The 65,666-nt window shown below is 51.7% G+C and overlaps 8 protein-coding genes across 20 annotated transcripts in view; 4 read left to right on the forward strand and 4 right to left on the reverse strand.

Annotated features, from left to right (window-relative positions):
* Positions 1-891: 891 nt before the first annotated feature.
* Positions 892-1,544, reverse strand: LENEP (lens epithelial protein). The gene has a single exon (XM_030936237.1). It carries the CDS (start codon positions 1,418-1,420, stop codon positions 1,235-1,237), a length of 186 nt encoding a protein of 61 aa, XP_030792097.1. The 5' UTR covers positions 1,421-1,544; the 3' UTR covers positions 892-1,234.
* A 372-nt stretch (positions 1,545-1,916) lies between these two features.
* On the reverse strand, positions 1,917-11,145 carry FLAD1 (flavin adenine dinucleotide synthetase 1). 3 transcript variants are annotated; one of them, XM_010364667.2, is made up of 8 exons: positions 10,933-11,145; positions 10,241-10,465; positions 6,151-6,895; positions 5,299-5,446; positions 4,749-4,847; positions 4,478-4,667; positions 2,242-2,315; positions 1,917-2,126 (listed from the first exon to the last, which is right to left on the reverse strand). In XM_010364667.2, the coding sequence occupies exons 2-8, from the start codon at positions 10,319-10,321 to the stop codon at positions 1,991-1,993; spliced, it is 1,473 nt and encodes a 490-aa protein (XP_010362969.1). In that variant the 5' UTR covers positions 10,322-10,465; positions 10,933-11,145; the 3' UTR covers positions 1,917-1,990. The 3 variants fall into 3 exon arrangements, with proteins under 3 accessions (XP_010362969.1, XP_030792098.1, XP_010362970.1); XM_030936238.1 differs by lacking the exon at positions 10,933-11,145 and adding an exon at positions 10,678-10,925; XM_010364668.2 differs by lacking the exons at positions 1,917-2,126; positions 2,242-2,315 and adding an exon at positions 2,322-2,463.
* A 3,313-nt stretch (positions 11,146-14,458) lies between these two features.
* CKS1B (CDC28 protein kinase regulatory subunit 1B) lies at positions 14,459-19,078 on the reverse strand. Its single transcript, XM_010364669.2, has 3 exons — positions 18,916-19,078; positions 15,604-15,731; positions 14,459-14,985 (listed from the first exon to the last, which is right to left on the reverse strand). The coding sequence occupies exons 1-3, from the start codon at positions 18,972-18,974 to the stop codon at positions 14,933-14,935; spliced, it is 240 nt and encodes a 79-aa protein (XP_010362971.1). The 5' UTR covers positions 18,975-19,078; the 3' UTR covers positions 14,459-14,932.
* Positions 19,079-19,235: 157 nt separating this feature from the next.
* SHC1 (SHC adaptor protein 1) lies at positions 19,236-31,722 on the forward strand. 6 transcript variants are annotated; one of them, XM_010364673.2, is made up of 13 exons: positions 19,236-19,472; positions 23,476-23,643; positions 24,226-24,296; positions 24,840-24,903; positions 25,060-25,179; positions 25,417-25,470; positions 25,643-25,694; positions 25,877-26,003; positions 27,181-27,379; positions 27,467-27,536; positions 27,619-27,753; positions 27,916-28,154; positions 30,085-31,722. In XM_010364673.2, exons 2-13 carry the CDS (start codon positions 23,479-23,481, stop codon positions 30,211-30,213), a joined length of 1,425 nt encoding a protein of 474 aa, XP_010362975.1. In that variant the 5' UTR covers positions 19,236-19,472; positions 23,476-23,478; the 3' UTR covers positions 30,214-31,722. The 6 variants fall into 6 exon arrangements, with proteins under 6 accessions (XP_010362975.1, XP_030791582.1, XP_010362976.1 ...); XM_010364674.2 differs by having other exon boundaries at positions 19,326-19,472; positions 27,622-27,753; XM_030935722.1 differs by lacking the exon at positions 25,417-25,470.
* Positions 31,245-32,451, reverse strand: LOC104663534 (translation initiation factor IF-2). Its single transcript, XM_010364780.2, is given in 4 exon segments — positions 31,245-31,780; positions 31,782-31,820; positions 31,822-31,899; positions 31,902-32,451. Coding segments are annotated over 4 exon segments (657 nt in total). The 5' UTR covers positions 32,409-32,451; the 3' UTR covers positions 31,245-31,747.
* On the forward strand, positions 31,805-36,978 carry PYGO2 (pygopus family PHD finger 2). Of its 3 annotated transcripts, none has more exons than XM_030935724.1 (3): positions 31,805-32,133; positions 32,988-33,037; positions 34,164-36,978. In XM_030935724.1, exons 2-3 carry the CDS (start codon positions 32,996-32,998, stop codon positions 35,226-35,228), a joined length of 1,107 nt encoding a protein of 368 aa, XP_030791584.1. In that variant the 5' UTR covers positions 31,805-32,133; positions 32,988-32,995; the 3' UTR covers positions 35,229-36,978. The 3 variants fall into 3 exon arrangements, with proteins under 3 accessions (XP_030791584.1, XP_010362977.1, XP_030791583.1); XM_010364675.2 differs by lacking the exon at positions 31,805-32,133 and adding an exon at positions 32,242-32,547; XM_030935723.1 differs by lacking the exon at positions 31,805-32,133 and adding an exon at positions 32,609-32,817.
* Positions 36,979-37,704: 726 nt separating this feature from the next.
* Positions 37,705-50,042, forward strand: PBXIP1 (PBX homeobox interacting protein 1). 3 transcript variants are annotated; one of them, XM_030935725.1, is made up of 12 exons: positions 37,907-37,935; positions 40,233-40,319; positions 40,450-40,538; positions 42,376-42,502; positions 42,760-42,824; positions 42,898-43,063; positions 45,717-45,950; positions 46,078-46,101; positions 46,371-46,453; positions 46,547-46,678; positions 47,315-48,546; positions 49,005-50,042. In XM_030935725.1, the coding sequence occupies exons 4-12, from the start codon at positions 42,412-42,414 to the stop codon at positions 49,102-49,104; spliced, it is 2,127 nt and encodes a 708-aa protein (XP_030791585.1). In that variant the 5' UTR covers positions 37,907-37,935; positions 40,233-40,319; positions 40,450-40,538; positions 42,376-42,411; the 3' UTR covers positions 49,105-50,042. The 3 variants fall into 3 exon arrangements, with proteins under 3 accessions (XP_010362980.2, XP_010362981.2, XP_030791585.1); XM_010364678.2 differs by lacking the exon at positions 40,450-40,538 and having other exon boundaries at positions 37,705-37,935; XM_010364679.2 differs by lacking the exons at positions 40,233-40,319; positions 40,450-40,538 and having other exon boundaries at positions 37,865-37,935.
* Positions 50,043-61,099: 11,057 nt separating this feature from the next.
* The window catches only part of PMVK (phosphomevalonate kinase), a 12,375-nt gene continuing 7,808 nt past the window's right edge, over positions 61,100-65,666 (forward strand). The window contains exons 1-2 of one of the 2 annotated variants that reach the window (XM_010364681.2): positions 61,100-61,511; positions 65,562-65,625. In XM_010364681.2, the coding sequence (XP_010362983.1) occupies positions 61,417-61,511; positions 65,562-65,625 (159 nt within the window). In that variant the 5' untranslated portion in view covers positions 61,100-61,416. Of the gene's footprint in view, positions 61,512-65,561; positions 65,626-65,666 lie in introns of those variants that run through there. The other variant, XM_030936496.1, reaches the window with a different exon arrangement.

Raw genomic sequence — 65,666 nt, forward strand, 5'->3', positions numbered from 1 at the left:
TGATAACTGAGCCCTAAGAGGGGACAGAGAATGCTGGGTAGGGATCCCAGGGAAATACTGAGCAGTCCCATGGCTGGCTCTGAGGTTTGGGGGCTGTGGGTGGGGTCATCAGTAAGCATAAGCGCCCCATGAGCAGGATGACGCGTGTGGCTGATGTGCCTCCACCACCGGAGCAACTCCTGGAAAATGCCTGCTGTGGCTACCAAGAGGAAGTCAAGAGCCAATTCTGCTCAATCTATCTGCTTATGTCCTGATAGGGCTGTGCCATGATAAGCCTGGGGGACCCATGTGGCCACACAGGTGCCTTTCTCTTGTAGCTTTGTATGTGAGCTGGGAGCTCTTGTAGCTCATGCCGTTCTACTTCCTTCAGGAGCTGGGGACTAGCCTCAGCTCAGTGCTTTCCCCAAGATCCTCAGAGGCAGGAAGCTGCCTGGGCAGGTCTTCTATTTGGGAAAGGGCTGGGTCCTCTGGGTTTCCATACACCCTTGGCCTCACAGATGAAGACCCTACTCAAGCTGGGTCCCCTCCTTACCCACAGATTGAGAGGAACCTGGACTGTCTTCCACCCTCCCCACTCAGGAACCAGTGAGTCAGAAAACCTGGCTTTCAATCTTGGTTCTATTCAGGACAAGCTCCTTCCCTCCCTGGTCTGCACCCTGGCTCTCAAAGACCCTTCTAGTGCTGACTTTTTCTGATTCCCCTTTAGACGTTTAGAATCTTGGGCCTCAAGGCCTGTGGATTATATTTATAATTCAGTGATTCTCAAACAGTTATCTTAGGGGACAGTCCATTCTTGGTACTATGAGAGTATAGTGGATCAACCATCTGAGCTGGTGGGCCCACTGTGCCAAGCTTGGAGGAGTGCCAGGTCTTGCCACAATCTTACTGGGGTCCTAGCCAGATCAGTCCAAGCTCCTGCCCACCAGAGGTTCCCCAGAGGCAGGGGTTGAGAATGGAGGAGGCTCAGAGATGAGGCAGGGCCGCCAGATGACACAGCTCAAAGCAGGATCCACACTTCACTCTTTACTCATTGTTTATGGCCCATCCTTGGTCAAGCACAGCTGGCCCCAGGAGTCTTGAAGGCAATTGGGCTGGGGGCTAAAGAAGAGAATGAGAAGCTGAGGCAAGCTCTGCCACAGAAGCTGCAGCTATGCCTCCTGTTTACTCTACTCTGCCCACCTGAGCGATGCCAGCCATGGTGCTGGTGGGGAGAGGAGGCAGTTCCCTGCCACCATTAATCCAGCAGTTCCTTGATACACCAGCAGCAGAGGAGGATGTAGGCGACTTCCTTCAGGGTCCGCTGGAAGCCCTCCCACCCTGTGCCCATCTTAATGACAGGCACCTGCAGCCCAGTGTCTTGAGGAGCCCCTCGGAGGAAGAAAGGTAGGGTTTGGGCTAGGGGCTGTATCCGGGGCTGCATGTGGGCAGCAGTTCTGAGGAAGGGTGTGGGAGCTGCCTCTAGTGCCTTTTATCAACACTGTCCCCACCCCCTTCAGCCTCATGACTACAGAGACAAAGGATCCAGGGTTTAGCAAAGGGAAGGTTCTAGGCCTGGGAACAGGCTGAGTCAGCCCCTCTAGACAGGGATGGGAGGGTGGGGTTAGTGGGAGGGAGGGCCTGGCCACTCCAACTTTCATCCTCCACAGCTAGGCCAAGGCAGCTTCCCCTCTTCCAGCCCGGGTGTTGCCCTGCCTGATTGCTCTTTTCCCAGTGGTTGGCACAACTCCTGCTTCTGCCCTCTGGTGGGCTCCTGCTGAGGCTGACATCGAGAACCATCAGTGAGAGCTCCTTTCCAGTCTGTTCTGCCCCGCCCCTGGGCCCCTTAAAGTGAGCACAGCCAGTCAGAGCTGGCAGCATTTGACCCAATTCTGCTTCTCCCATCCTCTGGAGCAGGAAGACACAGCTAGAGCAACAGGCACAGTGAGAGGCATGGTTTATTGCCAGGTTATATCCTAGAACAGTGTCCTTCCTTTCCTCCTAGGGTGGGAGGTCATGTGCGGGAGTTTCGCTCCTCTTCTTCGTTCTCCAGTAGGTAGGCTGGACGGTACGTGGGGTGTCCTCCTGGGCTCAGGCACTTCAAAGCTGGGTTCCGCACGGTATTCTCCCGACTCCCCAGTGATGTGTATCTGGAGCAGGGAGGGTGGAGGGCAAGCATGTGGTAGGGTGTCCAATGCTACTGGCCCTCCCTATTCCAGCACCCTAAACACTCCCTTACCCATTCCCTTCCCCTAATACCCTTACCCTCGGTCATACAGGATACAGTACGGGACAAACAGCTGACGCAGAAAGTCCCAGATGTCTCTGTAGGTCCAGTCCTGGGAGGTCAGAGTAATAGAATAGTCACAAATGCTCCCCTCTCCCACTTCTACCCCTGCTGTCCTGGGAAGGGGCCCATCGATGGCTCTTCTGCTCCCTTGGCCTCTGACGGAGGGCTTGCCATCTGATTCTCTGGTATAGCTTGCTCTATGTATGCAAAGAGAAAGATAAGGACTTCATCTTCTCCATTCTCTGCTTTCCATTCCTGAACCACCCTCTACTGCAAGGGTGGAGCTCCAGGAGGACAGGCAGAGACCATGTCTGTCTATTTATTTATTTATTTTTTGAGACGGAGTTTTGCTCTGTCGCCCAGGCTGGGGTGCAGTGGCGCGGTCTCGGCTCACTGCAACCTCTGCCTCCCAGGTTCATGCCATTCTCCTGCCTCAGCCTCCCGAGTAGTTGGGACTACAGGCGCCAGCCACCACGCCTGGTTAATTTTTTGTATTTTTTGTAGAGACGGGGTTTCACCATGTTAGCCAGGATGGTCTCGATCTCCTGACTTCATGATCCACCTGCCTCGGCCTCCCAAAGTGCTGGGATTACAGGCGTGAGCCACCGTGCCCTGCCCTATTTTTTTTTTTTTTTTTAGACAGATCTTTTCTGTTGCCCAGGCTGGAGTGCACTGGCATGATCATGGCTCACTGCAGCCTTGACTTCCCTGGTTCAAGCGATCTTCCTGCCTCAGCCTGAGTAGCTGGGACTACAGGCATTGATCAGCCCACCTTGGACTCCCAAAGTGCTGGAATTACAGGTGTGAGCCACTGTGCCTGGCCAGAACTTTCTGTGATGATGGAAATGTTCTATATCTCTACTGTCTAATATGGTGGTCATTTGAAATGTGGCTAGTACAAGTACTAAAGTACTGTATTTTTTTTTGGACGGAGTCTCACTCTGTTGTCTAGGCTGGAGTATAGCGGTGCCATCTAGGCTCACTGCAACCTCTGCCTCCCAGGCTCAAGTGATTCTCCTACCTCAGCCTCCTAAGTAGCTGGGATTACAGGTGCCTGCCACCACGTCCCGCTAATTTTTGTATTTTTAGTAGATATGGGGTTTCATCATCTTGGTCAGGCTGCTCTTGATCTCCTGACCTCAGGCGATCCACCTGCCTCGGCCTCCCAAAGTACAGGGATTACAGGTATGAGCCACTACACCCGGCCTGCAATTTTTTTTTTTTTTTTGAGATAGTCTTGCTCTGTTGCCCAGGCTGGAGTGCAGTGGTGCGATCTCAGCTCACTGCAACCTCCGCCTCCTGGGTTCAAGCAATTCTCCTGCCTTAGCCTCCCGAGTAGCTAGGACTACAGGTGCATGCCACCATGCCTGGCTTTTTTTTTTTTTTGGAGACAGAGTCTTGCTCTGTTGCCCAGGCTGGAGTGCAGTGGTGCGACCTCAGCTCACTGGAAGCTCTGCCTCCCAGGTTCACGCCATTCTCCTGCCTCAGCCTCCTGAGTAGCTGGGACTACAGGCACCCGCCACCATGCACAACTAATTTTTTCTATTTTTAGTAGAGACGGGGTTTCACCCTGTTAGCCAGGATGGTCTCGATCTCCTGACCTTGTGATCCGCCCGCCTCGGCCTCCCAAAGTGCTGGGATTATACGTGTGAGCCACCGTGCCTGGCCACGCCTGGCTAATTTTTTGTATTTTTAGTAGAGACCGGGTTTCACCATGTTGGCCAGGATGGTCTCGAACTCCTGGCCTCAAATGATCCGCCCACCTCGGCCTCTCAAAGTGCTGAGATTACAGGTGTAAGCCACGCGCCCAGCCAGAACTGAATTTTTAATTGTACTTAATTTGAAAAATTGAGGTATCCACATGTTGTCAAATTCATCCTTTTAAAGTATATAATTCAGTGGTTTTTAGTCATAAGTATTTCATTCTAATTAATTAAAATTTAAGTATAAATAAATAATTAGTGGCTATATTAGACACAGGTCTAAGTCACTGTTCTGTCCACAGTAGGAAGCACAATGCCTGCTATTGAATTTGGGCTCAATAAATATTGGTCAAAAGGATGAATGAACAGATAGCACTGCCTTACTTGGATGATGAGGCCCCTTCATCTAGGTTCCAGGCTCTAGCCTCCCGACTACTACAAGTGAGCTAGGGTGCAGTGACTGATGGGGCATGTGAGACTGAAGGCGATCAACCCTCTTCCCCATTACCAGCAGTGGGTTGATGCGCATGAACACAGGCCAGCCTGGGTCTGTGGGGCTGAAAGGGCAGAGGCTACAGGAGTAGGGGTCAGTCCGGCGGGTGCCCATCAGGACAGCCTCCAGCTGGGGGTGCCGTGCCTGCAGTTCACCCAGGGCCTGCTTCATGCTGCCCTCAGCTTCCAACATCTGCAGATTATACCTTAGGAAGAAACAGAAGTAGGGGTCGGGAGTGGGCTCTGTCAAGCTTCTCTTGGAGCCCAAACCTCCAGGCCCCTAGTACCTCTTGATAGTGTCCTGTAGAAATTGTTCCAGCTCAGGGAAAGGGGAGATGCTGCGGATATACAGGATCTGGAGGGGGTTTGGAACGTCAGGTAATTTCCTGTGGAGGGGGAAGAATCCACAGGCTTGCCAGCATGGACAGGGAAATGGCTCTCCTGAAACAGCTCACTGTTCTCTTTGGCCCCTAGAACAGACTCCCACCCCTTCTCCCTTTTCCTTGTCCTTTCCATCCATTAGACCCACTTCCTCTGGGAAGCCCACTCTGACCTTTCACCTCTCAAATCTAAGCACACATCCCTGGTTCAGGTATGTAAATCTCCCATCTCCCCAGTGGACTGTGACCCCCCTGTGGTCAGGGATAGTGGCCTGCACATCCATACACAAGGCCAGGCACATATCATATGCTCAATATGGTGGGAGAATGGAACTGAGAGGTCACCAAGACTATCTCCCTCTTGAACTCCACCTATACACCCCCTTTCCCCTTGCTTTCTGGGATGTGGAACTGGAGAAACAGATCAGGGGTCTTGTCTCCCAGGGGGCAGGCTCACCTCTGCACAGCTGCATGGAAGAGGTGCAGGAGGGCGGTGCAGTCTTTGCCCCCGTTGAAGCCCACACAGAGCTGGGTGAGGCTGTACTGAGTCAGGGCGGTCTCAATGGTCTGTAGGGCACCTGCCACCTTTTTCCCCAGAGAAGACCCTGCCAAGCAGGCAGGGAACAGGGCATCAGATGGACACATATGGCTATCAAAGGGGAGTGAAGGCATGCTGCCCTTGCTTAAACCCTTCGATATCTTCCCAGTTGTCCGAGGATAAAGTCCAAACACCTTCATGCTGCTCACTAGGCCCTGCAGAGTTGGCCCCTGACCTGCCATCTGCCACCCAGCCACACCTCACGGTAGCCTCAGTGTCATTCCTCCGTAGCAGGGGGTGTGGGGTGTGGGCTTCCTTTCAGTCCCCTAAACCCCATGCCGCTTCCTTGCAGGCTATCATTCATACTGTTGGCTTTTGCCCACCTACTGGACCAAATCCTCTTTATCGCTCAGTTTGTGTCACTTGGCCTTCTCTGACCCCAGATCAAGGCTGATCTCCCTGCTGTGGGAGATCACTCCCTTCATCACCCCATGCAGGATCACCTGTTTAATGTCCATCTTTCTTGTTAAAACACTGGTCCACAAGAGCAGGGCATACATTATCCTTTTGGGCCATATCCCCAACACCTAGCACAGTGCTGATAAAAGTAGGTACTCAATCAACGTTTATTGGAAGAATAATGAATTAACAGAAGCTATCTTCTGCCCTCTCCGGGATTTGCAGGAAGCACCCAACAGCCCCTGCATTACTGAGATCTGGGGTGGCACCAATGGCTTTGGGCATACTGCCCCTCCTCCATAAGGTCCCTACCTGATTCAGCGAGTTTGTATACAGCCTCACTGGCCTGCTCCACGGCGTTGGGCATGTAGGGGACCAGCGATCCCTGGGGCAAACGGGTAGTCAGGTAGGCCAGGCATTCCTCCAGGGGTCCTTCTTCCTCTGAGTCTAGAGTCAGCTTCACCTGATAGTAGTTGCTGCCCCAGTCAGGGTAGGAACCCAGGCCAAGCCTACGTCCAAAGTGGGCCTGGGCCTCAGCCAGAATGGGGGCAATGGAGGCTTCATCAGCAGCCACATACAGCTCCTTTGAGTGGAACTGAACAGCTGGGTTTTGGAACAGTCCCTTCAGCCCCTCCAGCACCCGCTGCAGCAACTCTGGAATGCCTGGGAAGAGGTAGACATTTCGGACGGAGACCAGTGGGAATCTGAAGGGATGACCAGTGCGAGGATCTGTGCCGTAATGCAGGTGGGCAGAGGAGGGCACCAATGACAGCTTCTCCCAGCCTTCCCCTCCTAGGGCTTTGGTGGCTGCTTCCAGGTCAGGGTGTGGCTTCAGCTCATCCCCAAAGGCCTGTGCCACTGCCTCAAAGGTCACATCATCATGAGTGGGGCCGATGCCCCCTGCTGTGAGGACATGGGTGAAGCGGTTGGAGAAAGAGGTGACCTCAGCTGCAATGGTGGCTACCTCATCAGGTACAACTGAGACTCGGCAAACCTGGACCCCTAGGGAGCGCAGTGTCCGGCACAGAAAGAAGGTGTTGGTGTCCTGAGTGTGTCCCTGGGGGTTGAAGGGGAGGATGAGGCCGTCAGTACTGTAGGGATGAAGGGCAGGGGGTTGGAGATGATGGCTGCATCCACCTGATGATGCAGTGCTCTGCTCTTTGAAGGACACCACCTCAGGCTGCTGAGGGGCCTGGACTGGACACAAGAGTGGGAAAATCCATTTGTTTGTTTTAAAATCTGGGTCTCTGTCACCCAGGCTGGAGTATAATGGCTGAATCACACAACTCACTGCAGTCTCAACCTCCTGGGCTCAAGGGCCACCTCAGCCTTCCGAGTAGTTGGGACTACAGGTGCGTGCCACCACACTCAGCTCATTTTAATTTTTTTTTGTGGAAACGGGGTGTTGCCATGTTGCCCAGGCTGGTGTTGAATTCCTGGTCTCAAGTGATCCTCCCGCCTCAGCCTCCCAAAGTGCTGGAATTACAGGTGTGAGCTACCACGCCTGGCCTGCTTTCTTCTTTCTGTCCCCACTGCCACCAAGCAGGTCCTTAGCACCTTTCACCTGGACAATGGCAACAGCTTCCTGGCCAGGCTCCCAGCCTCCAGCCACAGTGCTCTGCTCTGTCTCCTCAGTAACCTTTATTAATGCGTCACTGTGATTGCATCACTCTTGGACTCAAAAGCCATTTGTTGTTTCCAACTGTATACAGAATAAAGTTCAAATTCCTTTGCAGAGTATTTGGGGCTGTCTGTGGTGTACACCCTATCTTCTTTTCCAGCCCCATCTCCCTCTAATTGTCTACAATGGGTTTAGTGGTTAAGGGTTTGTGTTCTGATGGCCGGGCGTGGTGGCTCATGCCTGTAATTCCAGCCCTTTGGGAGGCTAAGCAGGGTGGCTTGCTTGAGCTCAGAAGTTCAAGACCAATTGGCACAATATGGTAAAACCCCATCTCTACAAAGAAATACAAAAACTAGCCGGGCGTGGTGGCACATGCCTGTAGTCCCAGCTACTTGGGAGGCTGAAGTGGGTGGACTGCTTGAGCCCGGTGGGCAGAGGCTGCGGTGAGCCGAGATCATGCCACTGTACTCCAGCCTGGGTGATAGGGATCCTGTCACCAAAGAAAAAAACAAGGGTCTGTGTTTTGGAGTAAGAGATTATCAGGCATCAGGCTGGAATCCCAGCTCTATAACTTCCTAGGTATGTAACCCTGGGGAGGTTTCTCAACCTCTCTGACCCTCCGTTTAATCATTAATTGGGCTTTTTTGCCGACCAGGTGTGGTGGCTTATGCCTGTAATCCCAGCATTTTGGGAGGCTGAGGTGGGAGGACTGCTTGAGCCTAGGAGTTCCAGACCAGCCTGGGCAACATGGTGAAACCCTGTTTCTACACAAAAATACAAAAAATTAGCTCTAGCCTGGGTGACAGTGAGATTTTGTCTCAAAAAAAAAAAAAAAAAAAAAAAAAAAAAATGGCTGGGCACAGTGGCTCAAGCCTGTAATCCCAGCACTTTGGGAGGCCGAGACGGGCGGATCACGAGGTCAGGAGATCGAGACCATCCTGGCTAACACGGTGAAACCCCGTCTCTACTAAAAATACAAAAACTAGCCGGGCGAAGTGGCAGGCGCCTGTAGTCCCAGCTACTTGGGAGGCTGAGGCAGGAGAATGGCGTAAACTCAGGAGGCGGAGCTTGCAGTGAGCTGAGATCCAGCCACTGCACTCCAGCCCGGGCGACAGAGTGAGACTCTGCCTCAAAAAAAAAAAAAAAAAAAAAAAAAGGCTGGGCAAGATGGCTTATGCCTGTAAACCCATCACTTTGGGAGGCTGAGGTGGGAGAATTGCTTGAGGCTGGCCTGTTTAACATTGTGAGAACCCCGTTTATAAAACAAACACACACAGAAAAATAAAATTTTAAAAAAGAAAAAAGTGCCAACTTCGTAGGGTTGTTGTGAAGATTAGTAAAATACATATATGTAGCACACTGCCAGGCTCTAGTAGGCACTTAAAATATAAGGGTCATCACCCTGGCCAAAATGGTGAAATCCTGTCTCTACTAAAAATACAAAAATTAGACAGGCGTGCTGGCAGGTGCCTGTAATCTCAGGTACTCGGGAGGCTGAGGTGAGAGAATTGCTTCAACCTAGGAGGCAGAGGTTGCAGTGAGCAACCATTTGCACTCCAGCCTCAGCAACAGGAGCAAAACTCTGTCTCACACACATACAAAAATAAATAAAAATAGGGGGTCAGGGCTGGGTGCAGTGGCTCATGCCTGTAATCCCAACATTTTGGGAGGCTGAGGTGGGTGGATCACTTGAGGTCAGGAGTTCAAGACCAGCCTGGCCAACATGGCGAAACCCTGTCCGTCCCTACCAAAAATTAAAAAAAAAAAAAAAAAAGGGGTCTATTAAGGCTGAGTGCAGTGGCTCATGCCTGTAATCCCAACTACTCGGGTGGCTGAGGCATGAGAACTGCTTGAACACGAGAGGTAGAGATGCAATCAGCTGAGACTCCACCAATGCACTCCAGCCTGGGCAACAGAGTGAGATGCTATCTTAAAAAAAAAGACAAATTTACAAAGAATATTAAAAAAGATTACTATTAAAACAACATTTGGCCAAGCTCGGCGGTTCATGCCTATAATCCCAGCACTTTGGGAGGACGAGGTGTGGGAGGATCACTTGAGCCCAGGAGTTTGAGACCAGCCTGGGCAACACAGCGAGACCCTGTTTCTGCAAAAAAATAAAAATAAATTAGCCAGGTGTGGTGGCTAACACCTGTAGTCACAGCAACTTCAGAGGCTGAGGCAGGACGACTGCTTGACCCTGGAAATGGAGGCTTCAGTGAGCTGTGACTGTGCCACTGCATTCCAGCCTAGGTGACAGAGCAAAATCCTGTCTCAAAAAAACCCTTGTCATCTGCTATGTCCTCTAGTAAGACTTTCCTGATCATTCAAAAGGGATTCATCCCTCCTAGTACCTTCCTTCTAGCTCACTTATCCACTATGCTGAGTACCTTGAGTCATTTCCAAAAAGGCTGAGTAAAACTCTTAAATATACAATACATACACCTGTACCTCCTCTACTCAAGGGGCTTCCTGTCATTGTTGTGTAGCCCCTCTGCCCTCTACCATACTGCTTGGTAAATTTCAATGACCTTTTTATTTTTATTTTTCTTCAATCAGCTCTCAGGTTGAAAAATTGTAGGGACTTTGCTACAAGTTTTTCAGTAGAGTAATTCAAAGAATGAGGGTTAATTTTCCTCCAATATGCTGGATCCACTCCAGGATCCTACTGCAGCAAGGAGGCTCCCACCCTGTCTCATCTCCCTCCATTGAGGGATGTGCAGCAGGTCCTTAAGGACAAGAGAACGCGGCGCCCTCCCCCCTTTTCTGTCCCAGACACACCTTAAGGATCTCATCTCCAACAATGATGATGCCAGCCGTCACGTTGCGCCCCGGGGAAAGTTCAGAGGCCCTAGATGTCATGGTCCTGCCTTCTCTGCCCCTCTGCAAGGCCCTCCAGTAGCCACCCAGACCCCCAAATAGGGGTCGCAAGCACAGGCGGCCCGCCAGGTCTACAGGGCACTGGGGGCCATAGCCTGGGAACAGGGGGTCCTGGGTCGAGGGAACCTGGAGAAGCCAGAAAGGACAATGGGGGAGAGCAGGCGTGCACGTTCCTCCTTAGAGGAAGACCCCAGTCTTCTCTAACCAGATCCTTGACAAGCGACTCCTTTATTCCTGCCTCTTTAATAAACGTGTTCCCCAATCCCAACCCATGCCCTTTTAAATGTCTTCTAACCTTAACTCTAGTCTTAAAAACTCCTTCTCTCTTGAGAACCTACCGCTTTAAGTGTCTTCCGTTTGCTGAGCTGGTCTCCTCAAGTGTCTGCTCTATCTTGGGCATCTGTACCCTTTTAAATGTCTCTTCGGGGCATCTGCCCCTTTAAATGTCTACGTTACCCTGGGCCTTGGCCCTTTTCAATGCATTCGCTCTCTCCACCCCCGGACCAAAATCCCGTCTCTTTCTACTTCAGGCTTCTGCACCCTTTCTAGCCCTGAATCCTTTCTTCCCACCAAGCTTCAGATTACCGACTCACCTGCCTGTTCTGCCCCTTCACCGGGTCTTTCCCTTGTTCCTTTCCTCATGTCCCGGGGCAGCTTCCGTACTTAAAGTCCCGCCTTACTCACACTTAGCTGACATTGAGTGGTGATTTTGGCTGTCGCTTAGACTCTTCCAGGGTCCCATTGGTATATTCAACTGTCGCTCTCAGGTTTTAGCCAGTGGGTGAGAGCAGGGCCTGATTGTTATAGGCGACAATCACGTGGCCACCCCTCACCCGGAAATACGGGGGCCGGACCTTAGCCCACGGTCGGGGGCGGGACCTCGGGAGTTTAGGGCGCGAAAGGAGCAGTGGTTGGAGGTGATGTAAGGTCCTAGGGGTGTTTCTGGTGCTGGATTCAAATTATTGTTATGCATATGTTGCTTTGTTTTATTTAATGGGTCAGTTAGCCATGGTTTAAGCTATTTTCATTCACTGTGACTCTGACACTAGGCTAAGGGCTTTTACTGGAGTGAGCAAGGATCTTATTTTGTAGCAGAAGTTGGAGGGACACGGAGAAAGATTATCACCATTGTCTGTCGGGTACGAAGACCCTGGAGTAGGTGAGCTTTTGGTATGTGGAACCTTAACTTATCTCTAGTATAATAGACAAGACTAATTATTTAAACTTCTTTGACAAGAAAGAATCCAAAAACTCTCTTCCTCCACCTTGCTCCAGATGGTGCTTAGTTCAAATGACACCTTTCCCAGTTATTGGTCTTGTAGGTGCAAATGAGGCAGCGAATAGGGAGTGCCTTACATGTTTACTCTGGATCCTGACATCATCCGAGCTTAGCCCCATTTCAGTTGCCTTTGGCCCAAACGTGCATCTTAAACTTTTTTCCAGTAATAATCTGGGGATCTTCTCATATGCAGATTGATTCAGTAGGTTTGGGTGGGGCCTGAGATCTGCATTTAGCTAGTTCCCATGTGATGGTGATCCCACTGCTCTGTGGACTACATTTTGAATGGTAAGGGCCTGAATTCATTCTTGTTGATTTTTGAGGCGGAGTCTCGGTCTGTCACCCAGGCTGGAGTGCAGTGGCGCGATCTCGGCTCACTGCAAGCTCCGCCTCCCGGGTTCATGCCATTTTCCTGCCTCAGCCTCCCGAGTAGCTGGGACTACAGGCGCCCGCCACCACGCACGGCTAATTTTTTTTGTGTGTATATATATTTTATTTTTAGTAGAGACGGGTTCTCACCGTGATAGCCAGGATGGTCTCGATCTCCTGACCTCATGATCCACCCGCCTCGGCCGCCCAAAGTGCTGTAATTACAGGCGTGAGCCACCGCGCCCGGCCAAATTCATTCTTTGTAGGACTGCTAAACCACACCTTGTCCCAGCACTTTGGGAGGCCGAGGCGGGCAGATCACCTGAGGTCAGGAGTTGGAGACCAGCCTGACCAACATGGAGAAACCCCGTCTCTACTAAAAACACAAAAAATTGGCCGGGCGTGGTGACGGGCGCCTGTAGTCCCAGCTACTCGGGAGGCTGAGGCAGGAGAATGGCGTGAACCTGGAAGGCGGAGCTTTCAGTGAGCCGAGATGTGTCACTGCAGTCCAGCCTGGGCGACAGCGAGACTCCATCAAAAAGAAACAAAAAAAACCCTGTAAGATAGATATCATGCTAATTTTACAGACGAGGAACAGGCTCAAAAAGGTGAAGGTTTGCCACACAATCGCAAAACACAGTGAATGGTAGATTCAGGTGATCAGACGTCTATACCATTCTTTCAAGTAATAAGCCCCCCCCTTTTTTTGAATCAGTCTCTGTTGCTCAGGCTGGAGTGCAGTGGCACAAGCACCATTCACTGCAGCCTTGACCTGGGCTCAAGAGATCCTCCCATCTCAGACTCCAGAGTAGCTGGACCACAGGGGCGCCCCACCATGCCTGGCTAATTTTTGTATTTTGAGTAGAGACGGAGTTTGGTCATGTTGCACAGGCTGGTCTTGAACTCCTGGGCTCAAGTGATTCCCTGCCTTGGCCTCCTAAAGTATTGGGATTACAGGTGTGAGTCCCCGTACTTGGCCCTCATTTCTTTCAATTATAAAAAGTCAACTCTTTGAAAAAAAAAAAGGGGGCAAAACAGGAATTCCACTTGCCTAGTAAACCACATGTTCCAATATCTTTATTAGTAATACAGTTGATATTTGATCCCCTCCCAAAACAGAATACCAAGTCTGTTCTAGTATTTTCCCAGTGGATTCTCAAGCTTAAGTGTACATCAGAATCAGTCAGAGAGCTTGTGTTAAAACATTGCGGTGTCCAACCCTGGGTTTAGGATTCACTAGGTCTAGGTTGGAACCCAATAATTTGCATTTCTAATGAGTTTTCCCGATGTTGATGCCTGCTATTTTAGGAATAAGTGGATGGAAGACAGAAAAAATGGGGGAGATTAATATCCTTACTTAGTACTACTACTTTGTTAGACTAAAGGGGAAGTTATTATTCTGTGGACTGCTTTTTTTAATTGAGACAGCTTCTGTCGCCCAGGCTGAGTACAGTGGCGTGATTTTGGCTCACTGCCACCTCTGCCTGTTGGGTTCAAGCGATCCTTTCCCCTCAGTCTCCTGAGTAGCAGGGATTATAGGCACACACCATGCCCGGCTTATTTTTATTTTTTTGAAGACACAGTTTCACTCTTGTTGCCCAGGCTGAAGCGCAATGGCGTGATCTTGGCTTACTACAACCTCTGCCTCCCAGGTTCAAGCTATTCTCCTACCTTGGCCTCCCGAGTCGCTGGGATTATAGGCATGTGCCACCACGCCCGGCTAATTTTGTAGTTTTAGTAGAGATGGGGTTTCACCATGTTGGCCAGGCTGGTTTCGAACTCCTGACCTCAAGTGATCTGCCCTCCTTAGCTTCCCAAAGTGTTGAGATTACAGGCGTGAGCCACCATGCCCAGCCTGGAATGTTTTCTTAAACAGCTACATTTTGCACCTGTTTTCTCAAAGTTTACTTCTTTATCTACCTGCATAAGATGTCTGAAATTTTTACCCCCCGTCCACACTCCAGACCAATTAAGAATCCTTAAGAATGACTCAGGCAGGCATCAGTACTTGTAAAGCTCCCCAGGTGATTCCAATGCCCAACCAAAGTTAAGAACAGCTGAAAACCTCCCCCAACCGAGGGGCACAGTGAATAGGTCATAGGTGTGCCTATTATTCCTATTAGGAATTGGGACACACAAGCATCCTTTTACCCGTGTGTGCCATTCAAATATTGGGACTATGTTAAAGGCAGTACCCAGACTGTAGGAAGCAGTTCATTTGTTTGGATGAGATGAAGTTGTCCCTATATAACCTCTACCTCGGGCCAGTTAAGAGTGAAATATGTTTCAGTAGATGTTTGACAGCAAGTCTGCTTAAAGTAGATTAAAAATGAGTTATCTGAATGTTAAATAAACCTCATTATCAGCAAAGAGCTGAGCTTCATTATCAAACTGAAGGGCATGTAATTAGAACCATGATATTGATGATGCTCACCCTGAGTGAGGGGAAAAAAACCCTTACAATTACAGCATTAGATTATAAAAACTTCCTCTTTAATCAAGGCTTTTAACATGAACAGATTTCTTGAATAAAATGGAAAGTTTCCAGTACACTGAAACATAAATCCACAAGTCACCATACATACAACACCCGGCAGGAAAAAAACAAAAACAGCAAGTTTACATGATCTCTGTAAAAGCCATGGTCTCAAACTCAGATGCTTCCTCCATCTGCCAAGTGTGTTCTGGATACAGAGCACATCATGGCTTCTGGGGTCACACTCAGCTGAGGCTGTGGGTCCACAGAGCACTCATCTGGCTGGGCTATGGTGGTGGTGGCTCTACTCAAGAAGCAAAGCAGCTACCAGCACATTCAAACAGTGTATTGAACATCTTTTAAATATCCAAGTGAGAAACAAGAAGGCAACATAATAACATTATCAGAAAGATGTTAGGAAGTAAGGACAGCTGTGTAAAGCTTGAGGCTGAAAAGTAGCTTGCCAGCTTCATTTCTTTGGCTTCTTGGGTAGTGGGCGCCGGAACAGCAAGATGTGAGGTTCTGAAAGAGTGAGGGAAATCTAAGAGACAAGCGCACACCACTCTATGTACAACCTATAGTGTATTCCACTACCGTCTCCCCAGCTATCACCCACTCAGATCTTTATAACTAAATAAAGACTTAAGCATATGGCCTTGAGAAGCAGACCCAGAAGTCTGGACTGTCTGCCAAGTACAGAATTGTTAATATCAGTTCTTTTGCTATGTTTATACAGCCCCAGGGTGTCCTTTATTAAGTTTTGCCTGGCAGCTGGGTGTCTGGTGTTTTATCAATAAATATACTTTCCTTTGCTTATTTGGAATACATCCAAGAATGTTTTCTGATGGAGAATGAGGCAGGGGCTATGACCAGGCTATATGTAGCCTTAAAAAGAATACCCTCTGATTGAATGGAAGATTACAGGAGGTTTTTTAGTGACAGGTTGTCTCTGAACTTCCCAGATACTTTAATCTTATTTTTGGTCACTAGCTTTTTTTTTTTTTTTTTTTTAAATCCATGACTAGAGGGGGAAGAAACCAGTAAACTATTTCCTATCTCCCTATTTGGGTTATACAATCTTATTCCTTCATTCTCTCAGCGTAGCAGTTCTATATGGTTGTTTTTAGTCAGTGCACTGACCTGGTTCATGGATCATATAATGGACCCATCCCTGACTCTGCTGAACGCCAAGGTTCCTCCATTCAGATTCAGACATCAAATGGGTTTTAGGGACCAGCTTGGCTATGTCCTTGGGCAGCATGACATGTCTGTAACAGAAACGGGAAAGTGAGGAATTTATGTTAGTACCAGATACAGTCTCAGACAAGTGCCTGTTTACAAGGCCAAGAAAGGAAAGAAAAACTAGTTTCTGATGTCAGAGTTTATATAATTTTATTGTGGGGTAGCAGCAGCTAGAAATACAGGCTATGTTATATAAATTCCGAGAGTATATGAAAAATACAAATTAGTGAATAATTCCAGTGAATAAGCACTTAAGTTCCAGGCACATTTTCTCTGCCTTCATGGCCCTTATAGTCTTCTAGTTGATTGCCTACAATATAATGGGAGCCCCACGGAGCACACAGTGTTAATAATTAGAAGGAAGGAAGAGAAGTTATTTTGTGGAGAGGAAACGCCTTTTATGGAGTACTGTGTGGACAAGTCATCACAAAGGATGAAATGAAATATCTTATCCTTTAAAATCTAAGCCAGGCATGGTGGCACATACCTATAGTCCCAGCTACTCGGGAGGCTGAGGCAGGAGAGTAATATGAACCCAGGAGTTTGACAAAGATACAGTATGAAGTTTGAAATCTTTGATTAAAATACAGAAGAAATAGGCCAGGGGCAGTGGCTCATGCCTGTAATCCCAGCATTTTGGGAGGCTGAGGTGGGTGGATCACTTAAGGTCAAGAGTTTGAGACCAGCCTGACCAACAACGTGAAACCCTGTCTCTACTAAAAATACAAAAAAGAGCTGGGTGTGGTGACATGCACCTGTAATCCCAGCTATTTGGGAGGCTGAGGCAGGAGAGAATCCCTTGAGTCCAGGAGGCGGAGATTGTAGTGAGCTGAGATCTGGGCGATAGAGTGAGATTCCATCTCAAAAAGAAAAAAAAAAAAAAGACAAAAGGGCTGCAGTGCACAATGGTTGTGCCTGTGAATAGCCACTGTACTCCAGTCTGGGCAATGAAGCAAGACCTTGTCTCTTAAAAAAAAAAAAAAAATCTATCCTGAATCTTATCTTCCTAACTCTGGAGGGATATACCTTGAGACTTTTTTTGGGAAATTCCATGCTTTTCTAACCAAGGATAAGTCTCCCTTCATGGCAAAGAAATTATTACCCTGATGTGACTCAAACTAACCCAGATAGTCTTCATCATGCTCAGTGAAAATGTACTAAGTTCTCCCTCTGTGCTAGTAACAGTGGTTTCCCCCCCATTCTCCTAAAAGAAAAAATTCTAGTCCAAATATATGAAAACAGCTCACATTCTAACACCACCCTGGCACGAAATCTGGCTTCAATACATAGACCAAAAAACCCCTCTTAAGCCAAAATGCCACTGTCAAGTTAAAAGTTTCATCTTCTAGGGGATGAAATGGTGATTCCTTTCCAGCTCTGCAAATCTCTTATACGCACATACAGTTTTAAGTTAGTTTAGTTCAGATGTAGAGGAAAACAGCTGAGGAAAAGACAGTTAATTATATCAAAGAGGATCTGGAGTTGTCTTGGTATAAAGATGATTATATATTTGTCAATGCACATCGAGTTCTCTGAAGACCTAAAGCCCTGAACTAGGCTGGGTGAAGAGACAAGAAAAGCAAGTTTTCATTTTATGTTCTCCAACTGAGGAGACAAGGCAACAAACCAGGAAGTGGTCTTAATTATTATAATACAGATTAGCATAATGCCAACATTTTGGAGTCCTGTGTCTTCCCTTATTCCCAATCTAGATTATGCACTTGAAATTTATCAAACCCGAATGCTGTATCCAGTGCCAGGATTCCATCATCCCCACCCTTGGCAGATGGCTATCCAGTGTCTTATAAACAATTTCAGTCAAGAGGTGCTTTCTCCCACATACCTTTTTCTTAGAGTCTCATCTCAGCCTCTGTCCTCTAGGAAGCTTTCCCCAACTTTCCCTCTTCCTTTTTTTTTTCCTCTCAGTATTTTAAGTTTCATGTTCAAGGGTACATGTGCAGGTTTGTTATATAGGTAAACTCCTGACTCGGGGGTTTGGTGTACAGATTCTTTTATGACCCAGGTACTAAGCATAGTACCCGACATTTTTTTTTTTCCTGAACCTCTCCCTCCTCCCAACCTTCTCCCTCAAGTAGGCCCCAACGTCTATTGTTCCCCTCTTTCTGTCCCAGTGTTCTCATCTCCGACATATAAATGAAAACACGTGTATTTAGTTTACTACTAGTTTCGTTTTCAATGGTGGTGAAAGAGTCATCACACTGAATTGGCCCGTAGGACACTCCCCCGCCCCCACACCAAGCCCAGGGAAGAAGACCGAACGAAAGAAAGAAGTCAGCCTCCAAGGCGGTGGCGGCAGGGATTCTCGAAGGGTGGGGTTGTGGGGGGCGTCCTGGAGTTAGCAAATGTAGGGGACTGACTTTCTAGCCCCACCCCAACCCCCGCGCACAGCTAGGAAGCCGCAGCCTTCGGGTCCCCAGTTCCCTCTCCTTATCAAGTCTCGTGTGCTCCCATCACACCCTGTAATGGCTCCTAGCAAAGGGTGTTATCACCTTTCTGGTGTCCGTCGGTACCACTCAGTTTTAAGTTTGTGAACAGCAGAGACCATGTGTTATCCTTGCACTTTAGCAGAACACCTGAAACCTGTTAAGTATTCCGTAACTGTTTCCTCTGATAAAGGGCATCTATTAGACTCATATTAAGTATTTTCTCAATGCTCCTAGCCAGTTTTATTCCATTGCAGTCCCAAGCGGTCCCTTTCCTAACACAAGCCAGACAACCACGCCCCTTGTCTTTTTCACGAGTTAATAAGCAATATTCAACTCTCTCAGCGCTACTCTCACATTAGGGACGCGAGGAAACTCCCAGCTCCGCTTTTGCTACGTTCTCTCACTGGATTCCACAGGATTACTGTGAAACAAACAGTTTCTACAAGGCAAGTTAAGTTTGCCCAATAAAGTTCAGAGAATGATCCAGAAACCCTCATGGGTGTGGGTGGTCAGTACTCTAACCACGCCCACCACTCCCTCCTCTCAACTGAGGGCCGACTCCAAATTCGCAACCACTTTATTGTTTTATGAGAGGCTCCCACCTCCGCGCATGCGCCTTACGCCTTCCACCAATATCACACCCTTGCCGTTCACATCTCGTACGCATGCGCCAATTCTATCGCCTCAGTTCCTGTTACTAATTGCTTGTGCCCTCAGCGGTCAAAGCTCACGACCTCGCTGTTGCCCCCGCGCCAGCACTAACCGATACTCAAACTCCTCGTCGTCGTATTTGTCCGAATAGTAAATTTGTTTGTGCGACATGATCGCTCGGTTTGCTAGCCTTCAGCCCCGCGCCGCCAACCTCCAAGCAACTCCCAGCAGCACGCGCTCCCACCCACTTTGGCCTCGCTTTCAAACACGCCGCCCGCACTTCCTATTGGTCCGTTTGGTTCAAGGCGGGACAGCTGTACTTTCAAGCCTCCGATTGGCTTAGATTTACTTCTCTTGGGTCCTTATTGGAGGACAGTTCTTACGTTTCTCAAGAACGAGCGTGGATCAAAAGTGGGCGTCTTATTGGCCACCACTGCCTCTGTGCGCGATTTCGCGCTACCATTGGCTAACTCGGGAAAGTGGGAAGCGTGAAGGAGGGACGCTGAGGTAGAGGGTCAGGGGGTTAGTGAGGCCGGAAGTGAGTGTAATAAAGTTTCTCCAGGGAGGCAGGGCCCGGGGAGAAAGTTGGAGCGGTAACCTAAGCTGGCAGTGGCGTGAGCCGGAACCAAATCGGCCCACGGTGCGGTGCGGAGACTCCATGAGGCCCTGGTGAGTCTTTACTTTTTTCTCCTTAGGTGACTCACTCTTCCACTCCGGAACCCCTCTCCCGGGACCCCACTTCCGGTCTTCATTTATAAGTCCCGCCCCTGAGACCCCTCTCCCCGGAAGTCCCACCTCCCAACTTCAGGGGGCTCCCCCGAACCCCGACTTGATTTTTATTTTTTGTCTCCGACCCCACCCTGTCGCCCAGTTTTCCTGGAAGTCCCACCCCCAGACACGTTCCAAGCCCTACTACGTGAAACCCTTCGTTACTCCTTCCATTCCCCGAAACTCCGCCTCCTAGCAACGATCCTCCGCTAACTCCTGTCAAAAGGCCTATCTCCCAAAAGGGCAAAACCCTGCTCCTCAAAGAACGATTCGAATTGAAGCCACGCCTCTTCGGGGCTCCGCCCCTCCGAAGCCACGCCCCGTTCGTAATCCGTGTCTGTCCAGAAAGCCTCCCCGTATAGAAGTCTAAAGTTCGCGTCCTAGGGGACCACGCCCCCTTACGAGCTTTGTGGGACCTGGGTCATAAGCTGAAAAGCCTTGTCGTCAATCCCTGAAACTCCACCTGCTTATATTTTCCTGTCCTTTGTCTTTTTTTGGGCTTTGGGATCAGTTTTCCGAGCACTCTCGTGCTCCCCCAGGTGGGAAGTCAAAGTTCCCATCTCTGACTGTGAAGAGTGATATTAAAGGCAGCCGTTTTCCTTTCTTTCTTTTTGTTTTTTTTGAGACGGAGTTTCGCTCTTGTTGCCCAGGCTGGAGTGCAATTGTGCGATCTCGACTCACCGCAGCCTCCGCCTCCTGGGTTCAAGTGATTCTCCTGCCTCAGCCTCCCGAGTAGCTGGGATTATAGGCGCCCGGCACCACGCCCGGCTAATTTTTGTATTTTTAGTAGAGAGGGGGTTTCACCATGTTGACTAGGCTAGCCTCGAACTCCTGACCTCAGGTGATCCACCCGTCTCAGCCTCCTTAAGTGCTGGGATTACAGGCGTGAGCCACCGCGCCCGGCCCCATTTTCCTCTTTCTTAACCTCCTCCAAGGGTAGAACTATTTGAAGGGGCTGAACTTAGGGTTTGGCACAAAAGGGAGAGAGACTTGCTGTCAGACTCCCAGCCTCATCTCCTGGCCTTCCCTTCCCAGGACCAACTCCATCCCACAAGTAGCTCTAGGCCTACCTATCCATAAGTGGATAGGACCATGGATTTGTTGGTGTGTGGCATGTGGGTGTGACAGGAGCAAGTTTTCTACCAGAAAAACGGTGGTTTGGAGTGGGGGTATACAATAGTGCCCTTTTTGTTGTTTGATTTTTTTCTTTTTTTTTAAGGGACAGTTCAGTTGCTGCTTCTCTGTCTCTTCCCCTCCCCCTAACCAGAGTTCTTGTCTGGGCATTCTTCCTGGCCCCGTTTGCCCAGCCTTCCCTGCTGGAAACATTCCTGAGGCTTTCGCCATTTCCTGCCACTTCCCACCCCCCTCCCCTCCTCCCAGTTGGGCTGAGAAGCCACACACAGCTTTTTCCCTACACCCAATCACCTGGACTTCCAGTAGGCAATCTCCTTTCTCCCCATGCACATTTCAACAGTCATACTTCTTTCTTTTCTTCCAAACGCCCACACCCATTGGTCCTTCCCTGGCTCTGGCTACTGCAGGCTCCCACAGAACATCATCTCAACAGATGAGGACATCCTAGTGTGTGTTTGTGTGTTTTGGGGGTGTGAGGCTATGGTGGAATCCTTTCCTCATTCTCTCTGTGCCTGAGAGCTGGCTGGAAAAGAAGTGATAAAATTCCTTCTCAGGATTGGCTGACAGTGACAAAGCTCTTCTGGAATGAGCACTAAGGGGAGATTTAAGAGTTAAGTACAGTATCTAACACACTTCAAGTGTTAATGTTGTTAATCAGGATAATTATCTATATTTTAATCCTCTGAAGTAAATCTAAGGGTAATTCCAAGGTGAGCTTGAGTGAATACGTATTTTTTTTTTTTTTTGAGGCAGAGTTTTGCTCTTGTCACCCAGGCTGGAGTGCAATGGCGCGATCTCAGCTCACTGCAACCTCCACCTCCTGGGTTCAAGCGATTCTCCTGCCTCAGCCTCCCGAGCTGGGATTACAGGTGCCCACCACCATGCCCAGCTAATTTTTGTAGTTTTAGTAGAGATGGGGTTTCACCATGTTGACCAGGCTGGTCTCAAACTTCTGATTTCAGGTGATCCACCCGCCTCAGCCTCCCAAAGTGCTGGGATTACAGGTGTGAGTGTGAGCCACCGTGCCCGGTGGGAATATGTGTCTTTAACTTGCTTTTTCTTTTTCTTTTTTTTTTTTGGTCGCTTTCCAGCTTTGCCTATGGCATTCTCCAGAAGAGCAGTGGCAGGAAGCCGTGGGTGGCAGGAATGAGTTTGGGACTTGTTCCCTGTGTCCAGCTTCAACCCATCTTCTCCTGACACCCCTTTCTCCTGTACTTACTTATTTTTTCTCCTGTCCTTATTGACACAGATGTGTCTTCTGATCTCTCTGTCCCTTCCTAGCTTGTCGTTTCTATTTCTCTTGGAGAACTGTTTCTTCCCCTGGTGTGAGGGACACTGTGCTCTTTGGTGGGGCTTAGGGCCCTGTAAGAGGAGGGATATGAATTGGGGTGGTTTGGAGTGGGAGTGGGGACCTGATTCCCTCATTCTCACCCTTGACAGTGTGCTGTGTTAACAAGGCCTGTGGAAAGGGGAGGGGACAGTGCTTGGCTATGAGCCGTCGGTCTTGGTGTGGTAGATGGCATACCTAGAGAACAAGCCGTGACCAGCATGTCCTCTTGTTCCCCTCTTGCCTGGTAGCTTCCTGATGTACCATCCAGGTTGGACTTTATTCCCCTTTTTTCACCAACTTTGCTTCTCCTCTTGACACTGCTTTGCATCCATTGGGACCACTTCCTTCCCATCCCCACTTCGCTAGCTCCAGTCCACAGCTGTGGTAGCAGAGGATGCTAATGGCCCAGGCTTACTGTATGGGGTAGTGGTTGGGGGTGGCCTGGGCTGGAGGGTGGGGAATTCGAGTGTCCAACCAGAACAGGAAGGGAAATGCTGAGTTCTGAGATCTCCTCCCTTTTCCACCCGCAGCTGCCTCTGTTTCCTCCCTCATCCCCTCTACTCTAGCCTGACTTCCTGCCCCCTTTGGCCTGCCTGTGTCCGGTTTCTAGTGACCCAGACCTCCTATCTCCTTTCTTTCCGTCCAACTCCTCCAAGCTTCCCTCCCACCCCCACTTTCCTTCTCCCCAGATTACTAGTTGTTTGTGTAGGGCAGGGGAGAGGAGCTTGGATAGCCCTACCCCCTGCTCCAGTCCGAGGTTGGGGCGGGGTGGGGGCTCAGCCCCTCTGAGCCTGTGAGTCAGCACTGTCCTCGTGATTGGTCTCTCCCTTTAGCTCTCCGCCCCTGGGGAGGAGCCAGGCAGCTCTGGGTCCAGCCTGTTCTCTTCTCAGCCAGAGAAGAGGCTCCACGTTGGGCGGGGATGGGGCCCGAAACTGTCTGGGTCTGAGCTGGGGAGCGGAAGCCACTTGTCCCTCTCCCTCCCCAGGACTTCTGTGACTCCTGGGCCACGGAGGTCCGACCAGGCTAAGGGCCTGGGGATACCCCCTGCCTGGCCCCCTTGCCCAAACTGGCAGGGGGGCCAGGCCGGGCAGCAGCCCCTCTCTCACCTCAGCTATGGATCTTCTGCCCCCCAAGCCCAAGTACAATCCACTCCGGAATGAGTCTCTGTCATCGCTGGAGGAGGGGGCTTCAGGGTCCACCCCCCCGGAGGAGCTGCCTTCCCCATCAGCTTCATCCCTGGGGCCCATCCTGCCTCCTCTGCCTGGGGACGATAGTCCCACTACTCTGTGCTCCTTCTTCCCCCGGATGAGCAACCTGAGGCTGGCCAACCCGGCTGGGGGGCGCCCAGGGTCTAAGGGGGAGCCAGGAAGGGCAGCCGATGATGGGGAGGGGATCGTAGGGGCAGCCATGCCAGACTCAGGCCCCCTACCCCTCCTCCAGGACATGAACAAGCTGAGTGGAGGCGGCGGGCGCAGGACTCGGGTGGAAGGGGGCCAGCTGGGGGGCGAGGAGTGGACCCGCCACGGGAGCTTTGTCAATAAGCCCACGCGGGGCTGGCTGCATCCCAACGACAAAGTCATGGGACCCGGGGTTTCCTACTTGGTTCGGGTGAGTGAACATCCTCCTTTCCATTCCCTCCCAGACCCCTCCAGTTCTTCTGCTCACTCCAGCTTGGCTGGAATTCTTTTTTCCTGCTGTTCCCCAACAACCCTGTTTCAGTGTTCTGTTTCCTAAACCCTTCCCATCCCTTCCCCAATTCTGTAGCCCCTTCCCTTCCAGCTCTGCCTGGGCCCCCTTCTTTCTTTTGACTCCCCCACCCCCACCCTGCCATGCTTAGCACAATGCCCAGCATGGCAGAAGCTCTTAATAAGTGTTGGAAGGAGTGACTTCTTGATCCTTTCCTCCATTCTTCTCCCGCCTTCTGGAGTTGTCGCTCCATCCCAGTCAGTGCCTGTCGGTCCCCTCCAAACTCTCTCCCCAGTGCGTGAGGTCCTTCTAGCCTGGCTTTTCTTTCTCTCCTCGTTCCCTGTTGTCTTTCACCTTGGTTGTGGGATGTAGACACGGGAAGTGGGCAGAACTTCTTCCTCTTTACTTCTCTTAGGGACCATATGGGCAAAGTCCTAGGGCCCTTTGTGAAGGGACTGGGGTCAGGGAGCGGCTGACCTGCTGTGCTCTCCTCCCTCCCCTTAGTACATGGGCTGTGTGGAGGTCCTTCAGTCAATGCGTGCCCTGGACTTCAACACCCGGACTCAGGTTACCAGGTTAGTGGGGAGGGAGTGGACTGTGGGATTCCTGGGATTAGTGAGGCCATGGGAAAGGGCGGAGGGGAGTGGGTCACTTGGGTACTGCTGGTTGGGGCTGATCTTTGGGTAGCAAAGGGGATTGAGAGAAAGGTGGGATAGTGATTCTGCCTCTTACTGAAAGGAGGCCCCGCTGGCCCGGATCCTCCTTACCTGTCCAGCCTTGGGAGTTGTGGGGAAGGTAGCAGAAGCGGCTGGCAGGTGGAGCTGGAGTAGCAAATGGGGGTTGATGGAAGGTTGCTGCTGCCTTTGCGAAGGGAATGGGACATTTGGTAGCTGGAAGGGGGTGGGGCTATACCCATTGAGGCCCTAACCCAATCAGCCAGGAAGCGGCCTCTCAGTGTCATCAAATATTAAAGGCCCTTAATTCAATCCACCACGACAAAGAGCCTGGAGTGCCCTGGGAGTCTGGCCTGGCTTTCCCCTCCCCCAGCTCTGTGGCAGCCCCAGTTGAGTGGGAGGCAGGCAGGCAGGCGCTGGGTCTGAGTACCCCTCTTTCCCCAGGGAGGCCATCAGTCTGGTGTGTGAGGCTGTGCCGGGTGCTAAGGGGGCGACAAGGAGGAGAAAGGTACTTGGGGTCCTTGGGGATAGGGATGCTGCTGGGAAATGTGGAGGGACAGTGAGGAGGCAAGTGTGGGGCATGTGGGGAGAGGGCCAGGAGACAAGAGTATGGTTTGTCTGTGCTGGGAACCCTCACCTTCTAAGACCCTGGGCCCTACCTTAGCCCTGTAGCCGCCCGCTCAGCTCTATCCTGGGGAGGAGTAACCTGAAATTTGCTGGAATGCCAATCACTCTCACCGTCTCTACCAGCAGCCTCAACCTCATGGCCGCAGACTGCAAACAGGTTGGTGGAGGTGGGCAGGCAGACCAGAAACACTGATGGGGGTGCTAAGGGGAGATCTAGTTAGGAGGCCAAAAACTAGGAAGAGGGCTTGAGAGCAGAAGACCAGTAGGGAAGGAGGAAATGAGGATATGGGATAAGGAACCCAGAGAATGAGACTGGGGCACCAGAGTTCTGGGCCCTGAGGCTGCCTGACACATGGCATTCCCTTCCTTCTCCATCCCCTGCCCTAATTCTCAGATCATCGCCAACCACCACATGCAATCTATCTCATTTGCATCCGGAGGGGATCCGGTGAGTTGGGGAACAGAGCAAAGGTGGTGGGAGAAGAGCAAGGGGCTAGGGATTGGGAAGACATTGATTAGAGAAGTGGGGGTGCTAGGACTGTGGGGATATCTGAAAAGGACTGGGTTTTAGGGGTCAGGAGTAAAGTGGAACTGTAAAATTTTCTGACCTTCCTCCCCAGGACACAGCCGAGTATGTCGCCTACGTTGCCAAAGACCCTGTGAATCAGAGAGGTGAGGCATGGTGGGGAGCACTGGGTGGGTCTGGCTGTTTGAGGAGGTGAGTAGGACCTGGGGTCATCTGTACCCACTCTAAGTAGATCTAAGTGGGGGTTCCTGCCGAGGAAGATGAGGGCCCCCGACTGTGCCTCCTCCCAGTGGGCTCAACTCACTGACAGCCTCTGCTGTGCCCTCAGCCTGCCACATTCTGGAGTGTCCTGAAGGGCTTGCCCAGGATGTCATCAGCACCATTGGCCAGGCCTTCGAGTTGCGCTTCAAACAATACCTCAGGAACCCACCCAAACTGGTCACCCCTCATGACAGGTGAGCAGGTGGGGAGAGTGTGGAGCAGCTTTTGAGACCAGGATTGGGAAAGGAGGGCTGTTCTTCCAACACTTGAGCTGAGAGGTTCAGGGAGGGAATAACCTGTGTGCCTCTGCTTCCCACTTCCTGCTATTCTTCTGTTTCCTGTGGTTCAGGAGGAAAGGCTTTTGAGGCCCTGCTTGCCGCAGGGCCAGCTTTTCTTGTTTGCTCATGGTGGAGCTGTAGTCCGGGGCCTCCAAGTTACATCTCTCTCTGGCTAGGTGGGATTTTTCTATTCCCATTCCTCTTTCTTGCTCATTTCTCTACTTGGCATTCTGTGTTTTCCTGCCTCTAGAAGCCATCAAGACTTTGGGTTTGGGAGGATATCTCTTTTCCCTGAGATTATAATCTTTCCTACCTCAGGCCTTGAGGGATAAGCAGTGGAGCCAGCAGGGATCGAATATTTAGGAGAGGTAAAAATATTCTGGAGCTGGAGCGCCTCCCTGCTGCCACACACACACACACACACACACACACACACCATAGTGCTTCCCTTCCTTGTTGGGAGAGAGCACAGAGATCAAGAGCAAGAGCATTACTTATTTATTTTGAGACAGAGCCTTGCTCTGTAGCCCAGGCTGGAGTTCAGTGGTGCAATCACAGCTCAGTGTAGCCTCCATATCCTGGGCTTGAGTGATCCTCCCACCTTAGCTTCCTGAGTAGATGGGACCACAGGTACATGCCACCACACGTGGCTGAGTAGTAGTATTTTTATTTTGGTAGAGATAAGGTCTCGCTATGTTGCCCTGGCTGGTCTTGAACTCCTAGGCTCAAACAGCCCTCCCTCCTTGGCCTCTGAAAGCGTTGGGATTATAGGCGTGAGCCATTGCACCTGGCCAAGGGGACGAGCTTTAAAGTCAAACCTGAATTTAAATCTGAGCTTAGCCGCCTTTTAGTTGTGAGACGGGCAAATCTTTTCACCTCTGACCCTCATTTTCCTCATATGTAAAATTGGGGAAGGAAACAATACCTACCTTATGGGGTTGCCAGGAGAATGAAATGATTATGTATATAAAACACTCAGCCTCAGGCCTAATCCATAGTAAATACCCAATAGATGGCTGCTGTTCTATTCCCTCCTCCCCTCCTCCTGCCCACCACACATTTATAGCTACACCTTCACTGTCCTGTCCCTCAGGATGGCTGGCTTTGATGGCTCAGCGTGGGATGAGGAGGAGGAAGAGCCAGCTGACCATCAGTACTATAATGACTTCCCGGGGAAGGAACCCCCCCTGGGGGGGGTGGTAGACATGAGGCTTCGGGAAGGAGCTGCTCCAGGGGCTGCTCGATCCACTGCACCCAGTGCCCAGACCCCTAGCCACTTGGGAGCTACACTGGTAAGCTGCTTGGATGGAGGTGGGCTGGACCTAGGGTGGGAGTGGTTGTTTAGGGCTTCTGGTCTCACCTTATTTTTATCCCTGCAGCCTGTAGGACACCCTGTTGGGGGAGATCCAGAAGTCCGAAAACAGATGCCACCTCCATCATCCTGTCCAGGTATGAAGGGAGCTGAGATGGACAGAGCCAGGGAGTGTTGGAGGCAGGGCTGGGGATCACTGTAGAACCTCTCTTTCCTTAGCAGGCAGAGAGCTCTTTGACGATCCCTCCTATGTCAACGTCCAGAACCTAGACAAGGTCCGGCAAGCAGTGGGTGGTGCTGGGCTCCCCAATCCTGCTGTCAATGGCAGTGCACCCCGTGACCTGTTTGATATGAGTGAGTGCTTGTCTTTCCTCTCTGCATCCCCACCTTTCTACTTGGTTCTGGCCCTTCTCCTGCCTATCTGCTCTTTCCTTCCTGACTTCCCTTCCCTGAAGTCTGGGTCTTGGGTGTGTGTTGTGCCCACTACTTTCCCTCACCCTCCGTCTACACTTCCAGAGCCCTTTGAAGATGCTCTTCGGGTGCCTCCACCTCCCCAGTCAGTGTCCATGGCTGAGCAGCTCCGAGGAGAGCCCTGGTTCCATGGGAAGCTGAGTCGGCGGGAGGCTGAGGCACTGCTGCAGCTCAACGGGGACTTCCTGGTGCGGGAGAGCACGACCACACCTGGCCAGTATGTGCTCACTGGCTTGCAGAGTGGGCAGCCCAAGCATCTGCTACTGGTGGACCCTGAGGGTGTGGTGAGTGTGGCAGAGGTGTAGGTGAGGGGTGGCAGAAGGGAAGGTACAGTATCCTACAGTGTATCCCTGTTCCTTCCCTCATTGCTTTCTAGACATTCCCGCTGGGCAGCTCTCTGTGGGCGTCTCTTGCTCTTTAGGGTGTCTGGCATCTTCCTCCAGGGGCTCATCCCTTAGCCTGAACTATGTTCTTTATAGTCCTGGCACTAAAGGGCTGGGCGTGGTGGCTCACACCTGTAATCCCAGCACTTTGGGAAGCTGAGGCGGGTGAATCACCTGAGGTCAGGAGTTTGAGACCAGCCTGACCAATATGGTGAAACCCCATCTCTACTAAAAATACAAAAATTAGCTAGGTGTGGTGGTGGGCACCTGTAGTCCCAGCTACTCAGGAGTTGAGGCAGGAGAATTGCTTGAACCAGGAGGCAGAGGTTGCAATGAGCTGAGATCACACCACTGCACTCCAGCCTGGGTGATAGAGTGAGATTGTCTAAAAAAACAAAACAAAACAAATACGGTCCTGGACTGTCCTCAAATCCCCAGGCCTTATCAGAGCTAGAAGGCAGTCATCTCATCTGTGCCCATTTTTACAAATAAGGAAACCACCCTGAAGAGGTTGTGATGCCCAATGTCACATGGTTAAAGGCTAGACACTGCAAGTTTCCTTTTGTAAGAAGATCCAAGGGCTTCTCCAGCTCCCCAGACTCAGGAGTCAGACCACTGTGCTTTCTCTTATCTGCACTGCCTCACTGTTCTTCAGAACTTTCCTTGTTTAGCCAGGTGTGGTGGCTCATGCCTGTAATCCCAACATTTTGGGAAGCTGAGGTGGGAGGATTGCTTGAGGCCAGGAGTTCGAGACTAGCCTAGGCAACATAGCAAGACCTTGTCTCTAGAAAAATAAAAAAACAAAAAATTAGTCAGGAATGGTGACACATGCCTGTAGTCCTACCTACCCAGGAGGCTGAGGCTTGAGCCCAGGAGTTCGACGTTACAGTGAGCCATGACTGCGCCATTGCACTCTAGCCTGGGTGACAGAGTCCCTGTCTAGAAACAAACTTTTGTCTGTTTTCTACAGCAATCTCAGCCTCCTTTCCTCTTTTTCTTTTTTTTTTTTTTTTGAGATACGGTTTTGCTTTGTCACCTAGGCTGGGGTGTGGTGGCACACCCGGCTAATTTTTTTTTTTTTTTTTTTTTTTTGAGACGGAGTCTCGCTCTGTCGCCCAGGCTGGAGTGCAGTGGCCGGATCTCAGCTCACTGCAAGCTCCGCCTCCCGGGTTCACGCCATTCTCCTGCCTCAGCCTCCCTAGTAGCTGGGACTACAGGCGCCCGCCAGGTTGCCCGGCTAGTTTTTTGTATTTTTAGTAGAGACGGGGTTTCACCATGTTAGCCAGGGTGGTCTTGATCTCCTGACCTCGTGATCCGCCCGTGTCGGCCTCCCAAAGTGCTGGGATTACAGGCTTGAGCCACCGCGCCCGGCCTGTATTTTTGTTGTTGTTGTTGTTGAGATGGGGTTTTGCCATGTTGCCCAAGCTGTTCTTGAACTCCTGGGCTCAAGTGATCTGCCTCCCATAGCCTCCCAGAGTGCTGGGATTACAGGCATGAGCCACCATGCCCAGCCTCCACATCTTTTTTTGCACTGTGTATACTCTTCTGAGACATGCCAACTTTCTCCAGGTCAAGAAAAGGGTATATAGCTCTCAGCTTCACTCTTTCAGGGCTGATGTCACCTTTGCCTTTTCCCACTTCACTGACCTATTTCTGCAACTGTTTCTTTCTAGAGAAACCTCAATGATCAGGACTGATAGGCCACACTCTCCCCTACCATTTTTTTCTCCTTCTTCAAGCCTCTTGTCTGTTTTACCCTCTTCCACCTTGGAGGCTGAGGTCTTATTTGACTCTTCACCTGAATTGACCTTCTTCCTTCCCACCCTCCCAGGTTCGGACTAAGGATCACCGCTTTGAGAGTGTCAGTCACCTCATCAGCTACCATATGGACAATCACTTGCCCATCATCTCTGCGGGCAGCGAACTATGTCTACAGCAACCTGTGGAGCGGAAACTGTGATCTGCCCCAGAGCTCTCTTCCAGAAGATGCCCTCCAATCCCTTCCACCCTATTCCCTAAGTCTTGGGACCTCATTTGGGAGTGTTCTGTGGTCTTGGCCTTGTGTCAGAGCTGGGAGTAGTGTGGACTCTGGGTTTCATATCCAGCTAAGTGAGAGGGTTTGAGGGTTTGAGTCAGAAGCCTGGGGGAGAATCCTGCCTCTCCCCAAACATTAATCACCAAAGTATTAATGTACAGAGTGGCCCTTCACCTGGGCCTTTCCTGTGCCAACCTGATGCCCTTTCCCCGAGAAAGTGAGTGCTTGTCATGGAAAATGTCCTGTGGTGACAGGCCCAGTGGAACAGTCACCCTTTTGGGCAAGGGGGAACAAATCACACTTCTGGGCTTCAGGGTATCCCAGACCCTTCTCAACACCCCCACCCCCCATGTTTAAACTTTGTGCCTTTGACTATCTCTTAGGTCTGATGATATTTTATGCAGAGTTCTTGGGCCCCTGAGTTCAATGACAGGGATGCCAACACCTTCTTGGCTTCTGGGACCTGTCTTCTTGCTCAGCACTCTCTCCGGTTTGGGTTGGGATAACAGAGGCAGGAGTGGCAGCTGTCCCCTCTCCCTGGGGATATGCAACCCTTAGAGATTGCCCCAGAGCCCCCCTCCCGGCCAGGGGGGAGATGGATCCCTCCCTTGCTCAGTGCCTCCTGGCCGGGGCCCCTCACCCCAAGGGGTCTGTATATACATTTCATAAGGCCTGCCCTCCCATGTTGCATGCCTATTGTACTCTACAGCCAAAGTGTAGCCCTTCTTGGAGCCTCTGCCCTGCCTCCCTTTCTGGGAGGGTGGGGTGGGGGTGACTGAATTTGGGCCTCCTGTACAGTTCACTCTCCCAGGTGGATTTTGTGGAGGTGGGAAAAAGGGCATTGAGACTCTAAAGCAGTAGACAATCCCCAGATACCATCTGTAGAGTTGGAACTGCATTCTTGTAAAGTTTTATATGCATATATTTTAGGGCTGTAGACTTACTTTCCTATTTTGTTTTCCATGGCTTATTCTCGAGCACAAAATGGTAATCAATTATTACATTTATACATCACCTTTTTGACTTTTCCAAGCCCTTTTACAGCTCTTGGCATTTTCCTCGCCCAGGCCTGTGAGGTAACTGGGATCGCACCTTTTATACCAGAGACCTGAGGCAGATGAAATTTATTTCCATCTAGGACTAGAAAAACTTGGGTCTCTTACCGCGAGACTGAGAGGCAGAAGTCAGCTCGAATGCCTGTCAGTTTCATGGATGGGAAATGCAAAACCTGCAGTTCCTGAGTACCTTCTACAGGCCCGGCCCAGCGTAGGCCCGGGGTGGCCACACCACAGCAAGCCGCCCCCCTCTTTTGGCCTTATGGATAAGGGACAGTTGACCATTTTCATCCTGGACTCCTTTTGCTGTTTGGATGTTTCCACGGGTCTCACTTATACCAAAGAGAAAACTCTTCATTAAAGTCCGTTATTTCTTCTACCTCTGCCTCTTAATCCTGGGAAACCTATTGTGTACGCCGCGGGCCCTTAGCGGCACAGCGGTGAGGCGGGAGGTCGCGGCCGCCGAGGGAAGCTGGGGGGTCTGCGGAGTTTGGGCGCGGCAGAGTGGGGCGTGTCGCGCCACCGTCCCCATGAGGATGTTGTGTCCGGGGGGCGGAGGCTGGCTCCGGGTGCGTCCAGGCAGGAGCCGGGACTCTCCGGCGCCACAACGCCGGCCCCCGGGCTACCTGGACCTCCCGGGCGCGGCCTCGGCTCGCGCGCGCCCCTCCGCGGTGGCTCCACTGGCCGGGATGGTACGGTCCGGCAGCAGGGCCGCGCTCCGCCGCCCCTCGGTGAGCTGGTGTGGGCCGCCGCTAGCGGAAACGACCCTCTCCACTCGCGTGGTGCCGTGGTAAGCCTCGCCCCTCGCCTGCCGCCTGTTTTCTGGCGTAGAGTCTCGTCCGGTCTTTGCTCCCCCTCCCTGCCGGGCTTAGTGGTGGTGGCCGCGCCGAGTTCCGGTTCCGGTTGCTGCCGCCGCTGGCTGGCGGCGAGTCTGGAGAGAGCGCGCAGTTCGCGCCGCGGCTGTGCGCTTTGGTGTCGTCGCACTTTGAGGTTGCTGCAGCTTGGGGGCCTGTGCTGCCCCTGACTCCCCTTCTGGGCGATGGTGCAGCCCGAGGGCGACTCCATCCCCCGCCGCCGCCGCTAACCCCGGTCCCCCACTCCATGGCCGCCTCGGCGCCGCCCCCACCGGACAAGCTGGAGGGAGGTGGCGGCCCCGCACCGCCCCCTGCGCCGCCCAGCACCGGGAGGAAGCAGGGCAAGGCCGGTGAGAGCGCTGCGAGGGGCGGGGGCTGAAGAAGCCCAGGACTTGGGAACCTCAGAGGGGAGGCATGGTGGGAGGGGGGCGTTTCACAGGCTGAAGGGCTTGAAGGGAGGCTCAGGTGAAAAGGATGGGTGGGTGTAATCCTTCAGGAGTTGGGGACAGGTGTCACACATTGAGGACGCTAGAGTTTGGAGCCACATGGAATTCAGTAGTCACTTGGAGCTTGAGGATATCGAAAGATGGGATATCATTTAAAGGAAGACATAGCTGAGAGTATGATCATTTTCACAATCTATTTTTCATATTGCACTCCTTGTTAGCATTTGATGAATAAATAAGTATGTATTGACGTTAAAGGAGTTCCTCAGAGCATGGCTGAGAGAAAAGAGGTTGGGGAAACCTCAGGGAAACTTGTCTGCGTCTTCCTTTTGCCGCTCTTCCAGGTCTGCAAATGAAGAGCCCAGAAAAGAAGCGAAGGAAGTCAAATACTCAGGTGAATGGTTGGTGGTGGTGGGGGTGGTTCCCGGCAGCCCCTTGGCGGCACACTGTCTACTCTGCCATTCCAGTATCTGTTTGTATCTTGCATCAACTGCAGGGAGGAGAGAGAAAACTGTCTTTCTTGCTTTGTTTCTTGTTCTTTCCCTGAACCTTATAACAAATTTAGGGGAAAGTATTCTCTCCTAAGAGATGATTCGACCAAAGTTCTTACCACGCAGGGTTCCAGTCTTCTCCGTGTTTCCTGTCCTGGTTTCCTCATGATGATAACGTAACACCTTCCACTTTCTGAGCCTTTTTTTAGTGCCAGGGATTGTGCTAACATGCTTTTAACAGTTTGGGGGAGATAGGCATTATCCTTATTTTACGACAAGAAATCTAGGTGTTAAAAATGTTAAATACGAGCTCCACAGTCTTGAGGTTGTTTTTCACGGTCAGAGCTGGGATTCCATTCTAGTTCTGCCCGTTTTTAAAACACAGTTACTGCACTATGCTGGTTCCACTCTCCACCCTCTTTCTCTTGGCTTTTTTTTTTTTTTTTTTTTTTTTTTTTTGGCAGTAACAGAGTTGCTGTGTTGCCTAGGCTGGGTTCAAACTCCTGGGCTCAAGGGATCCTCCTGCCTCGGCTTCCCAAAGTGTTAGCATTACAGGTGTGAGCCACTGTGCCCGGCCTGTGGTCCATATATTTTTTTATTTTTTATTTTTTTTGAGACGGAGTCTTGCTCTGTCGCCCAGGCTGGAGTGCAGTGGCGCGATCTTGGCTCACTGCAAGCTCTGCCTCCCGGGTTCACACCATTCTCCTGCCTCAGTCTCCCGAGTAGCTGGTACTCCAGGCGCCCACCACCACACCTGGCTAATTTTTTTGTATTTTTGGTAGGGACGGGGTTTCACCGTGTTAGCCAGGATGGTCTCAATCTCCTGATCTTGTGATCTGCCCGCCTCCACCTCCCAAAGTGCTGGAATTACAGGCGTGAGCCGCTGCACCCAGCCTGTGGTCCTTATTGATTTTAGGCCTGAGCTGCCCAGTATCAGCCTCCAAAATGTGTATTGTGTTGGTCGTGCTCTCTTGGTTTAGTTCTGTGTTTCCCTCCATGACCCTCTTTCCCTCAACTGTTTCTCATTAGGGCCCTGCATACTCACATCTGACGGAGTTTGCACCACCCCCGACTCCCATGGTGGATCACCTGGTTGCATCCAACCCTTTTGAAGATGACTTCGGAGCCCCCAAGGTGGGGGGTGCCCCTCCATTCCTTGGCAGTCCTGTGCCCTTTGGAGGCTTCCGCGTGCAGGGGGGCATGGCGGGCCAGGTACCCCCAGGCTATGGCACTGGAGTTGGAGGGGGCCCCCAGCCACTTCGTCGACAGCCGCCCCCCTTCCCTCCCAATCCTATGGGCCCTGCTTTCAACATGGCCCCCCAGGGCCCTGGCTACCCACCCCCAGGCAACATGAATTTTCCCAGCCAACCCTTCAACCAGCCTCTAGGTCAAAACTTTAGTCCTCCCAGCGGGCAGATGATGCCGGGCCCAGTTGGGGGATTTGGTCCCATGATCTCACCCACCATGGGACAGCCTCCCAGAGCAGAGTTGGGCCCACCTTCTCTGTCCCAGCGATTTGCTCAGCCAGGGGCTCCTTTTGGCCCTTCTCCTCTTCAGAGACCTGGTCAGGGGCTTCCCAGCCTGCCGCCTAACACAAGCCCCTTTCCTGGTCCGGACCCTGGCTTTCCTGGCCCTGGTGGTGAGGATGGGGGGAAGCCCTTGAATCCACCTGCTCCTACTGCTTTTCCCCAGGAACCCCACTCAGGCTCCCCAGCTGCTGCTGTTAATGGGAACCAGCCCAGTTTCCCCCCAAACAGTAGTGGGCGGGGTGGGGGCACTCCAGATGCCAACAGCTTGGCACCCCCTGGCAAGGCAGGTGGGGGCTCTGGGCCCCAGCCTCCCCCAGGCTTGGTGTACCCATGTGGTGCCTGTCGGAGTGAGGTGAATGATGACCAGGATGCCATTCTGTGTGAGGCCTCCTGCCAGAAGTGGTTCCACCGTGAGTGCACAGGCATGACTGAGAGCGCCTATGGGCTACTGACCACTGAAGCTTCTGCCGTCTGGGCCTGCGATCTCTGCCTCAAGACCAAGGAGATCCAGTCTGTCTACATCCGCGAGGGCATGGGGCAGCTGGTGGCTGCTAACGATGGGTGATGCTGGTGAAGTGGCCCAGGGAAGTGCACATGTCTCTCCCTGCTCTTCCAGGGTGATTTTTTTGATGTCTGGCTCTTGGTCCTTGTTTCCACTGGTTTTCCATCCCCATGGGGCAGAAACAGTTGCTCCTGGGAGCAGAAAAGGAATTGAGGTGGGCAGGCAGAAGAGCCTGGATTGCTCACTGTTTTGGGAAACTTACATGTTGAGATCTACAGAGATCCAGGAAACCAAAGCCCTGCTGAGCAGAGCCATTTTGTGGCTATTTCTGGAGGCCCAGGAGTGTGGCTGCAAGAGAAAAGGGGCTGGAGGAAGATCCGGAGGGCAGGGGTGTTCCCTCTGCTGATGATGGATGCCCCTAACACCTGTGCCTAACACCACTACCGAGCCCCACAGCTCCAGCCTTAGTTTTTGGAGTCAAGTGTTAAAAGGTTTCTGGCCAGAGGAATTGGGGTCTTGCCATCCCTGCAATAGCCCTTTTATGGGCTCTGGGAGACAGCTTTAGGGAATAAATGGGGGTTTTCCCCTTTTTCTACCCACTCCTTTGCTTCCTGCAAGACTTACCCAACTCCTCCCCCCTCAGAGAACCAAATAGCCTGAAGAAGCAGGAGAGTTCCTGGTTATGGCAGTTTCTTGGTGATTTGGGGCTTCAAGACAGTAGGTGAGAGATGCTGTCAGGACATATCTTCCTCATACCAAAGTCACTGGTCCTTTCTCAGCCTCTCTTGTGCTTTTCTCCTAATGACCATATTTTTGCCAAAAATTGGGATATGTTATCTGACAGACCAGAATATTTGAAGTTTGGGCTGTCCTGAAAGTCTGGATTTTGGTGATACCCTCCTCCCCTAGCCCATCTGTTGCACATTATACTCCATGTGTTCTTCAGCTTTCGGTGCCCTTATTCCCCTGCCTTCCTGGCTTGACTGAAGGAAAGCTTGAAAAGGCGCAGAGCCCTTATACCTCATTTCTTCCCTGACAAAAAGATCCAGGTGAGGCCCTGTCACAGCCTGTGGGTGGGTAGGGGATGTGGCGGCATCCTCATTGCCATGGTACTCAAAAGGCAGAGGAGCCTGGAGATTGTTGCTTCTCTGCTATTCTTTCATATCTTGGGCCTGGTGATTAGCAATTCTCATTCCTCTCAGCCAAAGGCCTACACTGGGCTTTATTTGTCCTTTTTTATTTTTTGAGCACTGCCCGCCAGAGACGGGCCTGGGGCCTGATGAGGACCTTAGCGCTGCTCGTTCTCCTTTTTGGTTCATGCATACATTCCTCCATGGGGTGGGGAAAGCAGGCCCTCCTCAGAGAAGTTAGGGGTTCCCCGGCTCGAGGTATAGTGGCAAAGACCTAGTGGTCCCCTACCCCCACTTCTCTCAGTTCCTGGCATGAGGAGAGAAGACCCTGCTCTGGTGGAGCTGACAACCTTCGAGGCCGGAAGGAGAGAGCAGCCTCTGGGCATCGTTCCCAGTGTCCCCCACACTAAAACGGTGTAGGTGGCAACCCTCCCGCCAGCCACCCCGCTGCTCACCTCTTGTGTTTGTGGTTCTGTTTGCCCCATTTATCTGTTGCTATTTTTGTGTTGTCTTTCCCCGCTCCGCATTTTGTAAAATGGCTCCTAGGGGAGTGTCTTTGCCTGGATCTGCTCCCTCTTGCCCTCTCACTCCACTACTTTTTGGAAGAAAGTGATGGCAGAATGCCGTGGTGGTGGGGGGTCTTTTGTACTGTTGGATTAATAAAATGACTTTAAAATCCCAGACAAGGACTCCTTGCTGTTGCTGTGTTAAAAGGCTGGAATGAGCCACTGTCACTGCTGGGTAGGGTGCTTAGGGGTTGAGGATATGTATACTCCCCAGGGTCCCTGGGAGTGGGAATGGCAGATTTGGCCCCTGAACTGACCCTGGTATAAGCCGCTGAGCCTAGGGAGGTCTGTGTTTCCCCGCCCATCCCCCTGTGTCTCAGCTGTGAGAAACTGAGTTTCCTTTCTGAGCATATTCCTGGTCCAGGCCTGGAGCCAGGAGGATTTGGCACCAAAGCCTCTGGAAGACAAGTGCTTGAGCTCTTCTGGGTTTAGCACCCCACCCACCTCCCAGTTGTTTGGGTTAGGGAGCAAGTGTAGCTCTAAGGGTGAGGGGAGGGGCTACTCCTGTTCCAGCCAATTTCATTTTGGGATGTTTTTCAGATCATTCCCGTCCCCCAACCGTTTTTTTAAAAGTAGCAATGGCATCTTTTAAGCAACCTGTGCTGGAGCAGATTGGGGAGAATGGCAGGAGGGCTATTTCCATACCCTGGATTTGCGACCTGTCTCTCTCCCTTCCCCCATCTCACAGCTGTCTCTGTCTATCCTGGGACCAACCTGGCCCCTTGTCTTCGTCATCTCAGAAAACGGCACCCTCTGCCTTTCTCTCAGTTTGGGGGGGGTTCTCTCTAGAAACTGTTTAGACACTGGGAAAGAAGGGCAGGAAACTCAGGATTCAGTTAGCTGAGACCCCGGTCGCCCACCCGGTAAGCTCAAGTTCAGGGGCCCTGCCGCTAGACCTCCCTTCCCCTCCCCCTGACTCTCAATTCCTCCTCTTATTGGCCAAAAGTTTCCGCCCACTTGGGGATGTTGACTTTTCATTGGTCAGTTTCTGGTCACATGATTCTCTTCTCGGGCTGCAAACGAAGGGAAGCCAGCAACAGGTTAAGCTGAAGACCGAAGCAAGAGCTGGGTCAGGTAATGCCTTAGCTGGGAAGGGGTCCACAGATTCCCTGTGACGGGGGTGGAATAAGGAAAAGGGAAGGGGGAACTAATCTAGAAGGAATGAACTGCTTTTGATTTCCGGGCTGGGGGAGGAGGGCCAGGTGCCAACACTAACAAAACAGGAACCCCAGGCAAGTGGCCCTAGATCCTTTGCTTTAGAGGTTTGGAGGCGCAACTGTTAGAAGAGTTTAAATTAACTAGAGACGAGACTTCCTAGCTTTGTACTGAGTGGGAGAGCTCCCCCTTTAGCTGTTTTTTAGAAATAGCAGAAGTCTCTGTCATAATCCTTACAGGAGGTGTTTGTTGAATCCTGCCTGAATGAAAAGAAGGGGGTGGGGGGAGGGAGTGGAGGTGGGTTTTCTTCCAGAAGGTCGATGAAAAGAAAAAGATCTAGAAACACAGCAGGGAAGGGTGGAGATTAGACAGCAGAAGGAACTTCCTAATAAGGCAGTGAGATGCTGGCTTGGGAGAAGAGGGGTATTTTTTTGAATCCTGGGTTAACCTAACCAAGAGAGAGATATCAGGGTTTGGGACCCAGAGTATAGGAGCTTCAGAGTGTCTCCTATTTGGGCCTCATAAGTATTTGTTTTGTTGACCCAAATACCTTTGCTGGTTTCCATGGAGACAGTGGGTCTGACATCACTGTGGTTGCCATGGTGCCTGGTTCTAGAGGACCTGAGCAGGCTGTACACACAGCTAGGGATAAACAGGGACTTCAGCCCAAGCTGCTGCCACTTCCTTCCTGCCACCACCTGTTAACAGTCAGCAACTGGGGATGGGGAGATGATGACAATGGCGGGGGCGGAGCCACAAGCGGAAGGCTGAACAGCTATGGCTCTATGGATACTTAGAGATGCATGCCAGGGTGTCCTGTTGGACTTGGTACAGGGAAGTCATTGCAGCCATTCTCCTGTCTCCGTGTGGGATGGGTGCATGTGTCTGGGAGGATGGGCATTGGGAAAGACCTATCCAGGACTTGGATCTTGACTGGCAGGAGCCACAGGAGGTTATTTAGGGCACCACGTGGGACTTGAAAACAGCTCAAACGGAAGGGGATAATGTGGTTGGTTTCAAAGGTAGAACTGCCGTACTGTCCCAGCCTCACTTCCCTTTTCCTGAGTTTCCTTATAAAGTGCTCGGGAAGCAGTCATTTATCCTCTTCTGAAGGATCACAATCCTACTCTTGAGAGGTCAGCTCATCTATCCTTCCACCTTTATGCCTGGTCCCAACAGGAGCTGCCTGAGGGAACTGTCTTAGCCTTCAATGAAGGGGCGGATCCCTCTCTTCTTACCCTGCTTTGTGTCAGTCAGGCTTTGGAAACTGGAGTGATTCCCTCCCCTGTCCCTATCAAGTCAGAGCAGATTAACGGGGTGCAGGACCATAGCCCTGATTTTTGTCTATTTTTTGCAAGCTATAAAGTGGTGTATATATACATGATAGTTGCCATAAATCCATTTTCCCAGTCACCTTCAAGTTCCCTAACACCAAACTCTGGCGATTACTAAGAAGGTAAACAGAATTTATAATGGAGCTGAGAGTGATGAGGAGACTTATAAAAGGTGCATCCAGGTGGATCTAAGCTATGCCAGTGGTTCTCAACCCTGGGTGCGCATGAGAATCATTTGAGAGGTTTTTAAAAAGACCCACGCCTGGGCCTACACCCCAACTCAATTGAATCAAAATCTTAGGTGATTCCAATGTGCAACCAAGATTGAGAACCATTGAACTAGACCATACCAAGGACTTATGCTGGGCAAGTGGTGGGACATTTAGGGCTGAAGGAGGCCATCAAGTCTTCCTTTGCAGGTCCTGGGGGAGAAGGTAGTGATTGTGTAGGTACCTGGTGTTGTGAAGGGAGGGCTGTGTTGTTTTCCTGCTCTTCTTATTAACAAGGCTTCTTATTGGCAAGTCAAGTCTGTCAACCTTGCTGGGCTTAATCTTCCCTGACTAAAATGTCAGGGGGCTGGACTGGAATTCCCCAGAGCCTTTCCAGCCTATGCTACTTTGACCTTTCAAGGTCAGTTCAGTTTTCCAAGGCCCTGTTGGTCCCTGGAAAAGGCTGGCTTCTCTGTGGCTGTTGGCAGGTTCTGATTTGCAAGGCAAACACTGCTTAGAAGAATTGGGGTATCAGGGAGAGAAGGACTGGAACCAGGCTTGGTTCTGGAGGCTGCTGCCCAGCACTTGAACCTTGGAACCCAGCCAAGGCTGCTTTCTGCATCCTGCCCCTCCTGAAGGGAGCACCCATCCTTAAGAGAGCTTTCTTCTGCAGGTGGCAGCCACAGCAGCCTCAGGGACCTCAGCAACTATGGCCTCCTGCCCAGACTCTGATAATAGCTGGGTGCTTGCTGGCTCTGAGGTAGGAAGAGCAGGCCTGGGAACCATGGGGACAGGGTTGGGGGGTGTTTCTGCAGTGCTGGGCTTCTTTCTTGGTGGGTCCTTTTCCTTAGTCCTGATGGTCACTTGCATCACTTCCTGCTGGCTGTTAGAGGAACTCCAGTAGCAGGAAGAAGGAGATCGGGCCCCAGGGGTCAGGTGTTGGCACTTGGACCATGCTGTGAAGGAAGGGACCAGTTCGGTAAGCCGAGACAAGTAGGGAGGGATTTCGAATGGAGAGACCAATGTGAACAAAGGTCCCGAGGCGATAGTGGGGAAAGCCATGCTGGGGGAGACTGTGGGACACCCATGGGTGATGTGGAGATGTGGATTGGAGCCAGTGTTGGAGTGAGGTTGGGGGCAGAACCTCGGAACCCCTGGAAGAGACCTGAAGGGCCTGGCTGAGGCCTTCAGGCCTCATCCTGATGGGAAATCAACGTGGGGCTTTGGGTTAGAGGGATCAGGACAATCATTGTCTTGGGCAGAGGGTGAAGCCACTGTGCAGCCTGGGTGGGAACAGGGAGAGAGTGTTTTGAACACCCCCTGCAGAAGTCCAGGTAGCAGCTGGTGGGGCAGAAGCCCACTGAGGAGGGAGAAGGGGGCTGGCAGGATGGGGAAATGAGTGGCTAGAGAAGGGATGGCAAAAATTTGTCAAAGACATCTCTGAGAGTTCCAAGACCTTGCGACTTTGTATATTAGAGCCACCAGGAGGGGAGGAGGGGAGGAGCTTGGTTTCAATATGTTGAGTTTGAGGTGCCCTTGAGGAACCCAGCTGGGAGTAAGGAGTTGACCTTGGGGATGATGCTGGAGCAAGATACATGGATTGAGACTCGCTGGCAGAGGGAAGGCAGGTATGAGCAGGCGGGCACCAGGCTCTCAGAGCCCCGGCCTCCTGTTGAGGTGTCTTTGTTGACAGCTGGGGGACCTTGGGCATGCCATTTCACCTCTCTGTCCCCTCTTGTAAAATGCGGGTCATGATTTTTGCCTTGTAGGAGGGACCATGAGAATAAAAATGTTTTGAAAATGGCAAAGACACAACTAAGATGAAGCATTATTCTCTCTTTTTTTTTTTTTTGAGACGGAGTCTCGCTCGGTTGCCCGGGCTGGAGTGCAGTGGCCGGATCTCAGCTCACTGCAAGCTCTGCCTCCCGGGTTTATGCCATTCTCCTGCCTCAGCCTCCCGAGTAGCTGGGACTACAGGGGCCCGCCACCTTGCCCGGCTAGTTTTTTGTATTTTTTAGTAGAGACGGGGTTTCACCATGTTAGCCAGGATGGTCTCGATCTCCTGACCTCGTGATCCGCCCGTCTCGGCCTCCCAAAGTGCTGGGATTACAGGCTTGAGCCACCGCGCCCGGCCTGAAGCATTATTCTCAAAGGGGTAGTTGGAGCCACGGGGTGGTGGCAGGCCAGGGCCCTGTGGAAGGGGAGTAGGCAGAGGGAGGAGGCCAAGGCTGTGTGGCCAGGGCTGAATATTCAGGCTGAGAACACCCTGGAGACAGGCTGTCTGTGGTTGGGGTGGGTTGGGCTTCTGTGAGCAGCTGCTGGGTGTTGGGGGAGTGTCAGGGGCCAGTGGGAAAGGCCAGAAAGGCTTGGGAGATGTAAGTAGTTGTCCAGTTGAGAGGGCAGCTGCAGTGACACCCTGGGAGGCATAACTGTGACCCGTGGGCACCCAGGGAACTTTGTTCTCTTGCCTTCCTCCCACCCTTAATATTATAATATCTGGGTTGTTCATCTGTGGGGAAGGAAGTGCTACTGATCTTGAGGGGAGGGAAATCTAGGCTGTAGCTCACCTCCTGGCAGGGGGGCACCAGGTTTGTGCTGCATCCAGTGCCTTGGTGTGGTGGTGCTTCTCTGTGTAGCGGAAACCTGGCCCCTGAAAGTTCCTCCTCGCAGTGAGTGAGGCTGGGGAATGGCCAAGCACTTGGTGCTGCCTGGAGCCCCTTTTCGGGCCAGCTCATGACTGAACGTGTGTGTTTCTGGGATGTGGACTGGGGCCCCATTCTCGGGTGCAGCCCTTCTCCTTGCACTTCTCCTCCCAGAGCCTACCCGTGGAGACGCTGGGCCCGGCATCTAGGATGGACCCAGAATCTGAGAGAGCCCTGCAGGCCCCTCACAGCCCCTCCAAGGCAGATGGGGAAGAATTAGCTGGGACCATGGATGGAGAAGGTACCAGGCCCTGCTTAGGACGTGCCTTACTGGACAAAGCTATTCTCCATATTTTGGGGTTTCCCAGTTTCCTCAGAGAAAGGGAGGCTGGTTCGTTTTAGTTCCTCCGTTAATCTCAGTTGACAAACTCCTTTTCTCATTCCATCTGGCTTTTTCCTGCCCCTTCCAACCTGGTAGGGGCCCGTGGGAGACAAGAGGACTGCATAGGAAATTCAGCTGGGGCAGTGGGTTTTTCTGGGCCTTTTCTCCTACCACAGGGACACTCTTCCAGACTGAAAGCCCTCAGTCTGGCAGCATTCTAACAGAGGAGGCTGAGGTCAAGGTGAGGAGCTTCCCTGTGGGAAGGAAGGGAGGTAGGGAGGGCTAGCAGCTGCTCACTGCTGCATCTGCATTAGGGCACCCTGGAAGATGATGTTTGTGGTGTGGAGTCTCCTGGTCCCGGAGACACAGTAGTCCAGGGAGACCTGCAGGAGACCACCGTGGTGACAGACCTGGGACCAGACACACAGGACCTGGAAGGCCAGAGCCCTCCACAGAACCTGCCTTCAACCCCCAAAGCAGGTGAGAGTCCTCCTTGTCTCTCTTGTCACTCTCCTTCTAGAAGGTATGGGAGAGGGATCAGCCACAGAGGACATGCTCTGGTCCAGGCCCTGGGGCTGAGCACCTTGGTGCTCTCCTTTCTCACCACTACCCCTGGGACATTGAGGCCCAGAAAGGTTGAATGACTTGACCAAGGTCACACTGCTGGTAAGGGGCAGGGCCCACATCTGGTTGACTCTTTCCTCTCTGCCATGGGGGCCTCCTCTTTTCTTGCCTCCAGAATTCAACCCTCATTCTGGAGTCCCTTCCTTGTGCTGGCCCTGGGCCTGGGCAGAGGGAAGATGAGTGGTTACCGCCTATGTAAGCGGCAGATCAGACTGAGCCAAGGTGCATATCAGACCTAAGAGAGGTACAGAAATATAATTAAGGTACTCCCAAAGGAGGGAGAGGCCATTCAGTCAGGAGACTGGTTGAGGGCAAGGGAGAGGCTGGGACAGTGAGAGGTGACATTTGAGTGGAGCCCTGAGCACAGAGTAGGCTTTTGGTACGTAGGGCAGGGGAAAGAGATTATTTTAGGCCAAGGCTGCAGCATCAGCAAAGGAGTGGGGACCACTTGTCTTGTGCTAAGGAGTTCTGTTCCAGGCTTGTGGCAGAGAAGTATAGGAATTGGTCCCTGTTGAGTGACAGGATGGAGGGCCTGGGGGTCATTTAGGAGGCAACTGCACTGGTCAGGAAAAGATGATGCAGACCTGGGCCAGGCACGGTGGCTTGCACCTATAATCTCAGCACTTTGGGAGGCTGAGGTAGGAGAATTGCTTGAGCCCGGGAATTCAAGACTGCAGTGAGCCATGATCATCCCACTGCACTCTAGCCTGGACAACAAAGCGAGACCCTGTTTCTAAAGAAAATAAAAATTGGCCAGGCGCGGTGGCTCATGCCTGTAATCCCAGCACTTTGGGAGGCCGAGGTGGGTGGATCACAAGGTCAGGAGTTCAAGACCAGCCTGGCCAAGATGGTGAAACCCCATCTCTACTAAAAATAAAAAATTAGCCGGGCGTGGTGGCATGCGTCTGTAGTCCCAGTTACTCGAGAAGCTGAGGTAGGAGAATCCCTTGAACCCGGGAGGTGGAGGTTGCAGTGAGCCGAGATCGCGCCACTGCACTCTAGCCTGGGCGACAGAGCGAGACTCCATCTCAGAAAAAAAAAAAAAAAAAAGAAAGAAAAAAGAAAATAAAAATAGGCGGCTGGGTGTGGTGGCCCACGCCTGTAGTCCCAGCACTTTGAGAGGCCAAGGTGGGTGGATCACCTGAGGTCAGAAGTTTGAGACCAGCCTGGGCAACATGGTGAAATCCCGTGTCTACTAAAAATACAGAAATTAGCCGGGTGTGGTGGTGCACGCCTGTAGTCCCAACTACTTCCCAGCTACCTGGGAAGCTGAGGCAGGGGAATTGCTTGAACCCAGGAGGCAGGGGTTGCAGTGAGCCAAGATCGTGCCGCTGCACTCCAGCCTGGGTGACAGAGGTAGACTCTGCCTCAAAAAATAAAATAAAAATAAATAAATAAAATAAAATAAATAAAAATAAAAATAGGCTGGGTGTGGTGGCTCACACCTATAATCCTTGCAGTTTGGGAGGCTGAGGCAGGTGGATCACTTGAGCTCAGCCTGGGAACCCCATCTTTACAAAAAAATACAAAAAAAAAAAAAAAAAAAAATAGCCGGGCGTAATGATGCATGCCTATAGTCCCAGCTACTCGGGAGGCTGAGGTGGGAGGATCACTTGAGCCTGGGAGGCAGAGGTTACGGTGAGTTGTGATCGCATCACTGCACTCCAGTCTGGGCGACAGAGCCAGACCCTGTCTCAAAAAATAAATAAATAAAAATTAAAAAATATTAAAAAAAAAAAGAAAGAAGATGCAGACCTGAACTAACGCAGGTACAGTGTGGGTTGTGAACAGGGGTAGACTGTCAAGATGTTTCAGTGTAGAACTGTGAAATTGTCTGGATGTGAGGTGGAAAGGGAGGGCTTAGGTTAGCTAGGTGGTGGCAGCGGTGCCTTCCCCTGAATTGGGAAAACACTAGCAAAGAACCACTTTGCAGGGCAGTGTGTTGAATGTTTGGTCCCAGAGGGAGTGGCCAGTAGGCAGTCAGACATACAGGCTTGGAGCTCTGGGATGTCAAGTCAGGAGTTACACACTAAGGACTCATTGCTGAAGCGGGGTGTCAGTGGTGGTGAGAGAGTTGTGAATATGTGTACAGTGAGAAGAGCAGAGAACCTGAAATGGTGCTAGGGAAACCACCGACTATAGGATCAGGGAAGAGCCTGGGAGGGAGAATGGGAAGGAGTGGCCAGAGAGTTTGGAGGGGACCCAGGAGGATATTAATAGCTGCAGAGGTTTGATGCACGGCACACACTGAGGAAGGAGGATACTTTCAGGATGAAAATGGCTTTTATAGCTTGTACATTGACAGCACTGGTCTCCTGCCTCCAAACTGGGCAGGGGCAGTCATCAATGCCTAGGCAGAAGTGGGCAAGTGGGCAGGGTCTTCATGTGCCCCTCTCTGGGGTCAGGGCTGAGGACCTCCCTCCCTGTGCCTTCCTCTGCTTCCCCTCTCTCCCTGTGTCTTCCCGTCTCTCCAGTCACCTCACTGCCCTGTCCCTGTTCTTTCCCCTAGCTTGGATCAGAGAGGAGGGCCACTGCTCCAGCAGTGAGGATGACACCGACGTGGACGTGGAGGGTCTGCGGAGACGGCGGGGCTGGGAGGCCGGCCCACCTCAGCCCGTGGCGCCCCTGGCTGTGGAGAACCAGGCTGGGGGTGAGGGTGCAGGCGGGGAGCTGGGCATCTCCCTCAACATGTGCCTCCTCGGGGCCCTGGTTCTGCTGGGCCTGGGGGTCCTCCTCTTCTCGGGTGAGTGGTACCTCTGAGGCTGGGGCTTTGGGCTTCCACACTTGCCTGCCCTCCTGCCATGTTCTCACCTTATTTCACCTCACCCCTCTCTGAGGGCCTCATCAGACTCCTCTGTCTTTATCCTTAGGTGGCCTCTCAGAGTCTGAGACTGGTGAGTAGGGAGGGGCCTGGCCTGTGCTGGGGGGTTTTGTGTGTTCTTTGGTTCTCTGGGTCAGGAGTAGGGGTGCTGGGGGCTCACATTTACTTCTCAGTTAGTGGCCTTGTCAGCTGTTCAGGGTGCCCCTTGGCCCTTTACCTCACCAGACCTCTCAGCCACAGGGTGGGTCCTGAACAGGAGTGGTGACTGTGTGAATGGGAGGGTGTGGGGAGAATGGGCTCTGTGTGCCTCAGGACCAGTTTCAGGACTTCCCTTTCCCACAGGGCCCATGGAGGAAGTGGAGCTGCAGGTCCTCCCGGACACTGGGTCAGACCCCGAGCTGCTGGATGCTGTAGGGGACAGGCAGGTATATGTGAATGTCTCCAGAGGCAGGTGGGGCCTGGCTGGGGAGAACCTGGGCTGTGGGGTAGCATGGCATAACAGGCTCTTCTGCCCTCAGGATGGGCTAAGGGAACAGCTGCAGTCCTCAGTGCCTCCTGACCATGTCCCCAGCCTGCAGAACATGGGTCTTCTGCTGGACAAGCTGGCCAAAGAGAATCAGGACATCCGGCTACTGCAGGCCCAGCTGCAGGTGGGCATAGGCAGGAGGGGCTGGGCTAGGGTAACCCACCTAGGCCAGGTGTCTGTCCTAGCATTCTCCCCCAAAAGGAATGTTTCCTATTTACCCACACATCCTGAACCTCCCCTCTCCCACTATAGTCAGGGCATTTTCCCAGTTCTTGGTTCACATCCCTGTGCTAAGGTTTGGGCCAGGGCTGGCATACCTGTTCTACATGGTACATAAAACATACATGGTATCACCTGTGATTGACTGGTGTAGTCTGCCTGGAGCACTGTGTGGAAAAGGATTTAAATAACATGCCAAGTGCCATGATCAGTTAACACTGTTCCAGGTACAGGAAGTGGAAACAAAACCGTGAGAGCCACACATTGGTTATCCTTAGGTGAATCTAGGAAATGTGTGCTTATATAGAGACATATATATATAAATATGTGCCGAGACCCAAGATGGAATTTGGGGATCCCTGTGTCTCATTCATGATGAAGATGGGGTAGAGGATGAAAACCAAATCCTCTGGGTGTTCCAGGCCATAAAAGGGGCTCAGGCCACCTGCTCACTATAATGGAATGGAATTGGCGTAGAAAGCATTGGGGCTATCCTGACAAGAACTCTTTGTGACTTCCTTTGTTCCAAACCATATTCCAGGCCCAGAAGGAAGAGCTTCAGAGCCTTATGCACCAGCCCAAAGGGCTAGAGGAGGAGAATGCCCAGCTCCGGGGTGCTCTGCAGCAGGGCGAAGCCTTCCAGCGGGCTCTGGAGTCAGAGCTGCAGCAGCTGCGGGCCCGGCTCCAGGGGCTGGAGGCCGACTGTGTCCGGGGCACGGATGGAGTGTGCCTCAGTGGGGGTAGAGGCCCACAGGGTGACAAGGCCATCAAGGAGCAAGGCCCCAGGGAACAGGAGCCAGAACTCAGCTTCCTGAAGCAGAAGGAACAGCTGGAGGCTGAGGCACAGGCATTAAGGCAAGAGTTGGAGAAGCAGCGACGGCTGCTGGGGTCTGTACAGCAGGATCTGGAGAGGAGCTTGAAGGATGCCGGCCATGGGGACCCAGCTCATGCTGGCTTGGCTGAGCTGGGCCACAGATTGGCCCAGAAACTGCAGAGCCTGGAGAACGGGGGCCGGGACCCTGGGGTCTCTGCCAATGCCTCAGAGGCCTGGCACCAGAAGTCCCACTTCCAGAATTCCAGGGAGTGGAGTGGAAAGGAAAAGTGGTGGGATGGGCAGAGGGACCGGAAGGCTGAGCACTGGAACCATAAGAAGGAAGAATCTGGCCGGGAACGGAAGAAGAATAGGGGAGGTCAGGAGGACAGGGAGCCGGCAGGAAGGTGGAAGGAGGGCAGGCCAAGGGTGGAGGAGTCGGGGAGCAAGAAGGAGGGCAAGCGACAGGGCCTGAAGGAACCCCCAAGGAAAAGTGGTAGCTTCCACTCCTCTGGAGAAAAGCAGAAGCAACCTCGGTGGAGGGAAGGGGCTAAGGACAGCCATGACCCCCTGCCATCCTGGGCAGAACTGTTGAGGCCCAAGTACCGGGCACCCCAGGGCTGCTCAGGTGTGGATGAGTGTGCCCGGCAGGAGGGCCTGACTTTCTTCGGCACAGAGCTAGCCCCAGTGCGGCAACAGGAGCTGGCCTCTCTGCTAAGAACATACCTGGCACGGCTGCCCTGGGCTGGGCAGCTGACCAAGGAGCTACCCCTCTGGCCTGCTTTCTTTGGTGAGGACGGCATCTTCCGTCATGACCGCCTCCGCTTCCGGGATTTTGTGGATGCCCTGGAGGACAGCTTGGAGGAGGTGGCTGTGCAACAGACAGGTGATGATGATGAAGTAGATGACTTTGAGGACTTCATCTTCAGCCACTTCTTTGGAGACAAAGCACTGAAGAAGAGGTGGGCAGCTGTGGGGGAGTTGGGTCGGGTGGGACAGAGGCAGTTGGGAGGATGTGAAGAGCAAGGGTCATTAGTTTGAGGATGTATCCCTACTTTTGGTCCCCAGCTGGCTTCCCTTAGAAAAGTCATCCAGGTCCGCTTCCTTTCTTCCCTTGAGGGCAGGAAGCTGCCTATGCCTACCCCAGAGTGGTCCTGAGCAGTCCCCTTTTGGGCGGGGGGATTCTTTCTCCTGAGTTGCCCTGCCCTACCTCTACCTGCATGGCCGAGGGGACGAGGGAGATCCCCATCTTCCTGCCTTCCTGACTGGAGCCTTCATCCTGGGAGACCAGGTTTTCCCCCCATATGCTTGGCAGTGCCTGCTCAAGTCAGCTTCACTGGGAGGAGCAGGGTCCTCTCTCCTCGGGGAACCCATTTTCATCACATAGTATTGTCCGCTAAAGGCCTTTTTCTCCCCACAGGTCAGGGAAGAAGGACAAGCACTCACAGAGCCCAAGAGCTGCGGGGCCCACGGAGGGACACAGCCATAGCCGCCACCACCACCACCACCACCGGGGCTGACACCCTGCCGCACGGTGAATGGCCTTGGCCTGGCCCAGCCCAAGATGCCAGCGTTATCTAACTCCTGGAGGGTAGACTCTGTCCTGGCTTGTTTGGTGTCCTCAGATATCTTTCACACAGTAAAGCAAAATCACCAGCCCTGCACTGATGTCACTTTATCTAGAAGAAGGCCTTAGCTGGACCTGTTTCCGTCTATGCAAATGTATGCAGATACTCCAGGCCCTGGGATGTGGGCTTGTGTTTTGTCACTGTGAAGGGGGAGATGGGAGAGGAGCCTGTTTTGGGGTGGGGTGTGGGGAAGGCAATCTGATTCTGAAGCTAAAGAGCCTTCATCCTCTTGTGTGTATGTCCCCAGAGTGGGCCCCTTTGACCCACATGCTGACCGGTGCCTTGGGATTTGACTACAGTTGCTGGCTCGAGGCCCAGCACGAGGACTTTCCCTGGGGTTTTACTGGGTTTGGAAGCAGCTGTCCCCAGGGGGTGAAGTCCCCCCTTTTTTAACCCCTGCTTCTCTCATGGCCTCACCTCCCTATGTGAACTATAGACTCAGATCCCAATAAAGTGCTGTTGCAGCTATGATGCTGGGTGGTTTCTAAGCACGGGGGACACCCCACACCCTCTGCCTGAATGGGTGGGTCTATCCCAGGCACTGGTACTTCCCTCCTTGTCCTGTATCCCCCTTTGCCCTTGCCTTGCCCTTCCAACAAACTCTAGGCTCTTGAGAAGCTGACACTTCTCCTTTTGCTCACAGCTGCCTTGGCCGCACCCCTGGGAGATGTAGCAAATTGAGTGTGGGTTTTGGAGTCTGAGTCTCGGGCTCAAATCCAGGCTAAGTGATCTTGGGCAAGTTAATCTCTGGGAACTTTGGGTTTCTTATCCTCAAAAAAGGCAATGGAAGGGCTGGGGAAGAGATTAAATAAAGCAATGCAAGAAAAATGCCTCTCCTGTTTTGGGCTCTCAAAAATTACTGCCTTCTTTAGGGAAGGGTGTGGAGGAGGGAAAAGAACCCAGGCCCAGAAGGAAGAGCTTCTGGGGCTGGGGAGGTGAGGGAGCCACTAGGTGGCACCCTGGCTCCACATTTGCTCCAGACCTTGCCTCTCCCACTACTCACTGTCCCCAAAATCTCAGACCCTACCTCACTCACCCCAGGGCCTGCTCCACTGGCCAGCCCTCCCAAGATGACCAGATTCCCCTTGGCTATTCTCTAGGAAGTCCTCCCTGAGATCTAACCTCAGTCCCTTCGGCAATACACTGGGCTTCTTGACGATCTTGGAAATACCCAGGATGTACAGGGGACAGAATAATGTGGTGTGACTACTCAGGCAGGAGGGGATGGACTATAGGTTCTAGAAAGGGCTGTAACTGATGTCTGTGTTATTTAGCAAGTGAATATGTAACACTATTTAAGGGCTTAAAGGTATAGCTCATTGAATTCATGGGTGGGACAGGGGTTAGGGCAGGCTGGGGATGGAACAAGGACCACTAATTCAGCAAACATTTATAAAGTCTATTGTGTACCAGAAACAGAGAGGCACTGTGAATACAGAGGCACCTTAAGAAGCCTAAAGTTGGGTCGGGTGCTATGGTACATGCCTGTAATCCCAGCACTTTGGGAGGCTGAGGCGGACGGATTGCCTGAGCTCAGGAGTTCGACACCAGCCTGGGCAACATGGTGAAACCCCATCTCTACTAAAATACAAAAAATTAGCCGTGCCTGGTGGCAGGCGCCTTTAGTCCCAGCTACTCGGGAGGCTGAGGCAGGAGAATCACTTGAATCTGGGAGGCAGAGGTTGCAGTGAGCCAGGATCGTGCCACTGCACTCCAGCCTAGGCGACAGAGCAAGACTCTGGCTCAAAACAAAACAACAACAACAACAATAAAAAACTAAAAAAGAGAAGCCTATAGTCCAGTGGAACCTGCTTTCTGCAGCAGGAGTAACTGCAGTTAGATCTAAGGAAGAACTTTCAGGCAGAAGATCGGTGATATGGGCTGGGGAGGCTTTAGGATTTGGTATCCAGGACTATGAACCACACTGCTCCTCGAAGAAGCCTAGTTTTATCCTCTTCATGTCGCTCACCTTCTGTAGGTGCTCAAAATTCTTGCTGCCTGAACAGCTGACTGGTAAAGTTGGGTTGCTGAGAGAGAGATTCAGGCTAGAAGGTAGGTAGGATTCAGTGTCCTGGGGCAGGTGGCTGGGCCTGGGAAAGGGGATGCAAACTGGCCTACTTGGGTTCCCAGAGGGTGGTGACTTTCACTGTGGCCCCTTGGGGCTTCTCAGTTTGTTTGTTTCTTTTTTTTTTTTTGAGATGGAGTCTCGCTCTGTCACCCAGGCTGGAGTGTAGTGGCACCATCTCAGCTCACTGCAAGCTCCACCTCCTGGGTTCACGCCATTCTCCTGCCTCAGCCTCCCGAGTAGCTGGGACTACAGGTGCCTGCTATCACGCCGGGCTAATTTTTTGTGTTCTTAGTAGAGATGGGGTTTCACCGTGTTAACCAGGATGGTCTCGATCTCCTAATCTTGTGATCTGCCCGCCTCGGCCTCCCAAAGTGCTGGGATTACAGGCGTGAGCCACCGCGCCCGGCCCTCTCAGTTTCATTTTTAGGGCTCATTTCCTTCGTTTGCATAACGAACGCTCAGGGAGGCTGCCAGGTTCCCCTAAGCCCCCTCCTCTTCCTTACCCACTCAGGAAGTAGATTTGCTGAGCTGGAGGTTTCTGAAGCTGCTGAATCAGGAAGAAAAAGAGAGCCATGAACCCAAGGGATAGGTTAGGGAGGGCCGGGGTGCCAGTGACATTGGCTGCTCTGATCGCCCACTCTCTGGGATGCCCCTGGGAGGCGATTCTCATACTCATCACAGGCCACAAGGCCCTTCTCTCTAACACACCCATGCAGCACTGGTAGGGGGGAGGAGCCCAGGGTCCAGGTCTTCAGATGATCTCCTGACGATGGGTCCAGTGTGTAGAGATGAGTCCAGTGAGGCTAGAGCCAGGAGACAGCATTCCCTCTTTCCCACAGGGCTTGGGGATAGCTCTGGCCTGGGAAGGGCTTGGGGGAGCCTGTGGGTAGACTCACTGGATTCCGCCACGTGTCCGTTTGGCCTCCCAGGGTTTGGGCTGGGCTTTTCCAGTTTCAGCACTTGGCATTTTTAGCACTTGGCTTTCTGCCTTTCCCTCTGGGAGCTTTCCCAGCTTGCCCAAGTAGGGCCTGCTTCCCTGAGAGCTCAGCTCAGGGGTCCTTGGGAGGAATCACTAGAGTTGGGGGTGGCCTTCTTGGGCCTTCTACTCTCAAATGGAAAAAATTATATTTCCTTTGGCCAGTCCCAAAAACTCATTTCCCGGTAGTCCCCAGTCTGCATTCCCCCTTCCATCCTTATCTCTCATTCTTCAGCCTCACCTCCTTCCCAGGCTCCTTCAGCCACCCTTTTCCCAGTGCCCTCAGCCCAGCCTCTGCCACCCATGCCCTCTCTGGCCCTGTGCCTCCTCCAGGATCTCCCCCGTCTCCTGCTGCCTCCCCAGGTCCTCTAGGCCCCAGCCTTTCCCCATTGCCTGGCATTCATACCCATCCTGGGGTGACAGGTGGTGCAGACAGATAGGGTGAGTGGGTCATAGGTGGTGGTAGGTCACGTCCTTTCCCAGCCTGACCACCCTTATTGGCTTCTGGAAGGTCAGATACACATGTTCCTTTTGAGAGTGGCTCCCAGCCTTTTTCGGCTGGGCCCAGGGACACACACTGGACTGTCTGGCTGTTGCCATGGGAACCTCCCAGGGTTACCCTGACACAGGAATGTCTCCTCATCCTGCCTTGTTCTGGGCCACGGATGTTCCTGGCCCCTTCACATGCCCACAGCAGGGGTCTGGTAGGGACACTGCAGGTTGCAGTGTGGGGGTGTGGAGGGCTGTTGCCTAAATCAGACAAGAGGTTCTTCCCCTCCCTGACTCAGCTGCCTGAGCCACAGAAGCCCCTTGTTAAGCACTTATCTGAGTTCCCCGTCCCACCTCTCCCAGGCCTCCCTTAAGGTGGCCACGCATCTCTTTGGTAACCTTTGGCACCCAGGATAGGTGACTGCCCGCTCCCAAATGGAGAACAACAGTGAACCCCTTCCCTGCTTACCTGTTCTTCTGGCTGGGCCTGTTTCTGGCTCACCTGTTCCTGGGCCAGGTGGGGGCCCAGCCCAGATCTTTTCTAACCAGAGCTTTGGCCTGAGCAAGATTTGAGGTCAGAAAACCCAGAGTGTTAGTCTCCACCACTGCCCACCTGTGGGCCTTGGGCAAGAGGCCTCTCCTTGCTTAAGGGCTCAGCTTTCTCATCATTGAAGTGGAGACCACAGACACTGCTCTCAGAGGCTGTCCCGAGGGTGAAATGAGTCAACTTAAGCTACATGAAAAGGCTTTGCAAGCTACAGGGCACTGAGAGCAGTTATTTTTATTTTACTTAACCTCTAATGGGGAAACTGGGAGCCTCTGGGAGCTACTGATATGGGAGGAAAGGGTGTTGGTTCCCTGACCACAACCACGTGGCAGGAGCTGGCGGGAAAAGATGCTAACTAGCATTTAGGTCTCGACACTGTGCTAGATGCTGTGGGGCCCCCAGTCCTTCCCCTGAGGCTAATTGGATTAGCTGCACACAAAGCAGGATTTTAATAGTATTCTCTTAATGGTGCCAGGAGCAGTCTGCCAATTGGGTGAAGAGGAAGGAGGGGGTGGCCTTTGAGTTGGATCTTGAAAGATAATAGGATTTCAGAGATGGGAGAATGGGGGAGGGCATTTCAGGCTAGGCAAAGGTGAGACCTAAGGTGGCGGTGTTACAGCCTATAGCTAGAGGGTTCACAGAGGGGGCAAATTCTCCCACAGGCAGCCTACAGGTCTGAGGGGAAGGCTACTGTAGGAAATGGGAAGGGTGCCACTAATTCTCACCATTCCCCAACCTTCCACTTCCTCTCCAGAGCAGGGCCCCTTTGTAGGAGTTCTCACCAGCATGGGGCACTTACCTTCACTCAGCCCCAGGGGAGGCACTCAGCAGAGGGGAGGGAAATCCATTGAGGTCATCACTGAGGCCCTGTTCAAAGTCAAAGGGACAAGTCATCTGGCTAGAGCAGGATAGGCAGACACCTGAAGCCGCATGCTGTGGAGAGGAGAGTGCTAGATGCCTCCCTTTGGAAGGTCCATCACCCATGGGTCAAACAGGCTGGCCATCAATGCTTGCTCATCTGGAATGACAGGACTAGTCCAGAAAAAGTGGCATGAGGCCAGCAAAGGAACAGGCTGACTGGGCGCTATGGCTCATGCCTGTAATCCCAGCACTTTGGGAGGCTGAGATGGGAGGTGAGCTTGAGGCCAGGAGTTCGAGACCAGCCTGAGAAACACAACAAGACCTTATCTCTACTAAAAATTTAAAAAAAAAAAAATTAACTGAGCATGGTAGAGCACACCTATAGTCACAGCTACTCGGCAGGCTGAGGTGGAAGGATTGCTTGAGCCCAGGACATCAAGGCTGCAGTGAGCTTATGATCCACCACTGCACTTCCAGCCTGGGCACAGAGTGAGACCCTGTCTCAAAAAAAGAAAAGAAAAGAAAAGAAACAAGCCGTGGCTGTCATCTAGGTGGGTCATTAACTTTTCAAAGCACTTCTATACCTTTTATCTCACTGAGAAGTAGACTTTGAAGAATGTTAAGACCACCAGTACCTCTATTTAACAGATAAAGAAACTGAGATAGATGTGACCTGTCCATTGGTGGGGAGAAAAAAAAAGAAAGAAACTGAGAGAGGTGAAGTGACTTGCCTAAGGTCACATCCTAGCTAGACAGTGGCAGTGGAAGAAGACTGGCCCTAGGCCACTCTTAGGATGCCTCCCCTTCTCCAGCCCCAGCTGGCTGAAGGTTAGTAGCACTATCCCAGCTCCCATTTGTGTTCCCTTTGACTCCTCCCTGAGCCCCATCCTACACCCCCACTTTAGCTCCCTGGGCTCTTGGCCCTGGAGGCATTTCTTCTCTGGCCACCAGCTGCCACCTTATTGGCTCCAGCTAACGGGTAGGAGAAGGTCAGTTCTGGAAGGGCCCATGCGAGCATCAGTCCTGCCTCTTGTTGTTCAGAGGTGGAAACCGAGGGAAGTGACTTGTCCAAGCTCACAAAGCTTGCTAGGAACAGAGTGCAGATCAGAGCCTAGGGCTGCTGACCCCTGGCTAAGAGTCCCCCTTGTTCTTCCTCCCTCCCCTCTGTTCCCCTCCTGTCCATGGCTCTGTGAGCTTGGCTCTGAGGTGTGGTCTGGAGGAGCTGCTTGCTACAAGTCAGGTTCTTCCTCATCCTGTCCCTGAGCAGTGACCTCACGTGTGGCTCCCTCTGCAGAGATGCCTGGTGGTGGCCACAGTGGGGCAGCAGCAGGAGGAACTGGAGGCTCTCCTTGCAGAGGAGTGGGATGGGAGGGAAGGAAGAGCCTCTAGGAGCTGCCCCAGGAACCTGAGCTGGGTATGATGTTATAAGGTCTTAAGCTTGAGGGTACCCACAAAGGCCCATCTAGCCTCAGGGGTGAAATGGCTTCCCACCCCTCCCCCACAGACCCCCCATTCATTTATGCATGAGTAATTTATGGGGCACTTATCCTGTCTCTGGTCCTGGGCCAGTACCACTGGATATGCAAAAGCAGCCATGTAAAGCCCAGTACAGTGTTGTGGGGAGAAACACTGGGATGGAGCTCCCACTGCCAACGGAGGCCAGGTCTGCACATCCAGGAGGCTGCCTTGGCCTGGAAAACATCTGTCTTTGGAGCCAGACAGACCCAGCTCCACCAGTTACAGCTCCTAACTTTGAAGCAAGTCTCTACATCTCCTTTTTTGATTAAATGAGAATAGATTTGGCACACAGTAAGCACTCAATAAGTGTAAACTATTAACCACCTGGGTAGAGAGACATGCGTAAACTGATCATTACAGTATAGAATGAGATACCGTGATATGGGTAAATACGGGGTGTATCAGCAGCACAGAAAATGGGTTTCTGATTCTAACTGGGGGGTTGGAGGGGTCAGGGAAGGCTCCCTGGAGGAGGTAAGACAAGCTAGATGTTGAAATACAAGGAGTTCATTCCACACAATGAAGACGGGAAGGTGTCTCAAGCAAAGGGAATGCCATGAGGATGCATTGTTAGAGTCATTTACAACTGATAGCAGAGCATCCTGCAAGTATTAATTTATATCAACCTTCTCTCTCCAGTTTTTAAGCTCACACTCCATTTTTAAGCTGTCTTGTCCTTGCCTGTCTCCTGTGAGAACGACGCTCTTTGAGAGCAAATTCTGTTTTGTTCCCTATTGTGTCTCTAGTAATACCTGACACATTTCGTATATTTAAATACATGTTGTGTGAATGAGTGAATAAACAAATGAATCGACTTCTCTCCAGTCAGGTCCCCAAAGACTCTGCCTCCCCTTCTTTTTGCTGGTCATGCTGTTTCCTTACAAGCCCCACCCCATTCCATCCCTTACCTGCCAGGCTCTGTTGCACCCGCAGCAGCAGTCATCAAACACACGAGGACTGATTCACAAACCACATTTATAGTTAACAGCACGGGCGAGTGCCTGGGTCAGCTGGGTGGTGACCATGGGAAGAAATACTGGACTCAGGGGCAGGGAACTGAAGCAAAAGCAATTGGTGGTGTCGCTGAGCCAGGATGGATGGCATGTGGTTCCACTATGGGACAGGCTGGCTTTGGGGGCTGACCTTGGTACCCCCTGCTCAAGACTCCTCCACCTGGGCAGAGTGCCCCTTTTTAGGCTCTGCAGAGCTGGATGAGCTGGTCCCCTGCCGGCTCAAACTGCCTGCATGTGTGAATGCAGTGAGCAGGCTTCCTTCAAATAGGCCTAGATTTGACTTCCAAGCTGTCCTCTCCACCAGTGAGGTAGACCTTTAATTGCTCTGTCCTTCTGCAGAAGAGTGACTTTCAGGGTAGTTGTGTTCCCGAGCTCTGTGGGGGTACCTCTCTTTTGTCTGAGGCCAACACCGGCTTCCTCAAGCATCATATTCCTGAACCCTCCATGAGGCCATGGTGTCAGACACCCTTGGCTTCCAATTTGAGTCCCCGTGTTCTCTGACTCACTTGCCCAGTCGTCTCTGCTCTTGTCAGACAGTGTTGCTCCTCTCCTCTTTCTGGCCTCACCCTCACTAGTGCCCAGCCTTCAAATAGTGCCTCACATCTGTGCAGCGCTCTGTAGCTCACAAAGGATTTCCACACATTCACTTTTTTTTGTTGTTGTTGTTGAGATGGAGTCTCGCTCTGTCGCCCAGGCTGGAGTGCAGTGGCGCGATCTCCACTCACTGCAAGCTCCACCTCCTGGGTTCACGCCATTCTCCTGCCTCAGCCTCCCGAGTGTAGCTGGGACTACAGGCGCCCGCCACCACACCCGGCTAATTTTTTTTTTTTTTTTTTTTTTTTTTTGTATTTTTAGTAGAAATGGGGTTTCACCATGTTAGCCAGGATGGTCTTTTTTTTTTTTTTTTTTTTATTATACTTTAAGTTCTAGGGTACATGTGCATAACGTGCAGGTTTGTTACATATGTATACTTATGCCATGTTGGTGTGCTGCACCCATCAACTCGTCAGCACCCATCAATTCATCATTTATATCATGTATAACTCCCCAATGCAATCCCTCCCTCCTCCCCCCTCCCCCCTCCCCATGATAGGCCCCAGTGCATGATGTTCCCCTTCCCGAGTCCAAGTGATCTCATTGTTCAGTTCCCACCTATGAGTGAGAACATGCGGTGTTTGGTTTTCTCTTCTTGTGATAGTTTGCTAAGAATGATGGTTTCCAGCTGCATCCATGTCCCTACAAAGGACGCAAACTCATCCTTTTTTTATGGCTGCATAGTATTCCATGGTGTATATGTGCCACATTTTCTTAATCCAGTCTGTCACAGATGGACATTTGGGTTGATTCCAAGTCTTTGCTATTGTGAATAGTGCCGCAATAAACATACGTGTACATGTGTCTTTGTAGTAGAGTAATTTATAATCCTTTGGGTATATACCCAGTAGTGGGATGGCTGGGTCATATGGTACATCTAGTTCTAGATCCTTGAGGAATTGCCATACTGTTTTCCATAATGGTTGAACTAGTTTACAATCCCACCAGCCAGGATGGTCTTGATCTCCTGACCTTGTGATCCACTCTGCTTGGCCTCCCAAAGTGTTGGGATTACAGGCATGAGCCACCGCGTCCAGCCACATTTAACTTTTTTTCCCTGGGTTGTGGAAGGCAGGCAGAGCATATTATATAATGTAACCAGTTCCACCAGCTAGTGGACTTGGGAGGGAAGTGCTACTTTGGGGAGTATTTGAGCAAGTGACCTTGAAAGGTTGGGTTGATGAGCATGTGAATTTGCAGGTTGAGCAGCTTCTGGTGATGACAAAGCCCAGGTTGTGTCCACAGGAGCTGGCCTCTGAGGAGGAGAGGGGGAAAAAGGCTTTGAACAGCCAGAGTCAAGGGATTGAGCAGTGGGGTGTTGGATGGGCTGGCCATGACAGTGAAGTCACTGAGGATGATGACAGCAACTGTGTAGAAAAGGAGACTGGGAGCCAGTGGCCAAGTCTCAGAAAATGAGAATGAGGCCAGGTGCAGTGGCTTACACCTATAATCCCAGCACTTTGGCAGGCTAAGGCCAGAGCATGCTTGAGCTCAGGAATTCCAGACTAGCCTGGTCAATATAGCAAAACCTCATCTCCATATCAAACAACAACAACAACAAAAAAATGAAAATGAACCACCAGGATTGCTGGGCTGCCAGTACTGAGGAAAGCAGAAGGGTAGCGCAGGCAGGTGGCATGAGCCTTAGAGGAACCATAGTTTTCCAAGAGGCAGGATGAGTAGTGGTGTGGAAATTGAAATGGGGAGGAAGGGAGGCCACAGACTCAAAGCAGATGCTGAGGAATGAGGGCTGGGAAACAAAAGCCACCACTTGAGACTGCGGTAAGGGACACTGGAGTTCAGTTGAGGCAGCAGGGGAAGGGGGACTTCTGAGACTAGGCTATGGGGGAAGTTTTTATTTTTATTTTTATTTTTTGAGACAGAGTCTTTCTCTGTTGTCTAGGCTGGAACACAGTGGTGCAATCTTGGCTTATTGCAACCTCTTCCTCCCAGGTTCCAGTGATTCTCGTGCCTCAGCCTCCTGAGTAGTTGGATTACAGGCGCCCACCACCAATCCAGTTAATTTTTATATTTTTAGTAGAGATGAGGTTTCGTCATGTTGGCCAGGCTGGTCTCGAACTCCTGCCCTCAGGTGATCCGCCTCTGCCTCCCAAAGTGCAGGGGGACGAGGCCAGGGATTACAGGCGTGAGCCACTGTGCCTGGCCTGGGGGAAGTTTTCTGATTGCTCACTAGGTATTCAGGGAGCTGGATCTCAGAGTCGGGGAGGGAGGTAAGGGGTGTGCATTGGGTCAGGTGAGGAAAGAGACTCCAGGAGTAAGTTCTGACTCCTTCCATGTGACTCAGGTAAAGCAGGAGATTTGCACTTTCCGTGGAGGCCCAAATACATGTTTATTGAAGATGAGCTGGAAAATCTGATTCTCCGTTGAATGACAAAGTGCTAGGAATAAATAACAACCCCTTACATCTGGATGATACTTGAGAATTTACAAAGTATTTTTTGTACCTTGTCATTTATTTTCTTCATTCTTTTCTTATTATAACCCTGGGAAGTGGGCGTTATCAGTGGTAAACTCAGAGTGACTTGCTAAGTGTCCAAGCTGGGACTGAAAATCCACTCTGTGCTGCCTTCTAGTGCGTTGATGAGTGCAGTGCTTTCTGGGTTGCAAAAACAAAAAACAAAAAACAAAACACAAAAAACCACACACACACACACACCCTACTGAAGTCTGTTCTTTTTGCATCTGACCACTCTCCTGTGCCTCTTTTCAACATTCAGGAAATTAATGGTTTCTCCCTAAGTCTCCACACTACACTTTTTCTCTAGTGGAGGCAGTAATGAGTTGCAGGCTCTGTTCTGACATGCTCAGAAAAATGCAGGACTGCAAGTCATAGCCAAAAACAACTCCACGTACTCAGCTGGGGCTACCCGTCAGCTACTGCGGGCAGAGGCAGAACCCGGGATTCAGAGAAAGGACAGATTCTTTTTTTTTTTTTTTGAGACGGAGTCTGGCTCTGTCGCCCAGGCAGGAGTGCAGTGGCCGGATCTCCCTTCACTGCAAGCTCCGCCTCCTGGATTCACGCCATTCTCCTGCCTCCGCCTCCGGAATAGCTGGGACTACAGGCGCCCGCCACCTCGCCCGGCTAGTTTTTTGTATTTTTTTAGTAGAGACGGGGTTTCACCGTGTTAGCCAGGATGGTCTCGATTTCCTGACCTCGTGATCCGCCCGTCTCGGCCTCCGAAAGTGCTGGGATTACAGGCTTGAGCCACCGCGCCCGGCCCAGGACAGATTATTCTTATTCTGCCTCTCAAAATCCTGGCTGGGAGACGTACTTCGGATGAAACCAGGCAATCTCATCTAGGGATTCAACGCTCCCTTACTATCGATGTCACCCACGCCGTTTCAAGTGCTCTTGCTTCCGAAAACCTTTGATCCGGAGGCTGCGGCTAGAAAAGCAACCAAAGGTTTCTTGCCGGGCTTAAAGGGCCACATCTTAGTGACGTCTCGGGTTATAAAGTCTGCTTGACAATAAAATATCGTGTGAGCGATTCCGCTCCTCCCCCGACATGACGTGACCAGACACGCCGCTGGCGTCAGGGCTGCCTTACACCCCCAGGAAGACCCATTCCCACTCTGGGGCACGCGCAGATTTCCTGAGGCGCATGCACTATAACGCACAGGCAAAAAGGCAGTTTCCAAAACGTCTCCAACGTGATCGCGCTCCAGAGATTTTCTTTTCCTAAAGTTTTTAGGGCTGCGCGGAAGGGAACATGGGGTTCACCTCAGGATATTGCAGACGCCACCCCCCTCGGAGGAAGGTAGTCGCGTCCGGTTCCTCCCCGGGTGTCAGTTAAGCAGTTCCGGCTGTGAGCAAAGGTTCTGGGCGGGGCTGGACTGTTCTGAGTGAGTTCGGGTCGGGGAGCTTCACGAGGGGAGGCTGCCGTGTGAAGGAACCGCCTTTCTCTCCGCGGGTCTCACCCTTTTCTCCCCGTATCTGTTTGGACATGAGTTGAGCTCACAGTCGCGGACGGTCAGCCCTGTTCGCAGCTATGGCGAGGAGGGGCGGGATTGCTCCGTGGTGCCGCTCCGCTCAGTGGCCGAGTCCATTCTGCGCGGCGTCCGGATTTTAGTGGTAGGGAGAAGTGTCAGCTTCAGGCATCGCGAGGCGTGGCGGCCCATGGCCCCGCTGGGAGGCGCCCCGCGGCTGGTGCTGCTGTTCAGCGGCAAGAGGAAATCCGGGAAAGACTTCGTGACCGAGGCGCTGCAGAGCAGGTGTCCGTGGGGCGGGAAAGGTGGAAGGGGGAGCTCTCCGCATCGCGTGACACGAGGAGTGCTTTTGGGTGTCACAGAGTGAGCTTTGGAGTAGGGGTCCTCCGTTTGCAAGGCAGGAGGAGCACTGGGTTGGGGAAAGTGGAATGTCACCATTACATAAAACAGCAATCTACACACGGGAGCCTCAAAGAACCAGGTGACCATCTCTCCAAAGATCTTCAGCTGCAGGTCTAAGAAGCATTAATAATGGTTCCTACCAAGGCACTTTCTATGTACCAGGAGTTGGATACCAGCCTGGGCAACGCGGCGAGACCCCGCTTCTACGAAAAATCCAAAAAGTAGCTGGGCGTGGTGGCGCGTGCCTGTGGTCCCAGCTATTCGGGACCTTGAGGCGGAAGAATTGCTTGAGCCAGGGAGGCGGAGGTTGCAGTGAGGCGAGATCGCGCCACTGCACTCCAGCCTGGGCGACAGAGCAAGGCCCTGTCTTAAAAAACAAAAACAAAAACAAAAACAAAAAAACTCTCTTCACCTCTTTGTTAGGTACTCTGTGCCATTATTAGCATCTGCATTTCACAGGTGAAGAAACTGAGGCTCTTAAAAAGTTAAACAGGCTGGGTGTGGTGGTCATGCCTGTGACCCCAGCGCTTTGGGAGACAGAGGTGCGAGGATCGCTTGAGAGCCCAGTAGTTGGAGACCAGCCTGGGCAATACAGTAAGACCCTAGTCTCTACAAAAAAATTGAAAAGTTAGCCTAGTGCGATGGCAAGCACCTCTAGTCCCAGCTACTCAGGAGGCTGAGGTGGGAGGATCACTTGAGCCTGGGGGCTGCAGTGAGTTGTAATCATGCTACTGTCCTCCAGTCCGTGCAGCAGAGCCTGAGACCCTGTCTCGAAGTAAAATAAAATAACGTACAAAGCTAACAACAATAAAAAACCCTTGCCGGTCGCAAAGTAAGTGGCAAATTCAGGATTCAAATTCAGCTTTGTGGTTCATGATGGGCATCTCAGCAATTAATATATAATTGAAACAAACAAACAAAAAAACTCAAAGAAATTCAGCTTTGTCTTGCGCCAAGGACTGGTTTCTTTCTGTTTTATCTGACTGCCTCCCCAAATAATAATACCTTTTGCACAGTGTTTTCTGTCAAAGCAAGATCTTCTGTGCGGGAGCATTTTGCTGAGACCTGGGCTAGGAGAGCAGAGGATGGGGAGAAACTGGAGTGGGGCTCCTCTCCTCTTGAAGGCCAATGTGGTGGGGATACCAGGAAGCTGCTTTTGGATATCAGGGGTGGGAGAGCCCAGAGCAGAGGTCACCACCTGAATTTTTCACCACTAAGTATCTCACCACCTTTTCCTAAGTTGCATTTCTCCTCACCTTCAAACTCTGATGTCAAATAGTGGTCAGAAGCACAGGCTGTGGAATTAGACTGCTGGGATGCAAACCCTGGCTCACTGTTGATTAGTGTGTGATCTTGTACACATCTCTCATTCACTCTGTGCCTTAGTTTTTTTTTTTTTTTTTTTTTTTGAGAGGGAGTCTTACTCTGTCACCCAGGCTGGAGCGCACCCAGGTTGCGGCTCACTGCAACCTCTGCCTCCTGAGTTCAAGCTATTCTCCCGTCTCACCCTCCAGAGTAGCTGGAATTACAGGTGTGTGCCACCACACCCAGCTAACTTTCGTATTTTTAGTAGAGACAGGTTTCACCATGTTGGCCAGGCTGGTCTCAAACCCCTGACCTCAAGTGATCTGCCTGCCTCGGCCTCCCAGAGTGCTGGGATTACAGACGTGAACCACTGCACCCGGCCTGTGTCTCAGTTTTGTCATTTGTAAAATGGGGATAATAATAGGGTGGTTGTAGGGATTAAAGGAGATAATGTGCGTGAAGGGCTTAGAATAATTATTGGCACCTAGCAGAGGTGCAGGAACTAAATGTTGTTTATATTTATTTTACCAATCCTGGCTTCACTACTTACAGTGTTGCTTTGGGGAAGTCAATCCTCCTTTCACAACCTCAACTTCCTCATCTGAAACATGAAAATAAGAACACTTACAGCCAGGGCAACATAGTGAGACCCCATCTCTACAAAAGATAAAAAAAATTAGCTGGGTATGGTGGTGCATGCCAGTAATCCCTGATATTCAGGAGGCTAAGGTGGGGGGATTGCCTGAACTCAGGAGTTCAAGATTGTAGTGAGCTGTGATCATACCACAGCACTCTAGCCTGGGTGACAGCAAGACCCTGACTCTTAAAAAACCAAAACAAAGAACATTTATCGCCGGGCGCAGTGGCTCACACCTGTAATCATAATACTTTGGGAGGCCGGGAAGGGTGGATCACTTGAGCTCAGGAGTTCAAGACCAGCCTGACCAACATGGTAAAACCCTTCTCTACTAAAAATACAAAAATTAGCTGGACATGGTGGCGGGGGCTGGTAGTCTCAGCTACTTGGGAGGCTGAGGTAGGAGAATAGCTTAAATCCAGGAGGTGGAGGTTGCAGTGACCCGAGGTAGCGCCACTGCACCTAGCCTGGGCTACAGAGTGAGTCTCAAAAAAACAACAAAAACAAAAAACACTTGTCTTCCCGTGCATTAAGTGTATCTGTGAGCATCTTGAGGCTAGGACAGGAAGCATGTATCATTCACATTTGTATCACCTAGATCCAAATATGGTACCCAATAAAGCATTGGTTAAGCAGGGAGGTGGAGGTGGTGGAGGTGGAGGTTGCGGTGAAACGAGATGGCGCCACTGCACTCCAGCCTGGGCGACAGAGTGAGACTCTGTCTCAAAAAAGAGAAAAAAAAAAGGCCAGGTGCGGTGGCTCACGTCTGTAATCCCAGCACTTCGTGAGGCTGAGATCGCCTTGCAGTGAGCTGAGATCACGCCATTGCACTCCAGCCTGTCCAGCCTGGGCAACGGAGCAAGACGCTGTCTCAAAAAAAAAAAAAAAAGTTGGTTAAGTAAATTAAATAATGAATAAGTTATTTTTATTTATTTTTTATTTTATTTAATTTATTTAATTTATTTTTTTGAGATGGAGTTTCGCTCTTGTTGCCCAGGCTGGAGAGAAATGGCGCGATCTCGGCTCTCAGCTCACTGCAATCTCCGCCTCCTGGGTTTGAGCGATTCTCCTGCTTCGGCCTCTCAAGTAGCTGGGATTACAGGCATGCGCCATCATGTTCAGCTAATTTTGTGCTTTTAGTAGACACAGGGTTTCACCATGTTAGTCAGGCTGGTCTCAAACTCCTGACCTCAGGTGATCCACCTGCCTCAGCCTTCCAAAGTGCTGAGATTACAGGTGTGAGCCACTACACCTGGCTTTTGTTTCAGTTTTTTACATTTGCTTTTCTTAGTTCATTTTTTTGAGACAGGGTTTCACTCTGTCTCTCAGGCTGGCATACAGTGGTACAATCGTGGCTCACTGTAGCCTGGAACTCCTGGGCTCAGGAATGCTCCCACCTCAGCCTCTGGAGTAGCTGGGAGTACAGGTACATGCTGCCATGCTCAGGTGATTTTTAAACTTTTTTGTGGAGCTGGTATCTCTGGGTCTTACTGTGTTGCCCAGGCTGGTCTTGAACTCCTGGCCTCAAGCACTCTTTCTGCCTTGGCCTCCCAAAGTGTTGGGATTACAGGTGTGAGCCACCACGCCCAACTAGTGAATGAATAAATGATATGTGTTATGGTGACCAAGTCAGTGGAGACAGGTACCTCTGGCTGTGAGAGAATTAGTTTAGGTCTGGGCAATAACCAAATCCAGCCAGAATATTGCTGTGCCTGTTCACACTGTAATTATCACTTTATAGATTTTACCTGTTTCAGGGCTCTTTTATATTCATTAGAGTTTCATAATAATCCTGTGTGGGAGACAGAACAGAAAGTGTCATCATCATTTTCCGATGAAGAAATAGGATCAGGGACACTGAGACCTACCAAAGTTACATAATACCAGTAGTAGAAATGGGACTTCAGCACACGCCTCTTGACTCTCTTTCTGGGACCTGGAAGCTCCTGGAAATTCTAGGCTAACTGGATTCTGATCTCCCTGTCCCGCAGACTTGGAGCTGATGTCTGTGCTGTTCTGCGGCTCTCTGGTCCACTCAAGGAGCAGTATGCTCAGGTAGGTGGTGCTCTGTGGCATCCGGTGTGTTGGGCGGGGCC

The sequence above is a fragment of the Rhinopithecus roxellana genome, chromosome 8, assembly GCF_007565055.1.
Source record: "Rhinopithecus roxellana isolate Shanxi Qingling chromosome 8, ASM756505v1, whole genome shotgun sequence".
Lineage (NCBI taxonomy): Eukaryota > Metazoa > Chordata > Mammalia > Primates > Cercopithecidae > Rhinopithecus > Rhinopithecus roxellana.

What these genes read in the sequence shown, in the direction of transcription:
- PBXIP1 (XM_010364678.2), top strand. Translation starts at nt 40,269, where the DNA reads ATGGCCTCCTGCCCAGACTCTGATAATAGCTGGGTGCTTGCTGGCTCT. An exon ending in GGGGGTCCTCCTCTTCTCGG is followed by an intron (nt 45,951 to 46,077) that starts GTGAGTGGTACC and finishes CTTTATCCTTAG; the next exon opens with GTGGCCTCTCAGAGTCTGAG. An exon ending in CCTCTCAGAGTCTGAGACTG is followed by an intron (nt 46,102 to 46,370) that starts GTGAGTAGGGAG and finishes CCTTTCCCACAG; the next exon opens with GGCCCATGGAGGAAGTGGAG.
- SHC1 (XM_010364670.2), top strand. Translation starts at nt 23,149, where the DNA reads ATGGATCTTCTGCCCCCCAAGCCCAAGTACAATCCACTCCGGAATGAG. An exon ending in AGACCCTGTGAATCAGAGAG is followed by an intron (nt 25,695 to 25,876) that starts GTGAGGCATGGT and finishes CTGTGCCCTCAG; the next exon opens with CCTGCCACATTCTGGAGTGT. An exon ending in GCCACTTGGGAGCTACACTG is followed by an intron (nt 27,380 to 27,466) that starts GTAAGCTGCTTG and finishes TTATCCCTGCAG; the next exon opens with CCTGTAGGACACCCTGTTGG.
- CKS1B (XM_010364669.2), bottom strand. Translation starts at nt 18,974, where the DNA reads ATGTCGCACAAACAAATTTACTATTCGGACAAATACGACGACGAGGAG. An exon ending in GACGAGGAGTTTGAGTATCG is followed by an intron (nt 15,732 to 18,915) that starts GTTAGTGCTGGC and finishes TTTCTGTTACAG; the next exon opens with ACATGTCATGCTGCCCAAGG. An exon ending in TTATATGATCCATGAACCAG is followed by an intron (nt 14,986 to 15,603) that starts GTCAGTGCACTG and finishes TCACTCTTTCAG; the next exon opens with AACCTCACATCTTGCTGTTC.
- PYGO2 (XM_010364675.2), top strand. Translation starts at nt 32,445, where the DNA reads ATGGCCGCCTCGGCGCCGCCCCCACCGGACAAGCTGGAGGGAGGTGGC. An exon ending in GAGGAAGCAGGGCAAGGCCG is followed by an intron (nt 32,548 to 32,987) that starts GTGAGAGCGCTG and finishes CCGCTCTTCCAG; the next exon opens with GTCTGCAAATGAAGAGCCCA. An exon ending in GAAGGAAGTCAAATACTCAG is followed by an intron (nt 33,038 to 34,163) that starts GTGAATGGTTGG and finishes GTTTCTCATTAG; the next exon opens with GGCCCTGCATACTCACATCT.
- FLAD1 (XM_010364667.2), bottom strand. Translation starts at nt 10,321, where the DNA reads ATGACATCTAGGGCCTCTGAACTTTCCCCGGGGCGCAACGTGACGGCT. An exon ending in ATACAAACTCGCTGAATCAG is followed by an intron (nt 5,447 to 6,150) that starts GTAGGGACCTTA and finishes CCTGCTTGGCAG; the next exon opens with GGTCTTCTCTGGGGAAAAAG. An exon ending in CTACAGGACACTATCAAGAG is followed by an intron (nt 4,668 to 4,748) that starts GTACTAGGGGCC and finishes TTTCTTCCTAAG; the next exon opens with GTATAATCTGCAGATGTTGG.
- LENEP (XM_030936237.1), bottom strand. Translation starts at nt 1,420, where the DNA reads ATGCAGCCCCGGATACAGCCCCTAGCCCAAACCCTACCTTTCTTCCTC.